Raw genomic sequence first — 50,724 nt, 5'->3', positions numbered from 1 at the left:
GGTCTACCAGTTCCCTCAAGGGTACCTCTAAAAAGTTTTTTTTTTCTGATTTATAGACAAAACATGCAAAAATTTTAATTTTCAGTCTGTTGAGTAACAGTGAAGTTGAATGTTCATATTCTTATTAAATATTCTTTTTTCTTAAATGTTTATTTATTTATTTTTGAGAGAGAGAAAGAAAAGTCAGAGACAGTGGGAGAATCCAAAGCAGGCTCTGCATTGTCAGTGCAGAGCCCGACACGGCATAGAACCCTCACACTGTGACAGAAACTAATGCCCTGAGTGGAAACTAAGAGTCAGATGCTTAACCAGCTGAACCACCCAGGTACCCCATCATTTTTATTTTTTCTTTTGTGAAGTGCTATTTATATTCTTTAATCATTTTTTACATTTTTAGTGTGCATATTTTTGTTGATTTATAAACAACAAAAAGTTCTCATCTTCCCACATTTTTCTCTCTTAAAAGGTTTAAAATTGAGGTAAAGGGTAAATTGATGTTTATTTTTAATTACTAAAACATGTACCAAATTCCTAAAATTTGGTCCATTAAAAACAAAATATAAGTTATTTGTTAAAGGAATATATACATGTTAAAGGAATACACACACACACACACACACACACACACACACACACAGTAAAACCTTGGTTAATAAGTATAATTCATTCCAGAAACATGCTGTAATCCAAAGGACTTGTATATCAAAGAGAATTTCAATCACTTTTGGCTCAGATGAGATCATGTGACATTCGGTGTTATGTAATGCTCCCATTGCAAGACATTGCTCATTTATTAAGTTAAAATTTATTAGAAATATTTGCTTGTCTGGTGGAACACTCACAGGACAAGTAACTTGCAATCCAAGGTTTTACAATACCTATTTATATATATTTATTTGTACATACATATATATGTTTAAGGATAAACTACAGTATTTCCTCTATCAGACTAAGTTATACTAAAACAAGGAGATTTGTATGATAATATAATAGCAACAATAATAATGATGATATTAATAAATGTTGAGCAAATATATGTGTATTTTCTTATACCTTTTATAAATAATTATTTTAATCCTTAAACAATCCTCTAAAGTGGTGTTTTTATTTTGGTGAAGAAATATGAGCCTTGTAAAGTTTCATTCAATTGGCCAGAATTTAACACTTACAGACAGTAAGTAGCCTTGGATAGTTTAAAATCCAAATCTGTAGTAATCCTTTGTCGGTGATCTTTCCAGTGGGCACTACTGTATTGACACACACCACACAAATGATTAGAAGGCAGAGTAAATGACATTCCGATTCCCGTCAACAAGGCCTTACCTTATCATCATGAAACTCACCTTATATTCTTCCCTCTTTTATCTTTAGTGTTGCATTTTCCTTTTTAAAATTTTTTATTTTTTATTTTTAAATAAAAATATTTATTTATTTTATTTTTTTTTATTTTTTAATTTTTTTTTTATTTTTGAGAGAGAGAAAGAGCACAAGCAGGGGAGAGGCAGAGAGAGAGACACACACACACAAAATCTGAAGCACGTACAGAGCCCAACACAGGGTTCACAGCCATGAACCATGAAATCATTACCTGAGCCGAAGTGTCTTATCTTCCTAATGCAAAGACTGAAGTTGCTTTGGAGTATTTATTTGAATAGAAGAAAATCAGAATATAATCAAAATTTTCAGAAATAGCAAGGAAAACAGTGGTACTCTGAATAGTATCTTCCTTCAAATTCTATGAACAGGAGTTATTTCTTCCTTATGGAAAACATGGGACTATTTGTGGTTAATTACTGCCCTCTGTTGACAATATGTTAAGTGTCTTAATATATTCTTTTTTTTTTTTTAATGTTTTATTTATTTCTAGGAGAGAGAGAGAGAGANGGGGTCAGAGAGAGAGGGAGTCGCAGACTGAAACAGGCTCCAGGCTCTGAGCTGGCAGTCAGCACAGAGCCCGACGCGGGGCTCGAACCCACGAACCGCGAGATCATGACCTAAGTGAAAGTCGGACGCTTAACCGACTAAGCCACCCAGGCGCCCCAAGTGTCTTAATATATTCTTAAGAGTATTTAAGGTTATAATTACAAGAAATTTCACCTATAAATCTCATCTATAAAGATGAGTAAATCTACAAGAATTGAAGTGCTCTGCCTAACAGCCATAGCTAGTTAATGATTAAGGACAGAATGACACCTCAGGTACCATGACCCATGATCAGTCTTGTGCTGACTAAATTGAAAACAATATATTTTTTCCCTGATAATAGTTTCCATTTTCTGACTCAAAAACAAACTTACAATAGTCATAGAAATTTTAAAAATTATTAAAAATTAAAAAAAATAAATGTCGGGTAAGTTTCAAAATAAATCATACAGTATAGAAAAGTGGGAGTAGAAGTAGAAAATAAATATCTTTCTCTCTCCACCTGATTCCACTTCCAGAGGTGGCCACTATTAATTGTTTCTTTGTCATTCTAAAAATTATATATGTATATAACTTTTTTATCAAAATTGAGGTACAGTTCTCCAACTTTTTAAAAAAATTTTAAACATATATCTTAGAGTTAATTTCATATGAGCACATAATTGAAGATATAAGGCATCTTTCATACCATGGCTTTTTATTGACACTTCGAGATTTACAGGCAAGTTTAGAATGTCCTTAATTAGTTTTGCCTCATATTTCCCCATAATTAATTTAGGTTATGCATTTCTTCTTGGACTATTACATAAGTGAGGCTGTTTTTTTCTCATTTCATTCCATCGGGGGCAAGTGATTTGGTTTGTCTCATTACTGATGATGGATGTTCACGTTGATCATTTAGTCAAGGTATTATCTGCTGACTTCTCCAATTGTAAGCTATCCCATTTTTCTGCTCCTGCACACAGAGATGATTTTAATGGTAGGTGTTCTCAGCTAAGATACAAAATCAAAAATAATTACTTTGTCAAATCCATTCTTTCAGGTAGCAAGAATGGAATAGATCTCAGAATGTATTATTTTCACAGTAGTACTGGCTTCTCCGGCCTCTCATTTGATTCCAGCACCCGTTTCTGGAGGAACACACAGATTTGTGGGGTATGCCCAGTTGCACATGGAGTGTGAGGAAGTGTCTGGTATGTTAAATAATTCATATAAGTATGAAATTTGTTATTATGTAGGTCTGTATGTAATGTGAAGTATAATAATAATATTTTCATTGGCAACTAGATTAACTCTAAAAACCAGAACTGCTGACAATTAATTTACTTTTAAACATTTAGTGAGATTGTCATATTTTCAAAAAATCCTATTAAAATTTCAGTCCCGCAAATTGTTATTTTACATTTTGATATTTATGAAAATTTTTCACTTTGTACATTTATTTTAATAAATAATATTCAATGCTCTAGAAGAAAAATCTTTTTGAAAATATAAAGTTTTAAATGTTTAGATTTAAGTTACATTTGACAAAATATTTGAAATTGAATATACTTAAAGTAGAGCAAAACTGCCAATATGTTGATTAGAACATAATTATTAATTTTGGTGAAATGAAGGCAAGAAAGATCAGTGGTATTGAATAAATATATAAATACTTATGGATGTGTATTAGTTTGTTATTCATCCAAAGCATCACTGGCCAACTAACCGAATACCCAAATATGCACAGTACAAATTCAGTTGATATGCCATGGTATTTTGCCAACTTTCAGCCCTATAAAAATTACAGCTTTATAACATATCTTACAATTTTATCTTTAAGAAGTATCTTTGTCTAAGTAGGATAGAAAATATCTTATGCTAAGTTGCTAAGATATTAATAACTAAGTTGATTAATAACATTTAATATTTAACATATGGTGATCATTAATGCCTTGTTGCTTTCTACTTCACCGTAATATAAACAGAGATGTTTCTGAATAATCCATTTATCAGCTATTTATTGACCACCTATTACATGCCACTACTGGGACTATAGCAGTGAGCAAATCAAATGCTCTCTTGAAACTTATATTTTAGTGCATTTTTGATCAAAGGGGCCAGGGGAAATATTCAGGCATATGACATAGCTTTTGGCCATGTAATGGCACAAACTCTCTCAATTTTCCTGTTGACAAATGTTGACTGAATTAACCATGTAGTTTTGGTAGGACAAAGTCATAATTGCAAAGGGATTTATCAGAAGACTTGAAGAAAAGTTCTGACTTTGGGGAAAATGTTTGAGGGGCAAAAGGAAGCAGAAGAGTAATAGAAAAATGTCAGTGCAGGCAATAGCGTTCTCAAAATTTAATGAATAGAATAGGAAGAAGGAACAAGGAAAAGATAAATTTAAATTAAGTTTTGTTTCAAGCTAGAGAGGTATTCTAGTAAGTAAGCAGAATAAGGTTGACTAATTGGTACCTTAACATGTAATGAGCAATCATAAAACCACAACCTCTATATCCCCATGGAAACATAGTGATAAACAGGTGTTGTCCATTTTGCATGCACAGAAAAGCAAAGCCAATTAGAAGTACTGTACTTGTAAATTCAGTTCCATTAAAGCAAAACCAGGGGCGCCTGGGTGGCTCAGTCGGTTAAGCATCTGACTTCAGCTCAGGTCATGATCTCATGGTTCGTGGGTTTGAGCCCTACGTTGGGCTCTGTGCTGACAGCCAGCTCAGAGCCTGGAGCCCGTTTCAGATTCTGTATCTCCCTCTCTCACTGACCTTCCCCTGCTTGCTCGCTCATTCTCTCTCTCTCTGTCTCTCTGTCTCTCTCTCGGAAATAAATAAAACATTAAAAAATTAAACAAAAAAAAAGCAAAACCAATTCTGGAGACAGTATTTTCATGGCATGATTTTTTTTCCTGAGTTCTATTAGGATTGTGTCAGATCCATATATTAGTTATTCATTTGAAAGTTTAGAAAGTGGGGCACCTTTGAAAAACTCATCTGGACTGAGAAGAGTATTTATTTCCACTCTTCTGACAATAGTCATTTTTCCTCTTTTGACATTGAAGTCATTCAGAATCCAGGTGACATTCATTAAAACCATAGAGTAAACAATGAAAGTATGACAAAATTTGGTTTTCATCCTCTCACAAAAAGTTAAGTAATGAAATGCATAAGTGACAAGATCAATCTAGATTTTTCATCTTTACCTTAAAGTCAGGGAGTGTACCTTTCCTTTCATAAAAGTGGATCACAACTGATATGCATTTGATTTAGTGTAACATTTCAGGCTTCATTATTTACATGTCACTAAGCATGGAAATAATCTTCAGTGAGTATTAACATTCTTTTATGGCACATGGGTTAGGGGGCTGTTTTCCATATTGAAACATTTCTCCTGATGCTTGTTCTATTCATGTTTTGTGGACAGCATTTACCACTCATAATCAATAAGGACCCAAGTTCATTTTCCAGTCCACTCCACAGTCTCTCTTCCTCTTAAGAAGTACTCAATATCATGAAGCTGGGGTAAATATTTTTCATTTATGATGTTGTATATTACTATGTATGATTTTTACACAAATAATTCATCCAATTTTTTTAAAGATTTTTTTAAAAGTAATCTCCCTACCCAGCATGAAGCTTGAACTCACAACCCCAAGATCAAGAGTCTCATGCTTTTCTGACTGGGCCAGGCAGGCACCACAGCCCCGCTGCCCCCAAGTGTTTAAAAAAAAAAAAAACATAAATAGTATATTACTCTACTTCTTTTGCAACTACCGTTTTTTTCACACATAATTACATTTCTGAAATATATATGTATTTACATTTATAGATCTACTTCTTTCACTTTTACAATGGTTTAGTATTCTACTTATTTTTTAAAAAGGCAGTCTTTTTTTCATTTCTATACTTAGGGGCAGTTAGTTTGATTAGCTTGCTTTCACTTGTTTTTGCTTCAGTGAACATTCTTACACATGGCACCTTGTAGGGATCTAAGTGTATGTTCTGGATAGATATGTGAAAGTGGAATTGCTGCATTGTAAAATAAGCAGGTTTTCAGTTATGCAGAGTTTTGCTATATTGATCTCACAGCACTATATAAGACTACTTATTTCTCCACCTGCTTGCCAAAAAGTGTTGTCAGAATTTTAAATTTCTGATATACTGATATTTAAGAAATGCCATCTTACTGTTGATTTTGTTTTTACTTCTTAGATTTCTTGTAAGGAAATGTTTATATTTATTGGTTTATTCATCTGAGAAATGCCTATTCATATCCTTTGACTCTTTAAATACTAGGCTTTCTGTTCTGTTTTATTTTTATTTAAATAAGAAATATTTCATAAATATAGTTTGGGAAATATTTTTACTGGTTATATGAGTTAGAGGTGCCTTCTCCAAACATGTATGTTGTGTTTCTGGTTTGCTTAGAGCGGGTGGTTTTTGTTTGTGTTTGTGTTTTTGTCACATAAGGATTAATATTGAGGCAGGTAAATATNGGGTCAGAGAGAGAGGGAGTCGCAGACTGAAACAGGCTCCAGGCTCTGAGCTGGCAGTCAGCACAGAGCCCGACGCGGGGCTCGAACCCACGAACCGCGAGATCATGACCTAAGTGAAAGTCGGACGCTTAACCGACTAAGCCACCCAGGCGCCCCAAGTGTCTTAATATATTCTTAAGAGTATTTAAGGTTATAATTACAAGAAATTTCACCTATAAATCTCATCTATAAAGATGAGTAAATCTACAAGAATTGAAGTGCTCTGCCTAACAGCCATAGCTAGTTAATGATTAAGGACAGAATGACACCTCAGGTACCATGACCCATGATCAGTCTTGTGCTGACTAAATTGAAAACAATATATTTTTTCCCTGATAATAGTTTCCATTTTCTGACTCAAAAACAAACTTACAATAGTCATAGAAATTTTAAAAATTATTAAAAATTAAAAAAAATAAATGTCGGTTAAGTTTCAAAATAAATCATACAGTATAGAAAAGTGGGAGTAGAAGTAGAAAATAAATATCTTTCTCTCTCCACCTGATTCCACTTCCAGAGGTGGCCACTATTAATTGTTTCTTTGTCATTCTAAAAATTATATATGTATATAACTTTTTTATCAAAATTGAGGTACAGTTCTCCAACTTTTTAAAAAAATTTTAAACATATATCTTAGAGTTAATTTCATATGAGCACATAATTGAAGATATAAGGCATCTTTCATACCATGGCTTTTTATTGACACTTCGAGATTTACAGGCAAGTTTAGAATGTCCTTAATTAGTTTTGCCTCATATTTCCCCATAATTAATTTAGGTTATGCATTTCTTCTTGGACTATTACATAAGTGAGGCTGTTTTTTTCTCATTTCATTCCATCGGGGGCAAGTGATTTGGTTTGTCTCATTACTGATGATGGATGTTCACGTTGATCATTTAGTCAAGGTATTATCTGCTGACTTCTCCAATTGTAAGCTATCCCATTTTTCTGCTCCTGCACACAGAGATGATTTTAATGGTAGGTGTTCTCAGCTAAGATACAAAATCAAAAATAATTACTTTGTCAAATCCATTCTTTCAGGTAGCAAGAATGGAATAGATCTCAGAATGTATTATTTTCACAGTAGTACTGGCTTCTCCGGCCTCTCATTTGATTCCAGCACCCGTTTCTGGAGGAACACACAGATTTGTGGGGTATGCCCAGTTGCACATGGAGTGTGAGGAAGTGTCTGGTATGTTAAATAATTCATATAAGTATGAAATTTGTTATTATGTAGGTCTGTATGTAATGTGAAGTATAATAATAATATTTTCATTGGCAACTAGATTAACTCTAAAAACCAGAACTGCTGACAATTAATTTACTTTTAAACATTTAGTGAGATTGTCATATTTTCAAAAAATCCTATTAAAATTTCAGTCCCGCAAATTGTTATTTTACATTTTGATATTTATGAAAATTTTTCACTTTGTACATTTATTTTAATAAATAATATTCAATGCTCTAGAAGAAAAATCTTTTTGAAAATATAAAGTTTTAAATGTTTAGATTTAAGTTACATTTGACAAAATATTTGAAATTGAATATACTTAAAGTAGAGCAAAACTGCCAATATGTTGATTAGAACATAATTATTAATTTTGGTGAAATGAAGGCAAGAAAGATCAGTGGTATTGAATAAATATATAAATACTTATGGATGTGTATTAGTTTGTTATTCATCCAAAGCATCACTGGCCAACTAACCGAATACCCAAATATGCACAGTACAAATTCAGTTGATATGCCATGGTATTTTGCCAACTTTCAGCCCTATAAAAATTACAGCTTTATAACATATCTTACAATTTTATCTTTAAGAAGTATCTTTGTCTAAGTAGGATAGAAAATATCTTATGCTAAGTTGCTAAGATATTAATAACTAAGTTGATTAATAACATTTAATATTTAACATATGGTGATCATTAATGCCTTGTTGCTTTCTACTTCACCGTAATATAAACAGAGATGTTTCTGAATAATCCATTTATCAGCTATTTATTGACCACCTATTACATGCCACTACTGGGACTATAGCAGTGAGCAAATCAAATGCTCTCTTGAAACTTATATTTTAGTGCATTTTTGATCAAAGGGGCCAGGGGAAATATTCAGGCATATGACATAGCTTTTGGCCATGTAATGGCACAAACTCTCTCAATTTTCCTGTTGACAAATGTTGACTGAATTAACCATGTAGTTTTGGTAGGACAAAGTCATAATTGCAAAGGGATTTATCAGAAGACTTGAAGAAAAGTTCTGACTTTGGGGAAAATGTTTGAGGGGCAAAAGGAAGCAGAAGAGTAATAGAAAAATGTCAGTGCAGGCAATAGCGTTCTCAAAATTTAATGAATAGAATAGGAAGAAGGAACAAGGAAAAGATAAATTTAAATTAAGTTTTGTTTCAAGCTAGAGAGGTATTCTAGTAAGTAAGCAGAATAAGGTTGACTAATTGGTACCTTAACATGTAATGAGCAATCATAAAACCACAACCTCTATATCCCCATGGAAACATAGTGATAAACAGGTGTTGTCCATTTTGCATGCACAGAAAAGCAAAGCCAATTAGAAGTACTGTACTTGTAAATTCAGTTCCATTAAAGCAAAACCAGGGGCGCCTGGGTGGCTCAGTCGGTTAAGCATCTGACTTCAGCTCAGGTCATGATCTCATGGTTCGTGGGTTTGAGCCCTACGTTGGGCTCTGTGCTGACAGCCAGCTCAGAGCCTGGAGCCCGTTTCAGATTCTGTATCTCCCTCTCTCACTGACCTTCCCCTGCTCGCTCGCTCATTCTCTCTCTCTCTGTCTCTCTGTCTCTCTCTCGGAAATAAATAAAACATTAAAAAATTAAACAAAAAAAAAGCAAAACCAATTCTGGAGACAGTATTTTCATGGCATGATTTTTTTTCCTGAGTTCTATTAGGATTGTGTCAGATCCATATATTAGTTATTCATTTGAAAGTTTAGAAAGTGGGGCACCTTTGAAAAACTCATCTGGACTGAGAAGAGTATTTATTTCCACTCTTCTGACAATAGTCATTTTTCCTCTTTTGACATTGAAGTCATTCAGAATCCAGGTGACATTCATTAAAACCATAGAGTAAACAATGAAAGTATGACAAAATTTGGTTTTCATCCTCTCACAAAAAGTTAAGTAATGAAATGCATAAGTGACAAGATCAATCTAGATTTTTCATCTTTACCTTAAAGTCAGGGAGTGTACCTTTCCTTTCATAAAAGTGGATCACAACTGATATGCATTTGATTTAGTGTAACATTTCAGGCTTCATTATTTACATGTCACTAAGCATGGAAATAATCTTCAGTGAGTATTAACATTCTTTTATGGCACATGGGTTAGGGGGCTGTTTTCCATATTGAAACATTTCTCCTGATGCTTGTTCTATTCATGTTTTGTGGACAGCATTTACCACTCATAATCAATAAGGACCCAAGTTCATTTTCCAGTCCACTCCACAGTCTCTCTTCCTCTTAAGAAGTACTCAATATCATGAAGCTGGGGTAAATATTTTTCATTTATGATGTTGTATATTACTATGTATGATTTTTACACAAATAATTCATCCAATTTTTTTAAAGATTTTTTTAAAAGTAATCTCCCTACCCAGCATGAAGCTTGAACTCACAACCCCAAGATCAAGAGTCTCATGCTTTTCTGACTGGGCCAGGCAGGCACCACAGCCCCGCTGCCCCCAAGTGTTTAAAAAAAAAAAAAACATAAATAGTATATTACTCTACTTCTTTTGCAACTACCGTTTTTTTCACACATAATTACATTTCTGAAATATATATGTATTTACATTTATAGATCTACTTCTTTCACTTTTACAATGGTTTAGTATTCTACTTATTTTTTAAAAAGGCAGTCTTTTTTTCATTTCTATACTTAGGGGCAGTTAGTTTGATTAGCTTGCTTTCACTTGTTTTTGCTTCAGTGAACATTCTTACACATGGCACCTTGTAGGGATCTAAGTGTATGTTCTGGATAGATATGTGAAAGTGGAATTGCTGCATTGTAAAATAAGCAGGTTTTCAGTTATGCAGAGTTTTGCTATATTGATCTCACAGCACTATATAAGACTACTTATTTCTCCACCTGCTTGCCAAAATGTGTTGTCAGAATTTTAAATTTCTGATATACTGATATTTAAGAAATGCCATCTTACTGTTGATTTTGTTTTTACTTCTTAGATTTCTTGTAAGGAAATGTTTATATTTATTGGTTTATTCATCTGAGAAATGCCTATTCATATCCTTTGACTCTTTAAATACTAGGCTTTCTGTTCTGTTTTATTTTTATTTAAATAAGAAATATTTCATAAATATAGTTTGGGAAATATTTTTACTGGTTATATGAGTTAGAGGTGCCTTCTCCAAACATGTATGTTGTGTTTCTGGTTTGCTTAGAGCGGGTGGTTTTTGTTTGTGTTTGTGTTTTTGTCACATAAGGATTAATATTGAGGCAGGTAAATATATAAACCTTTTCCTTAATGGTTTGTGCTTTTAAAATAATATTTTTAAAAATTCTGCATATCATTACATGATGAATATATTATTCTACATTTTCTTCTAAAATTTTACTTTTAAATCTTTAGCCTGAAATCTTTATTTTCATCTTCTGTTCCAAACATTTCAAAGTTCTTTCAGCTATTTTTTTTTACCTTTTACATCTCCCATATGAAGTTTAATATTGGTGTGCCAATTTCTTTGAAAACAGTTACTGTTGACTGGTTGAATTAATAAATTCATTTGGGAAGAGTAAGCTTGAATGACTAAGAGGAGTTGGAATTTAGTGACCTGGGAGATGTACTGGGCTTCACTCAGAGACAAGCAGCTCATCAAGAAAGGCAGAAGTAAAGGCTGAGTTAAAGGCTGGGTTCATGGCAAGGCTACTGTTACAGTCATGCAGGGCACTGCACTAAGAAGGCTTCCGTGCTGAGTTTAATCCTCTGGTATCACTGTCTTTTTCTTTTTCTTTTCTTTTCTTTTTTTTTTCTATCACCATCTGAGCTTCCAATCAACTTATCCACAGTTTCCTTTTGCTACTAGGCTCCCCAAATTATGTAGCTGATGCTGGAGAGTACGTGGGTCCAGTGGCATAAATGGGCAGAGAGGATGGTAGGTATATTTGGAAGTTCTCCTCCATTGGTTTTTAGTTTTGCAATGAAATTGGAAGAAAAGGTTATTTTTCTCCCTGTGCTGCATTCTGGGCTATATCTCAAGGTCTCACATTCAATTCATTAATTCTTTCTGCATCTAATCTGTTGTTTGGCTGATTCAATAATTATTATTTTTAATTTAAATTTTTAATGTTTATTTATTTTTGAGAGAGAGAGAGAGAGAGAGACAGGGCGTGAGAGGAGGGGCAGAATTTGAACCAAGCTCCAGGCTCTGAGCTGTCAGCACAGGGCCCCATGAGAGGCTCAAACCAGCGAACTGCAAGATCATGACCTGAGCCAAAGTTAGATGCTTAACTGACTGAGCCAACCAGGCATCCTGATACAATAAATTTTTAATTTTAGTGCTTGTATTTTAATTTTAATTTTATTTTTATTTCAACTCTGCCTTTTTCATGATTTGGTGTTTTTTGTTTTATGCTTTTTGTTTTTTGTTTTTTATTTAATGATTTTATACATACTTTCTGGCCTTTTTTTCCTTTCATATTTTTATTTTTTTGACATCTTGGGGACTCTAGTCATCCTGTTGGCTATGTGGTTGCTGGTGGTTATTTCCGATACAAATAACTTTCAAAATGTTTTCGGCTTCACAGTGAGATTATCTGTGAGAATCCTGTCTTGGGTTATATATCTTTTCAGAGAGTTTGCACATTTTCATTTGCCAGGTACTCCAGATGACAGCTATTATCCCATCTGGAAACTTTTCGTCACCCTTTCTACAGCCATTTTATTTCATAAAATTGTCATAATGCATTGACTTTATTAGAACAATATAATTGACTGCTGTTATTGGAAAACATGCATGAGTGAGCAAGTGGGAGAGGGCAGAGAGAGAGGGAGAGCATCCAAACAGAGCATCATGCAGGACTCCAGCCTACAAAACCGTGAGATCATCACCTGACCCCTACTCAGACGCTTAACCAACTGAGCAACCCAGGTGCCCCCAATAATATGTGAATTTTAATACAAATGGAAGTTCTGCAAAACAATTTCAGTAACTGCTACACTTTCTGATATAATGTTTTATTTTCTTGATTTCTTCTATATTTCCCAATAATCAATTAAAAGTCAAAAAGAGGAGTACATTTTAGTTTTAAAGATATTTATATTTAGCAAAAACTTCCACATATGGGATAAAATTTTCACCAACTAAAACATATTATTTCAGTGTTTTACACACACAAAGCTCTTATTATTTAAAACTGAGCTCTATCTAAACATAAAGCTTTGTGAACAAACCATTAAAGCTTTATGTAATTGTAAAATATTCTAGGTCATAGAAAAATGGAATGTTTCTTATGTCATTTTACATATTTATCATAACCATGATATTATAACACATTAGGAAACTCTAGAATAATTCACTTAGCACTATTAATTTTCTAAATACATTAATTAGAAATATAATTTCCCATAGCATGAAATAACACCAGAATCAGAAAGGGATTAGAAATATAAGTTTTGTTCACAATTAGGACACCAAATAAGCAACTACACATACACGTTAAAAAAGAAAACCCAGCAGCACCTGGATGGCTCAGGTTGGTTATGTGTCTCCCCCTCTCTTTGTGCCGCCCCACACTCTCACTCTTGCTCTCTTGCTCGCTCTCTCAAAAAATAGACATTAAAAAATAATAAAATACAAATATAAATGATAAATTACAATGAAAATATTGAATTACTCAATGCCAAGGACAGAACAAAGTAGCATGACTATGAAGTCCTCCACATCCCAAACACACACAATATCCCAATTTAATTTTTGCAAGTTTGTAATATATCTACACATTCACCATTTCACTGATATTCGCTTTTCCACATATTCAATAAGAATGATGAATAATGCTATTTAACATCTTGGTAATGATTCACCACTCAGTGGAAGACATTCATTCAGTGCAAGAGATTAATATTGTAAATGATTGTGGTTTGCTTGACTCTTTTTTAATTAACAGACTCTGCTTTTTAGGACAGTTTAGATTTACATTAATAAATGAGAAGATAGTACAGAGTTCCATACACCCTGCACAAGCAGTTTCATATTACCCCATTATTATTAACTTCATTCATTAGTGTGGCACATTTGTTACAATTGATGAATTAATATTGATATATTATTATTAACTAAAGTCTGTAGGTTACATTGAGGCTCACAACTGTATTGTACAGTTCTATGAGTTTTAATACATGCATGGTGTCATGTGTTCACCTTTATAGTATCATACAGAATCTTTAGAATAGTTTCACTGCCCTAAGAATCCTCTGTGCTTCGTGTATTCATCCTTCTCTTCTGATAACCACTAAGTATCTTAATTTCTCTATAGCTTTGTCTTTTCCAGAATGTCATATAACTAGAATTATACACTACATAGTCTTTTTAGACTAGCTTCACTTTCTTGAAAATCTGCATTTAACTTGCTTCATGCCTTCTTGTGGCATGATAGCTCATTTCTTTTTATGGCTAAATAATACTCTGTTGTGTGGGTGTACCACAATTGTTTCTCCACTCACCTACTGAAAGAAATTTTGGTTGCTTCCAGTTTGTGGTGATTATAAATAAGGCTGCTATAAATATTTGTGTGTAGGTTTTTGTATGGCCATACATTTTTAGTTTATATCAGTAAATACTAAGGAGCACAATTGCTGGACCAAATGATAAGACCATTTTTAGCTTTGTAAGAAACTGCCAGACTTTGCCAGCAGATGGCTGTAACATTTTGTATTCCCACCAGCAATGAATGAGCATTCCTGTTGCTCTACATACTTACCAGCATTTGTTATAAACTGTGTTTTTATTTAATTTTAGCCATTCTAACAGGTGTGTAGTGATATATTGTTGCTTTAACTTGCAATTATATATGACATTGCATTTGAAGAGTTCTTTGTATATTTTGGGTACTATCCTTTTTAAGCCATGCTTTGCAAATATTTTCTCCCAATCCATGGCTTATTTTTTCATTCTCTAATTGATCGACTGGTTTATATTTTCACTCAACGATTTGTTATTCAGATATATTCTTAGAACATTTAAAACAAATAGAAAAGAGTATGTAGTTTAATATTCAATAACACTTTTCTTCTACTTGTATAGCAAATCTAAAAAATAGTCTGAATAAATCTCAGTTGTCACTGGATGTCACTGTTGCTTTACAAAATATGACTTTTTTTTCATAAAGACTATCTAGAACAGTTTCTAAATAAGCACTTTATTAAAGAAGAAAATTCACATCATTAAGTAACTGTCAATTAGATTTAGGTCCAAGCTGCATAGGATATCAATAATTAGGAAAGCATTTATTTTTTAACTTACAAGATATGTTTCTCCCTAAACTTACAGACATGTTGCAAATAGCACAAAGAATTCATTAGGAACTAAGAAAATTTTATGAACAGTAATTTTTTTGGAAAGTAGAGGATTAAAATTTAGTCTACATATGGTACATGGCTAATATGTAGCACATTAAGAAATTTCTAAGTATTTTATTACTTAAAAACATTTGAAATCATATATGCATATACACACATATACATATATGCTCAAGCACTAAAACCTAAATGCTTAATATGGAATAAATTCATCCTATAGACACTTTTCCACTACAATTTGATATATATACTGAAAATTTTACATTTAATTTTTTTCCCTTAAGGGAAAAATGTTTGAAATAAAGCAATGTATCACAACCCCCGTATAACCACCAGATATCATAACAGCCAGCTAAACCTGCCTATACAGATCAGTTTCTCTTGCAAAAGTGCCTTATGCTGAAATAGTTTTTACATATGACCTTCCATCCTTTGAGCATGTCCCACCCCATTGTCAGGCTAAACTATTCCACTGTAAGCATTCTTTCCTCAAGGACTCCTATACCTGGTTAGAATCTCATTACATTATCTTAGATCTTCCCTACAGGGCTATAAACATTCTGAAGATGGTAGAGTATCCGCTTTATTGATTGCTAATGTCCAGTAGCACATATAAAATTATTCATAACAATGTGTTTAATTGTGAAACTCTGCTGAGGCAAAGAGTAATTATGTAAAATATTTAATACTCAAAGTCATTTATAATCATAAGGAATGTTACTAAAAACTTATTTTCAGAGATAGGGATATAGTTCTAAATCTAAAATAAATATAATTGGTAAATGATTTACTTAATTATTCCCTGGACCAAAGGATATAACTAATTATTCTGTTACATACCTATCCCTAAGTCTGAAATGGATGGCACTTACAGTGTGTTACATTAGTCACAGAACACAATATTTCTAGTCTTGTTAATTGTTTATGCAAGTTATTTTCCTAGGTATCTAACTGGAGTCACATAGTAACCATGAATCCCTCATGTTCTCTGTGCTAGTTTTTCTCAGCTTCATAGATTCTGTAGGCACAGAAGCAGAAACAGTTTGCAGTGGAGACTACACGACTCTCAGAACACAATGCTGAGGTTGCACAGAACTTTGCAAGGGATACAAAATTGTTTTAGGTATTTGCATTTCATATCAGAATTGGAACACAGCTTTAGAGGTCTATATTGAATGGAAATGGAGCAAGACAAAACGGAGGAGACAAAAATACTCTGGGATTTACAGCACAGAATTAGGACATAGGGTTTCTGAACACCTAAACTGGGCATAATGAAAATAACACAGAATCAAAATAAAGCAAACAGACAAACTCATTCTCCAAAATAAAACAACCAAGATTCAATACATTCTCTTAATGTGCCATTCCTATGTATGATCATTCCTGTGTATAATCACATTTTCCTATGTACTATCCTTTCTAATTAAAAAAAAATACTTTATACAACTGCTATGAGCCTGATTTGTTGAGTGCATTAGAAAGGACACATAGATACAAGACACATTATCTTATCTGTACAAAGCAATATCCATCAGTAGCATTCATTAGTGGTCCTTGGAAGATGATTTTTAACAAAAGTCTTCAAAAATACAGACCGACAAAAATAATACTCTTAAGTCTCAGGAAAACATATATGAAATAATATACTTATGCAGAATGAATCAGAAATCTTATGACCCATGATGTTTTGATGAGAGAGTTGTTTGCTAAAAATTACTTGAAGCTCACAGCACATGATCAACTTTATGTGAAAGAGTTGTATGAAAAATGTGGGTTCACTTAAACAATAATACTTTGGAAGGAACAAAAAGGAAAATAAAAATGCTGTGAATTACAGTGTTGTTAATTAAGTAATATACATTCAAAAAGTTATAAAGTTTCTCTTGATTTTGTAGTAAAACCTACACATAGAAATCCCTCTTTTCTACACACCAATAAAATGTGTGGGTTTTTTAAAAGACAGGTTGTGTTTGATAGGGATATAGGGTGACTCATGCAACCATCTGCCATGATATTCTATTGATTTCTAAAGCAATGCATATAGGAACCTTATTTGCCATGGTAAAATGTGAATGTGAATATTTCAATGATGTTACTAAGAGAAATGGTAATGAGAGTTTTTGTTCTGCAACTATCCGTAATTAGTTTATTATCAATGGAAAGAATATTTGCATCAGTATAAATTATCTGATAGTCATGCAGAATACAACAATAGGATCAAATCTGAATTATCATAGTAGACAAAGAAGTTGACTTTATATCTGAGAAACAAAGTAATATATAAATATAGGTAATGAAGAAAGACAATTGGCAACTGAAACTACTTACCATAGTAAGTAGGCATGAATCGAAGATTTACTGTTACTGGTACAAGGAGAGCATTTTTAAAAGTTGTTTATTTGAGAGAAAGAACATGCAAATGTGCAAGCAGGGGGAGGGGCAGAGAGAGGAAGAGAGAGAATCCCAAGCAAGCTCTGGGCTGACAGCACAGAGCCCAGTGCAGGGCTTGATCCTACGAACCATGAGATCATGACCTGAACCAAAATCAAGAGTCTGCCACTTAACCAACTGAACCACCCAGGCATCCCCTAAGGAAAGCATTTATAAAAATAATATAGTTTGTAGGGGAGGTTGCTACTCCCCACCCCCCCACCATTATGGTAACCATATAATTTATTTTCCAAATTGGAAGTTCTCTAACAGTGAAGGGACTTAAATCTGAAGGCATTCCAGAAGAATGGCTATATTTTTACCTGAATTTACAGCAAACTTGGATACGTGTTCAGTCTACTTAAGATCCATTCTCTACTTCTCTTAAGATAATAACATTTTAAAACTAAACTTATAGCCTCCCATAAAGGTTATTTTTTTCTAACCCTCCTTGAAGCCACATGTGGGAACACCACTGGTGGTGAACCATCTTCTATCATTTAAACAAGGGCAACAGCTAAGAATGGCAGAGATTGGAAGGAGCCTCATATTATGACATAATATCATGCCTAGTATTTTTAATTTTTATGGAACAGAGATATTAGAACATATTAATTTGCATAGCAGAATTTGTATTGCAAGGAATTTATAGTAAAAAATGTATATTTCATAATGCTGGAAATACTTATTTAATATACATTTCTTCAGATAAACGACTGAATTCTTTAGGTAACAACTCAGGGCTACATAATTACAAAGTATATGCCTGGGAATCCAGGCAATTACTAATATCTTAAGGAGTATACTAGTTTTATGAAAATTATGATGACCAAAGAATAACTAAATTTCTCTACCAAATATTCATCTATCAATCTATTTATCATCACCTATCTATATTCATGTAAGGCTAAAATGTTGTTTATAGAAAAATTGCATAATCACCCAACATTGACTAAATTATGCAAAATTAATGATTCAACGTGTATATCTATGTAGCTCATATATGCAAGTCTGCTTTAATTAATTCTTGACTATGCATTAAAAAGTAGAAAATCAGTGAAAAACTAAAGCATTAAAATATGTCTTGAAATGAAATTTATGTTTTTCTTGGTAGATTTATTTTCTCATGTTTTGATAAGGCTAATGCTAACTTATCTGCTAATTAAACTACTTTTGCTACAGAGGCCACTATGTTCCAGAAGCTAGTCATCATTTGCCTCTTTATTCTCAAAATCAGCCATCACACCTTATATTTTATGGTACCTTATAATTTATAAAATGTTTTATATCCATACATGATCCTGATAGTTTCATTATAAGTGATATATATGAATATTTATGCATGCAGTTTGAGTGAGAGGAATAAAATTACCTTCAATGCATGCAGAATTTCTTTTAAATTTAGTTCTACCAAAGAGCCAAAGAACCACTTTGATTGGTTTGACAAGCAAGTTTCAAGCTTTGACATGCACTTTATATATTTCTGCATAGAAATGACCTAAACACAGTGGTTTAAAATGGTATAAAAGGCCAGAGAGCAAATATCTTACACTGTATGGACCACATAAGGTTGCTTTTGCATGTTGTTATTATTGTTGTTTATCTCTTAAAAATATAAAAATGACTGATTCTTAGGTTGAAGTCCCATACATAAAGAAGTCAAAAGCTGGATTTGGCCTGTGGTGGTGGTTTTCCAAACTTTGCTTAACACAATCATTTTATTTACCCTAATTCTGTGGATCAGAAATTTGGGCTGTGTTTTGCTAAGTGGTCTTCTGGTCTCACTGGGATCATGGCTTTGGTCAACAAAGAGCTTAGCTGGAGCTGTATGGTCTAAGACAGCCCGATTCATGTCTTAGTTTGCTGCTGATTGCATGCTGTGTTGTGGTCTCTCTCATCCTTCAGCATCAGGCTGGCCCCAGCTTCTTCAAATAATTAACTGAGGATTCTAAGATGATACTGGAAACGGCAAGTTAGAAAGCCAGCCCTGATTCAAAGGAATGGTAAATAAACATCACCAACAATGGGAGAGTATAAAACCACATTAAAGGTGCGTGTATACACTGAGAAAGGTAATTATGGCAGCTATCTTTACAAGAAATATATCACATTATTTTAAGATCTAGAAACTTGATGTTTTTATGTCTAATGATAAGATTTGCTGTAAAGAAGTCATATGGCAAACTAACCTAGTATATCAATATATTAATTTGCAAAGAGATTTGACTGCCAAGAAGCCCAGAATGCTTGTACCAATCAAAAATATATTTTTTCTCTATAAACAACATGGAATGCCAATTTTTTCCTAAAGTTTGCTTCATAAGGAGGAAACTGGAGTGTGTTTGGCATGGGAAACATGAGATATTGTTAGAAGTAAATTTTTTAATGCTTATTATCACTGGGACAGATGCTCTGACCTGGGATTCTCAATATAGATGCCAGCTTCCCTAGCCTGTGTTATTGCCCACTGATAGCTAAGTGAGTTCTAAACACAAAAGACTTGTCTCCTTTATCAGTCAAGACACGCTGTAAAGATACAACAATCAAAACCTCATGATATGTGCATATGACAAAAAAAAAAAAAAAAACACCCAACTAACAATGTAACAAAACAGTTCAGAAAAAAAAAGTGTTCCATGAACACAGGGGAACTTGGTGTATGGTTGTCATGGTTTAACAAATTTTGGGGAAAAGGACAGATTATTTAGGTGGTGAGAATGAGAAACTGGCTTAAATATGTAGAAAAATAAAGCTTACCTGGAACTCAGATCTATATATAAATGAGTACTAGGTGGATCAAAGACCTCAGTGTGAAACGTAAAGTATAGTACTTATTCTAAAAATAAGAGAGACTATTTTTGTTACTATGATGTGATGAAGTATTGCCAAAGTCCCCAGTGAATGAAATGTATTTATTCGCATTTCTGTTCAGTGAAGGAAACAATACAGAATGCAAGAAGGTGAATTACAGGCTGGGAGAAGATGACTAATACTGAGAGATTAGAACCTAAGATAAACAGTAAACTCTGCCCATTAACAAGAAAAAGACCAGAAATTAGGTGAAAAAAATTCAAAGGAGATAAGTACTTATTAGAGGAATTAATGTGCTGGCTAAAGTGTTTATGAGGAGGTGTTCAACTTTACCAATAAGTAAATACAAATATTTAAAACATCAGTGTCACAGGGTAAATGTCCTGGTTTGCCTAGCATAATCTCTTTATGATTTATTTCTCTTTGCAGTTATCATTATCTCTTCTTAACTATTAAAATGCTCTGGTTTGCATAGATAAGATTATGTATTTTCTTACTAGCTATCATGTTATATGCATCAGACTGCACCAAGTTGTTGAAAAGACTAGAAAATTAAGAGCAGATTTATCTTGGCGAGGGGAGTGTCGGCTGGAAGAGCTACTATGGAAAGCTAACTACCAATCCTTACTGGAATTATAACTGTGTGTTTCCTCTGACACTGCAATCCCACGACTGATGCCCAAATGACACTCACTATTCATTACTGCAGGACTCTGTTAGTAGGAAATTGAGGGCACTTATGTATCCATGAACAGAAAAACTAAAAATGATTTGAAATGGAATAATGTGTAGAATTTAGCACTTGGAACTAGATAAACATCAAGCAAAAATATTCGACTATAATGTTGGATGAAAAGGTTGGAAAAATTATATTCATAGGTAAATATCATTTAAAAATAGGGTACATACATATTAAAGACATATACCAAGCACAGTAGAAGCAATGGGAATAGGCAATGGGAACAAAAACCCATGGTGAAGAAAAACATGCAATGTAAATTGAGAAAGAGACCTTGTATAGATGATAATATTGTGGCATGAGATGAGGATACAGTTAACTCACTTCTGTCCCTTATATGATCATAATTTATGCACACAAAGTGCATATATATATATATGCCATTCATATATGTGAGTGTGTGCATGTTTATACTGTACAATATTATACTATGTATAATGGTATATTTATTTATCTCTTGCATAATGTAGCAATTGGCTTTTAGTTTTCATTTTCTTCATTCTATATCTTTGAAAAATAAGACTATATAAACAGCCATCTATTTATTTATTTTCCTTCAATTATTGGAAGTTTTTCTGTAGTCTATTTTTCCTTGCTTTGTTGGATGCAAGGAAGAGGCAAATAAAATTACTTTAAATATTTGTTTGAAACAATTCCAGATTTAAAGGACAAATATTAGTATGGATATATACAGTGAAATCAATGAATTACAGTGGAGCAATGATGATTAGTTACAAGAATAAACCACTTTTCAATTTATCTTTAGACAACCTAAAACAATGACTGACACCCCCAGCAATCACCCATATAGACTGATTGTCCAAATTTCAATTGGCTTGGTGATGTTTGTATTTGTGGAAACAAAGAACTTAAATAAAGAGAAGCAAAACTATACAAGTCAAAAATAAAGATAACTTACTGACACTCAAAAATTTATTTAACTCAAAAATCTGACAAAATATATAGAATATCTTAGATTTTTCTTATGTAATATAATAAAAGATATATACTTATATAAATAAAATATATTCATTAAAAGATGTCTCTCCTAATTTTTCTAACATTTACTGATGGTCAAGTACTGGCCTCTCAATTGCTTTTATATTTCATTACCCACATTTTATCCTCCTAACAGTTCCATGAGTTAATGTTTAGTATGGGTTCAACTGAAGTTAATGGTGATCCTACTTTCTAATTTAAGCAAAGAGGGATTTAATACAGGTATTGGTACTTACAAAACTCTGGAAAAGGCTGAAAGATCAGTCATTAACCTGGACTCCTAAGAATCACTTCCAGCAAAATACCATAAGACCAGCCCACTGAAGATTCCATCTGTTACAAACACAATCTGAGAAATCTGGTCACTGATTCTAGAATCACCCTACTTTTGTCAGTCCTGGAGTGAGGTAACAACCAGAAGAATTGATGATTCTAGAATCCCACTGCTTTGGCTGGAGACTAGGAATCAGAAAACTGCTGTCCAATGATTGTCTTCTACTTGATCTACCTAAGGAAAAGAGGAACTTGAGGCTTAAGCCTCTCTTCTCTAATGATTTACTTCTGGAATCTAAGTCTCATGCAGATGGATCTCTTTAAAAATTTAAATCACATCCAGAGCCATAGTTGCAAGGAATCTGGGAAATGTAACTTTTTTAGTTTCCTGCCTAGAGAGACAGGACATTGATGGGTTGGAATGCATGTTGAGTAAGTCAAAGCAAGAATTAGACAGGGAGGAGTTAAGGCAGTTGTCAAGGCTACATATTTAATTAATGCTTTGCAATTTAAACACCGGTTCTAATTATAGATATTTTCACAAAGAATTATTTACTTTTCCTTCCTTCCTCTCTTTCTTCCTTCCTTTCTTTTTCTCTTCCTCCCCCCCTCCCTCCCTTCCTCCCTCCCTCCCTTCTTCCTTCCTTCCAGAGCGCAAGCAGGGGAGAAGGGCAGAGGGAGAGTGAGAGAGAACTCCAACCATGCTCCATACTAAGCACAGAACCTGACTCAGGGCTGGATCCCACAAACCATGAGATCATGACCTGAGCCAAAATCAAGAGTTGAATACTTAACCGACTGAGCCACCCAGGCACCCCAAGAATTATTTTCAATTGGAGAAAACCTCAATGCAAACTGCCAGTTTTTTAAGAGAGGGGAAAAGTTATAACAAAAATTATAAAAAATTGACAAGCAATTTGCTCCTCATATGTTACTACAAAGCTAACACACTCTCCTACTCTCTAAACTAGACAGCATCTGTAACATCCCAGGTTCCTAAAATGCTGCAATAAATAACAGCAGTTATGTATAAATTACTTACATTTAAAAATATTTATAAGATGAGATGTTAGAAAATAATTTTAGTTGTGGACTACCTCACCATTCCTAGTCCAAAACCTCCAAGATGAATGTCTCACCGCCCTCTGGGACTCTTCCTAAGAGAGCCCTCTGTAGTTTGGTGCCTCTAACTCCATTGTTTTCTCTACTCCCTCTAGTATTCTCTCCAAGTAATTTCAATGTGAACATCAAACTATAATTTATGATTTGGAAACTTGAATTGTGTCTTTTACTTAATAATTTATCAATGCAGCTATAAAAATTATTGAACTAAGAAGTGAGATATTTCTTTTTTTAACTTGTTGATAAAATTGATATTTTAGTTTGACTTTGGAAGTCAGTGTCATTTATTTTAGTTTAGAATTTAAACATAGCATAAAGTTGTACTTTTATTTTATATCAAGTAATGATTGAAACCAAAATTCTCTTTCTATATCTCAGTCTCTATCATATCCATATCTATGTCCATATTCATATATATTTTCACCATCACCATTTTTACTAATATCTTCAATTCACACCACACTTTGCTGTTTTAATGATATAATTGTTATTTTCCTCTTCTTACAAATTATGAGTTCTACCCATAAGATAGAATAATAGATGGAGCTATTGCAGAGCTTAACCAGTTTGTAGGGAGTTTAAAAATTGATCTAGTGCATAATATAACTGATTTTGAAACTTCTTGTTATAAGAGAAGTAAGTTTGTAACTATTTCAGAGATCTAATAGAGACAAAATATTTTGGTTTAAGATAAAAAGTTCACAAGCACTAGTTTCAAAGGGGCAAATTAAAGGGAAAGGAAATATACTTTGTTTAAGAAAAACTACAAAACATCACACTAATAAGTAATATTGTATCATACAACTTGTTTAATCTTGTTTCATACATCCAAAAGGATGAAAAAAGGAAACGTAATAGGAAATGGATAAGATCAGGAACTCTTAGAGCAATGTAAGATTTCAATATTAGCGGCAAACACTTATCATTTAATGGAGTAAATGTAGCTTGTTTGTTTTTCCATTGATGAATAACTTACAGCATATCTAGATATTTGTAAAAAGCCTTAAGAAAATATACTCATCATAATGGTGCTATCAGTTCCCTCTTCAACTTCATTCTAGAACAGCGTATCTTTTTTTTTTTTTAATGTCTATTTATTTTTGAGAGCGAGAAAGGCAGAATGAGAGCAGGGTAGGGAAGAGAGAGAGAGAGACCCAGAATCTGAAGCAGGCTCCAGGCTCTGAGCTGTTAGCACAGAGCCTGACATAGGGCTCGAGCCTACAGACCGTGAGGTCATGACCTGTGACGGACATTTCGGTAGACTGAGCCACTCAGGCGCCCCTACAACAGCATATCTTAAAACACAATATGGTCAGGACCAGAATACATCTATTAACCTGTACACTATTTACTCTACTTATCATAATATATAAGTTGTTTTTCTAACTTAGGTGTTAATAGTCACAATACAGTCAATAATGTTTCATTTAAAATAATGTTCTACAAAAGAATATATATTCACTTACAGTTTTGTCCACATTCAAAGAGTGAAAAACCTCTTAAGCAGGTATGACTATGAGTAGTGTTGTAGTTTCCTGATGGGATGTCCTTTAGTTATGATATTGATCAAGTGTTTCTGATTCCTTTTTGTCCTGTGTTGTTCTTTTTTTTTTTTTTTTGCTGTGTGTGTAGTTTATTTGTATATTCACCTTAAAACAAGATTTTAATGTATAATTTGAAGTGCCAAGTAATCTGGTTTATGATTCAGTCTGAAAACAGTTGCGCGTGTTTAAAGGAACTCACATGTAGAGTCCCTGGAAGCAAGTCTGCATAAATCATCTTGTGATACAGTGATTAATACTGTTTGTGAAAAAGCTTAGATGTGTATATGTATTTATTTTTAAGGAGTTTTTTCTTTTACAGTAAAAATGGGTCACAGATTGCTGCTTTGAAGATATACTTCCATTCTATCGCTCTTGTTTTATCGACTAGTCCTTAATCCCGAGGCTTATAGCCAGGATAAGCACGCTTTAGGCATTTGTGAATGACATGGGCAACAACGGAGTGAGCTGAGTGAGGCCACAGGGCACATGGCTGTAATTCTCTTCATGTTAATGATAGTAATGGAAGTCTGATACATAAGCCGTATGCATTCAAAACACCGACACCCGATAGCAGGTCAGGGAAAAGAGAACAGGGACTCCAGTTTAACTTTAAGGGGGGTGGGGGGGGAACTGAGAAGTCATAACTAACCCCACAGATGTGAAGAAAACTGCAAAAGACACAGACCTGATTCTGCTGCAGAAAGGAAACGAATCACTCCCTGGGGGTGACACGCCAGCACTTTTAGCGCATTGTAGTCCTGCCTCTTTCAGGGCTTTCACTACAGTTTAATTTCATGGAAAAGTAGACATCTCCAAACAAAAGGAATGCCACTTATTAAAAGAAGGAGGCCTTATCAGTGTGGGACCTACTAAGGAAAAATACTTATCTGTGACCTGCACAGCTTTCACAAGCCATTATTTCCACTCAGTGTTTGGTACTGACTACAGCGCTGGTTACAGAGCTAACAAAATATAAGCCTGTCGAATGGACAAATCACAGGAGGAAAAAAGTGAGGCAGACAGTCATTTCTTGAGAGCTCAAATCCCATGACAGTGCTCCTTCCTGGCAGCCTGGCAAGGGTTTGGGCGACAAGAAGTTTAGCGTATCCCACGAATGCGCGTGGTCTTCTGCACAGTACGTTCATTTTCAAGAATGTCCCGCTGAAATGAGGTAAAATTCGGAGATCACCACCTCCACACTAGGAACTGCCAGCTTCCACTAGGTAAGTATCAAAAACTTTAACTGTTTGGCAGTTCACTGTTACACTAACCTAATTAACTGAAGGTTCCTTCTAAGAAGCTGAAAAGAAAAAAATGTGCGTAAGGAGTATTTCAAACATTCAGACAAATGAAATGATATCAGTGCAAACTAAAAACTGAACTAGAACAGAATGACAAAATAGAAACCTGATTCTTTTGGTGCACAGTAGTCAAAGGGGCTTGCTCACATTTGTTGAAATCGGATCTGAAACTGTGTACAGAAGAGTAGGTGAAGTGGTTTTCACTATGGTCCAGTGTGTCTGTCATTGAAGTTTCAGGCCTGCTTTGAGCTGATCGGGGGACGGGGGCTCAACAAAGCAGTCAGGTGGACTCACGGTCACTCCCACTGTAAGCCTCTATTTCAACGTACATGTCTGACCCCCGTGGGTCACAGGCCGGCACAACTGGACTGGCTGAAACTTTAGGACTTGCTCTCTACTTTTTCCTCTGGTACCGTTTCCCAGATTGGCTCCTTGATGTGCTCTGGTAATGTTCCAATTTTGTCTTTATAACCTCCATGACAATTCCTTCGGCTAAGTTTCGCTGAATATATTCCAGGTAGACACCCGCTGCACTTCCAGTTAGATGTTCTAACTCTAAACATCTGTAAAGTGTTCTCGTTTCATACTGAACTCTGTGCGTCTTGAAAATATGCACGGATTTGAGAACAGTAAATCGTTCTATTTTCCTTGGAGGCTCATGTACTTTAATAGAGATACCAAGTTCTTTAGCAGCAAGCGCGGCAAAATATTCGTAACTGTCCAATACAGCCTTATCTTGGCCTTTTACTAAAACTGACAGGCGCTTACATAATGTATCTGGTTCATCAGAAATGGTTATCGTAGGCTTGGTCAAATCCTTGGGAATATCAACGTGTAGGTTTGAAAACTGCACCCACTTCATACTGGTAAGGAGAAAGCCACCATTTCTGGCTGTACTGATCTTAGAACTGCTTATAGAAAAACTCCTTGAACCCAGAGACGCCGGCACATGGAGCCAAGCTCTGCTCGCGCCGCCATCTTGCCGTCCCTGTCCTGTGTTGTTCTTTACACATTTTGATTTGAGTTGCAATGTCTCTTTTACATGAATCATTATTTTCATCAGAAAGTCCCTACCATAAGTTTATGTGATATCTCTCTATTTATTTTTAAAAGAATGTTTATTAATCCATTGTTCTGATATATAAAGTGTCTGCTACAAATTATATGTCATACAATTAATAATTGCTTTTCTACTGGTGAAGTACTGCACTTTGTGGGTTTGTTTCTCTGCCTTGGTTTTCCTGTTCCTGCATATACATTCCCCCTCCTGATTTTTTTGTGACCTGAATCTCCTCCATCTCCAGTGTGTTCTACTCTTAGGGTGAAATGAAAATAGATGGTCAGATTTCCTATAGGAAATGGATGGCTCATGTACATTTAGATAATTCAAAAAGAGTTTATTCCCAAAATACTAATTATAAGTTTTGGGGGGAATACAAGAATAATGTAACAGCATTTTATTATCAGTACCCCTATGCATAAATTGTCAATGGGAGAGAGGAAACTAGAATCCAGAAAGGAAAAAAATCCTCATGATAGAGAACACCACCTTGAGAGGAGTCACACTGATGATGTGACCTTTATGTGAAGGACATTGACAGCTCAAGGCAATTTTACAAAGGGAGAGCCATGGTGATACAAACCTGATATTCCTCTCCTGTCCTCTCTCACCCACTCTCTCTCTCTTCTTAGTCTCTCTCTGTATTTCTGTCTCTGTCTCTTTGTTTCTCTTCCTCACTTCCTTCTGGGACTCCCCAAAGACTGAATTTAACTCCAAACCAGGGTAAATGGTGATCTTATTGATGGAGTCCATAGGGATCAGCCTCCTGAAGAAATAGGGCAAGACAGAGAAGGAGGTGAAGTGAATCTGAAGGATCAAAGATACCTAGGACAGTCCACTTCTTTTCCTTTCAGTGCCCACTCTTGTCTTCTTTCTAAAGCTTATCTCCACATTTGAAAGCATGAGGCCTGGTCAGCTACTTTATCGTAAAGGGGTGCCATTAATTAGTTCTTTCTCCTACCTAAAACCTAAGGTTTTAAGTACTCTTGTGTTCTCCATATAGTGGTAGAGGGAAAAAGAAAGAATGTTGTAGAAAGTAACTTTATACTAAGTAATATAAAAATATAGCTACTATAGTCCTTTTCTGTTATTAGCATTGAGGCCAAAGTTGACAATTATAACTGTTTTCCACCACTATTCAACATTTCTCTTACCCTCTGCCTCATGAGGGTAATGAGACTCTTTACCTGTGGATAAGCCAAACCATCATTTCTGCTGAAACAGTCCTAACTGGTCTTACTGGTCTACTGCATTCTTAGAGTTTTCTAAGAAGGAATGCTATTGGGCATAGGAGCACTAAAAGGCACCCAACGCGGTCTCATAAACATAGTTTTCATTGGCCCAGTTGAGTCAGAGCAATCCAATTTCCCCCTAGTCATCAGCATCAAGCACCCGGTACAGTACAGTGACCTTTTCTCTCCCTGTTGGTTCAGTGGCATAGGAGACTAAAATGGCCTGGGACTTGGGACTAAGTCTAGGGAAATAGTCTACTGTTGAGAAATGATGCCTCTAAATCCAGGGAACCAAAGGTCCTGTTGATAGAAGATAGATAAATTTTAGGAGTATATCACAGAAAAGGTCATTGCTTTGGAATCACAGATCTGTGCACCCTGCCAATGGAGACTTTGGCACAATATCTTGGCTGCTTTTTATGGTATATTTAGCAATCTATAGGATAGATAATGGCAGCACAGGGTTTAATCTCTCAGGAGTCATTTCAGTTGAGTCTTAACCATTCCCTATCAAGCATGTTGCTCCTAGGATATGTGACATATGGTAAGCCCACTCAATTCTATGGGCATGAGGTCTTAGCTATACTTCCTTTGTCATAAAATATGACCTTGACCTGTGAAGATTTTGTGCAGCATAACATTATAGTAAACAAGGAATTCTGTAAATCTACCAATGGGTGGTGCTTGCAGAAGTGCTGTAGTTCAAGAAGGCAAATCCACATCCACATTAGTGTCAATCCACAGGAAGATACAGAAAAGAGAAAACAAGGTATCTGGTACGAGATACTTTTCTTGAGAAGGGTTATTTCAACAAGGGTTTCAAGAAATTACATACTCCTTTAATTAAAAATATATGTCATACTAATTTCTATGTAAATACTGGTTCCTTTATTTTTAGATTTTTATAGTAGTAACATTTTATTTAAAAATTAAGTGCTTTACAGAGAATACTAATTTTTAATTTTTCTAAGATAACTAAAAAAAAACCCTTCCACTTACTTTAGCCACATGAAAGAAAAAATATTTTAACATCTAAAAAGAAGGAAAATCATAATCTAAGATAAAAGGTGAGTATTTAAAGAAATAATTTTAGCTTAATGAAAAGGTTTCTATAGTGTCATTAGTTTTCTTATTTGTCTGTGAATATTTTTTTAAAGTTTATTTCTTTATTTTAAGAGAGTGAGAGAAAGAGCATGAGCAAGCATGAGCAGAGGAGGGGAAGAGAGAGAGAGGGAGAGAGCGAATCTGAAGCAGGCTCTGCACTATCAGTGGAGAGCCCAAAGCAGGGCTTGATCCCATGAACTGCAAGATATGACCGGAGCTGAAATCAAGAGTAGGACACTTAGCTGACTGAGTCGCCAGGTGCCCCATTTTTCTGTGAATATTTTTGAAAATCATGGACCAACACCTGACTGAAGTATTAGAACCACTGATCTGTAGCATTATTTAAGATCATTATATTGTCCTAATATCCCATCACAACTCCAACATGGCATAAGTTAAAACTAGTGAATTTCATGGGTGTGAGCTCATTGCTACACTTCCTTGTCACAAAATTGCCTTCCTAAGAACTAATACTTCAAGGATGTTACTGATTAACATTATACTTATAAATGCAGTATATGTTTGTTTTGAGTGATACAAGAGAAAAAGAGGAGAAGAATTATTCAAGGGTCACTAAGAACTGTTAAAGAATCTCAAATGTTATGACTACTGTTTCATATCAATCTAACTGTCAGATAATTGATAAATTCTAAAATCTCCATTTATTTGATGTATATACTAATGGTACAAGAATATAAACGAATACCAGACCACCATCACACCTTCCTCTAGCCTGTCAAGTTGCACAAAATTTAAAATGTTTGGACACACTATGAGAAATAAGTTTAATGGAAATATTCTTATTTCCCACTAACTTTATTCTGCTCTCAATACATTATATCAAGATACACTTTTTCATTTATATTCTTAAGGGGAGAACCATCAATTTACTTAATTTACATATGCAATACTATGCAAGGGGACAGGCGAGTCTATGGAGAGTTATAGTAATGAAATCAAGTTAAAGGAGTAATTTCTTGAATTCTAAAGTTATAACAAAGCTTGTATATATCTGCAAAGATTAGAATATTTATATTATGATGGATTTTTGTTTAGAAAATTCAAATACTCTATGACATAATAGAGGACTGGTGCATGTGAAACTGTGTTGCAGGTAAGAGATATAGCAGTATCCGATTAAAGTATGTCAAAATAACCTCTGCTTATGTGCCTTCAGAAAATAGCCATCTCATCTTTGAAATTAGCCTTACTTCCTTTAGGGTCTAGGCTAACTCTCATTCTTTTGATTCTTTGATCAAAAGCAATGAGAATCTGAAAAAAAAAATTCAATATCCTGTGCTAGAATTCTTCATGAGTTGGCATCAGAAGCTTAGTGTAGAGAGTATGAACTTTAGAGTTTGACAGATGTGGGTTTTAATCTTGCCTCTGCCACTCAGTAATTCCGGGGCCTCTGGCAAGTTACAGAAACTCACTGAAACTGCAATTTCTCATTTGTAAAATGAAAGCACAATATCAGCCCTGATGTCTGTCTCTAACGTTCACCAGCTGTGTGATTTTGGTCATGTTATCTCAACACTATGTGGCTCGTGTTTTTTATCTATAAAATTATGATAATGACAGTGCCTCTTTCCAGAGGCAGACCCACCAAGTGGCTAATAAAGAATCCTTCCAAGATCATGTACCTAATTATATATTCATAATTTTATATTATCTTTTAGCCTCTTATATTAAAATCTTCAGGTCCCAGAAAATCTGGATCTTCTTCTGCTCACTTCCTTGGGAAATTCTGATATTATTATTTTTCATAATTACTGTTATCTTTCATGGTTAGAAGGCATTATGGATTGTGTCTGGATCAAAATAGGTGCTCATGTAAATGTAAATTTAATAATTATATTAGCAGCATTATTATTGTTATTCTATAAGGCAAAGTGATCTCATTTACCCTGATTGTATAATTTTTACATGTGTAATTTATTTTTTTTTATATTTTTTTATTTCTGAGAGAGAGAGACAGCGTGAGTAGGGGAGGGCCGGAGAGAGAGGGAGACACGGAATCTGAAATAGGTTCCAGGCTCTGAGCTGGCTCTCAGCACAAAGCCCAACGTCGGGCTCGAACCCACGAACCATGAGATCATGACCTGGGCCGAAGTCAGACACTTAACTGACTGAGCCACCCAGGCGCCCATGCATGTATAATTTATAATACTTAAATTATCTAACTTAAGGAAATTCCTAGTCCAGTTAATTCTCATTCGCAAAAATATCCATTTGTATATATTTTGTTGGTTAATAATGGTTTTTACTATCATTAAGGCTAGCACTTATTGAGTGCTTGTTTAGTGCCAAGGAATCTCTATAAGTGCAACCTCTAACAATGGTAGATAATACTAGTAATAGTAATTAGTCCTGACTAATTAGCTAACTACATTTGGAATTGCATAGTTTTTGAATCTTCATGATGACTTCGTTGAAATTAGTGACAGAATGCAATAATTATATTATACTATGGTGGATTTTTGTTTAGAAAATTCAAATACTCCATGCCATAATAGATGACTAGTGTATGTGAAATTAGGCATAATTACGAAATATGCTCTGAGTTTTACAACTTTAAATGGTAGAGCTAGAATGTGAAGCACAGCTGTCTGACTCTAGGGCCTTAATATTATTAAAATATTAATGTATAATAGTTCTTCTTATTTATAGAGAATATAAAAGTATAACCATTTTAGAAAGAAGCATTGATTTACTTTAATTATGAAATGTCCATTATTGTTTTCCTATTTTGGTTGTTCATTATTTCCCCCTTCTTTAGTAATCCTAATTTCTTTTTCAGGTGTTATTTCATTATCACTTCGTGTGGTCTTAGTAGAATGTTGATCCAAGTGTTTTGCCATTCTCTAGGGTCCATGTTAGAACTAAGTTGGGTGCCTGGGTAGCTTAGTCGGTTAAGAGTCTGGCTCTTTGTTTTGGCTCAGGTCATGATCTCATGGTTCGTAGGATTGAGAGCCCCCCACGAAGGATTCTGTGCTGACAGCATGGAGTCTGCTTGGGATTCTCTTTCTCCCTCTCTCTGCCCCTCCCTGGCTCACGGTTGCTCATGTACTCTCTCTCTCAAAAGAAATGAACTTAGTAAACAACAACAACAACAGAGTAAGGCAGTGGGAACTTTTCATGGGAAGGATTTTCTATCCAGTTGAGTCTAAGCCCTGGCCTTAGGCTTCTAGTAAACAGTTTTGCCATGCTTTCAAACCCAGTACTTGATTAGATGTTTGGCAATCACAGAGCAAGTCTTCATAACAGCTTCAATGTGGGTGAATAATAATCACTATAAAATGAACACTCTGTAAATGTAAATTATCCATGGGGATAAAGGTAGTGCAAAGTGGGACTCCTATGATAGCTGTTTCTGTTAAAATATTATTACCTTAAAAAGCTAATAATCAAAAAAAGTTAATAATTTGTCTTAGATAACAAAAAATGTCATGGCTTTCTCTTACAGTAAAAACATAAAACTGGGGCGCCTGGGTGGCTCACTTGGTCAAGTGTCTGAATTTGGCTCAGGTCATGATCTAACAGTTCATGAGTTTGAGCTCCACGTCGGGTTCGGTGCACACAGCTCAGAGCCTGCAGCCTGCTTCGGATTCTGTCTCTCCCTCTCTCTCTCTACCCCTTCCCTGCTCATGCTCTCTCTTTCTCAAAAATAAATAAACATTAATTTTTTAAAAAATTTTAAAACTAAGTTTCTAGAATAATTTCTAACCATAAAGGAAAAGCCATCTCATACGGAAGTGAAGGCTGTCTTCTATGATGTCACATCGTTCATTATATCATTCCTAAACATTGCCATGTTCAGGAACACCCAAGTTTCTTTAAGTCCCCACATTGTTAGAGCCCAAAGTATATAATACTCTTTGACAAATAGCATAATCCGTTGGAAACATTTAGGATAAAAATTAAAATTCCTCTGAGTAATCATACAGAATTCCTGTGTCATGTCTCACTGATGTTAATGAGCAGTGAAAAGATCTTTAATGAAACTGTGTGATGTGTGAGCTTGGTAATTGCTGTGGTCAAATTCTTTAAATCACTGCAAGCCTTCTAAAGGAAGATCCAAATGCTCTTGATTAAAGGAGGCATGCTTCAGCACAATCTGCAAGGAGCATTCAGCTGTGTGGCATTCTATTGCCACTCATGAGTTAGCTTACAGCACAATGTTTAAAAAATGTAGATAGAATTTCTTCTAATAAGGGTATTTTATTTGGTAGCATATAATGGTGACTTCTGGACTTTTCACCCTTTTGTTTTAACCCTCCGCAATGTGAATTTATGCAATAATATCTGTAAAGCCTGTGAAGCAGAGAAAATCTTTTTTTTTTCATGTTCAACAATCAGATTGCTCCACTACACCATGTTCTATTTGCTTTTAATGACCTGAAGAATGCTCAGAACTGACTGATAAGCAAACTGCTTTTGGTAGTCACACCAATGGGTAATATGCATGATGGAACAGATCTAATAGGCAGGTCATAAGCTCTTAACAATGGCTCTTAAGGGGAAGAATAAAATCTCTCTCTTGTGTAGCCTTCAGCATTTGCGGACTCTAGAGATTACTCTCTGCCCTTGGCAAATGGCATTTTAGGAATAGTATTAGAATAGGATGGACATCAAGTCCAAAATCACAAAGCATCAAAAATATTTTAATGTTTGTGTAAAATAAGCTCTATCTTAAAATTGTTCACCTTATTTGTGCCTTTTCTCTATATTATGTGAGTATACGAGTCATGTACGTCATAAGCATATAGTTAACTTTGGTTTGTGTAATTAATGGATCAAATTTGCAGATTATCCATATTAGTATATTTTTGAACATGAAAATACATGATATGAAAATATGAATTCCATAAGGAAACACTATTTATTTCTATTTCTCAATAGATGTATTAATATCAGTATCATCAACATTGTATTAACATTTCCCTAACTATATTACAATAAGAAAAGAATAAGTATTTAGAGTTTGAAAATACTATTTTGTTTTTAGTAATTTCTCGAATAAGGATTTATTTTGTGAGCCATAATATGTATGACATCAAGATCCATCTTTTTGTATATATTATGTTCCCAGTGTCTCCAGCTGGTATACTACATACAAGACTGCACTTAGATTTGTAAATGAACTCTGTATCTCTGTTGGTCACAGGTCCTTGAAGAATTTTCCCATCTACGGATATTGTGTCAGAGTAAAGCATTCTCAGTACATAAATGGTCTATAAAGAAAAATAAACACTTGTAACTCCTCTGAGAGGATAAATATAGCCAGAATGGAACATTATAGAAAAGCAGATTACGTTGTTTTCTGGAAATCACAGGTATGAGCTGAGAGCACGAAGTTATAAAATTGTGTTAGAGATTTATTTTTTATTTGGTCAGTAAATTCTGGCAAAATGGTCCCTGCAAGTTATATGATTCAGAGTTTGATTCTTTAATAGTGTAGACAACTCCAAGGTTACCAATGAGGTTAAATAAAGTAAAGCTTATTTACACAGATAGACAACCAATTTAATTCTCTTAATGCTTAATTGTCTAAAAGAAACCTAGTATATTTATAGCTTGCTAGCTATATTTTTGATATATCAAAAATAGGATTTAATAAAAAAGACTATGTGTATTTTATTAGTAATTGTTACACTAAAGTGACAGCTGAAATTTCTGAATATTTTTAGAGGCAGTAGTCAGAAGCTGAAACCTTTCAGCAGTACTTACTTATGTATAATATTGCAATATTTGTTTACAAACGATATATGTAATGTTTAATCGAAAAGTAAGAAATTCTTTTATCAGTAGAACCCTGTAGCTTCTTGATGCAAACTATCAGGTTAGGTGAATTATCTCTTGGTTTTGAATTGTGGTAAACAGAAGTGCAGTGTCACGTCGGTAAGAATAATGACTGTCAAAAGAATAATAAGCCAATAGAGTCTATGTAAGAATGAAAGAGCCAAGAGTACCTCTATGTTAATACCAAATGAATTTACTTCCATTTTCCTTCTCCTCTGTCAGGTATTCCTAATTTAGGATATTTTTCTTCCTTTCCAAATACATAAAAGTATAATTTAGAAAAATACTTGTATGTGTATTTGGAAATTATCCTTAAAATGGCAAAAAATCTTGACTTCAAAATTTTAGTAGGTATTTTGGGAACACCCAACAACACATTTTACTTCGGGAAAAAGTCAACTTTAAAACTAGGTAGGTAGGTTGAGAAACTATTTGGTTGGTCTGTAAATTTTTATATCTAAGATCATCTGGTGAGGCTACCTTTGGGATTTATAAGGTTGCAATCTCATTGGGTGTAGAGATTGTTTTCTCTTGTAATTGATTCTTCATCTTACATAATACCTAGCACATACTTGGGCACACAGTGAGCATTTAATTGTTTTTTAATCATTATGCTCCCCAAATATAAAAATTATAGACAACCTCCATCACTTTCAAGTTATTTTTACATAGTACTATTTTCCTTAGCCCTCTTCAACCTCTAGAACTTTTGAATGTTCTTAAAAACACCAGAGAATAAGTTACTTTTTTCCTTAAAGTTTATTTATTTATTTTGAGAGGAGAGAGAGAGAGAGAGAGTGCGAGCAGGACAGTAGCAAAGAGAGAGGGAGAGAGAGAGACTCCGAAGCAGGCGCCTCACTGTCAGCACAGAGCCCAATGCAGGGCTCGAAATCACAAACCATGAGATCATGACCGGAACTGAAATCAGGAGTCAGTGGCTTATCTGATTGAGCCACCTAGACATCCCAGAAGAGAAGTTATTTTTATGTTTCCCATTTAATTGGCATTTCCTTGAACTGCTGGGCAAACTTGAGAGAATGGAAATTGTGTTTCTCTGCAGAGAATCTCTAAAATGATGAAACCCAGCCTTAATTTGTAACGTAGGGACAGATTCTCAGTACACTTGGAAATATGGCCTCATAACTCTAAGTGTATGCACCAGAAAATAAAAAGAAAAATGTATTGTTTGAGAAAGCAAGTCTCTCTTTGTGTGAATAGTGAAATTATTGTCTTTTAAGTTCAGTAAAACACAATATTGATGAATGTATTTCTGTGGTGACAAACTATGGAAATTTCACATTTTACAATAATTACAGACACAATTAAAACTTCTATGTTGTGATATTTGTGATTTGGGAATCTCTTCTAAAAATTTATGATGTAGTTACAGTAATACAATATGTGGAAATTTAATAAATGAAATTTTAACAAGTTGAAGAAGTAATCAGCTACATAGTTTTTCTTTTTTTAGTTTAAGTATTTGATTATTGTACTTTTTAAAATTTTTATCTTTATTTTTAGAGAGGGAGTGTGTGAGCGAGGAAGAGGAACAAAGGAGAGAGAGAGAGAGAGAGAGAGAGAGAGAGAGAGACTCCTAAGCAGGTTCCACAGTCAGTGTGGAGCCTAACTCAGGGCTCAATCCCGTGACTCTGGGATTAAGAGTAGGATATTCAACTGACTGAGCTATCCAGGCACCTCTACTGATTCTTGCTTAATCAATGACTAATATTCTGTCATAGATTGATATATTCTGTTATCTAATGAAGAATGCACTTTACCATTTAAAGTGTCTGAGGAGGCCTGAATTGTTCTCATGTGTTCAAGGTTATAGTTGTTAATTATAAGGGCTAATTTTTGATGTATGGACGTTTTTCTTTAGAGTTCCTCATATTACTATTTTTGTAATATTAAATGAAGTAGATTACGTTGACTAAATCAGGAAGAATGGCTGCTTGAAGCAGACTGCCTTGCCAAAGTAAATAGCTGTTAACCAAGCAAAACAAAGATAACTGAACAGTCCAAGTGATAAGAACAGCAAAAATAAAGGCAATAAAGTGTGAAATTAAAAGTTAAACTGAGTAGCTAAGATGGACAGAAATGGACTTCTTTTTAAATCATGGTAAAACCAATTAAGGCCATCTCGTTGCTAACAATAAATACTTTTGTGTACTGCTGGTGGAGTATTTGAGACTCTCTCCCTAAAAACTGATGGTACAACTGTGATATTTTTGCATCTGTTCCTGGAGCAAATATCCAAAGCAGAGGGTTTTACAATATAAAGTAAATTATAAGTCCCCCCATTTTAAAGGAAAGTAGACTCTCACAAAGTTGCCATAGAATCTTGAAGGCTGGCAGGGGTAAGAGTGGACATCTGTCCCTCTGTGCTTTGGAATATTCAAGTTACACACCCATGGTGCCAGGAGGGCAGGATTGAAAGAGGAAGTGATAAGACCATAACATGACCTTGCTGGAATAGGGAGAGTGGCCCACTTCCTGTGAGACTTCTGCCACTCAGGTGTGATAGTCTGCTTCCTGAGGTAATGCTGTCATTCATGTTATACTTCCAATGGCGGCAGTGCATTGTTCTGATTGTGAACTGACAGTGATGGAAATCATTAGTTGATTTTACAGAAACCACACATGAATAAACAGCATAGCAGAGCATGGGGGCGATAAGCACAACTAGATGGGTTTCTGTATTAAGTACTTTTCTGAGTCTCAGGTTCCTTTTTTGGAAAATAAGGCTTCTAATAACAATCTCTTAGAGCTCTGTGTGGGTTAAACAGAATGAAATAACAAATATGATACTCTTTAGCTTGTGTCTGGAATTTGGGGGCCTATGGTTTTTTTAAAATTATTTATTTATAAATTTTTAATGTTTTATTTATTTCTGAGAGAGAGAGAGAGAGAGAGAGAGAGAGAGAGAGAGAGAGAGCGTGAGCAGGCGAGGATCAGAGAGAAGGAAACAGAATCTGAAGCAGCCTCTAGGCTGTGAGCTAGCTGTCAACACAGAGCCTGATGCGGGGCTTGAACCCACAAACAGTTAGATCCTGACCTGAGCTGAAGTCGGACACTTAACTGACTGAGCCACCCAGGCACCCCTGGGGGCCTTTGTTAAAATATACAAATGCCTGAAATCCGCAAGACCTGTTTGTACTGTGGGTTGACCCTATTCATAGGCACTTTGAAAGAAGTTCCTAGGAGATTTTGAGTATAAGCATAATAAAGAAAAGCATTTAGGAGAGAGGGTCACAAAGGTAAACTCTTTTCACACGTCTTTTATCTTTTTAAAAATATTTATTTATTTATTTATTTTGAGAAGGAGAGAGAATGTATGTGTGCATGTGTGCGCAAGAATTCCAAGCAGTCTCCACGTTGTCACCACAGAGCCTGACGCGGGACGTGATCTCACCAATTGTGAGATCATGACCTGAGCTGAAATTGCTAGAACAGCAATCCTGACTTTGTGGATTGCTGTGCAATACACTAAATTAGCCACCATCTGTCAATGTGATCCTTATTGGTTTATAACTATTAGCCATTTTGCCACTCCCTAATTTTAGTCTTGACTCTAATTCTTTTTGTGTACTTTAGCATTAACCTAGTAGGAGAATGTATTTGACACTATCTTTCCACTAATTAATGAATTATACAACTCCTAATTAATAACCAGTGGTAATATCTGGATCTACAAAATATTCCAATTTTTAAATTTATGGGTCATAAGTAAATAACTCTTAAATAATAAATCACAATATTTTGAAAGAAATAGACTTATAGAATGCATTTTTAAATGTATTATAATCAATAAAAGTATCCTTGGAAATAGTCTAAAGAAGTGTTAAGGAAAATTAAGAAGTCAATTCTTAAAAAATAATTTTTTAATGTTTTATTTATTTTTGAGAGAGAGAGAGAGAGAGAGAGAGAGAGAGAGCATGAGCAGGGGAGGGTGAGAGAGAGAGAGGGAGACACAGAATCTGAAGACTGGCTCCAGGCTCTGAGCTAGCTGTCAGCACAGAGCCTGACGCGGGGCTCGAACCCACGAACTGTGAGATCATGACCTGAGCTGAAGTCAGATGCTTAACCGACTGAGCCACCCAGGTGCCCCAAGAAGTCATTTTTTAAGAGATTATTGGACATGGTTTAGTTTTATGGATCTTCAATTTTACTTGCTAAAATATGAGGAGTTTTTTATTTCATTAGTAATAGTGATATGGACATTATAAATTTCTCTTGACAATGTTACTTTTAAATAATGGTGAAATACAGGGAAGTAGTGGAGGATATAGCATGTAATGGCAGTAATAAAGATTGAGTACCTTAGTGAAGAATGTATCTAAAAACAAAAGTTACAAAGAATAAACACTTGCAAAAGATGTGCAACTGAAAACAAAGCAATGCTGAAAGAAATTTAAAGAGTTAATAAATGGAGAGATACATCAAGTTCATGGATTAGAAGTCTCAATATTGTTAAGATCTTAATTCTTCCCAAATTGATATATAGATTCAAGGCAATTCCACCAAAAATTCCATCAGGCTTGTGTGTACAAATTTGTAAGCTAATTATAAGATTTTATGGAAAAGCTAAGGACCTAGAAAAGCCAAACAGCTTTGAAAAATAACAAAGCTGAAGAGCTTGCTCTACTACATTTAAGACCTACTAAAAGTTACAGTAATTAAGACTACTAGCTACTGCGAAGGGTAAATGAATGGAACAGAATAGAGACTCTAGAGACCGACACATACATATATTATCAGTGGATATACAATAAAGGTGCAAAGAAATTTTAATAGAAAAAGAAAGCTCCTTTCAGCAAGTGATGTGAAGATATCACCTACCTTTCAGAGTTATTGTGGGTGTATTATCTATTGTTGCATAACAAAGTTTAGCTGCTTAAATACAAAAACACATTGGGGCGCCTGTGTAGCTCAGTCGGTTGAGCATCTGACTGCGGCTTAGGTGGTGATCTCACAGTACGTGGGTTCAAGCCCTGTATCAGGCTCTGTGCTGACAGCTTGGAACCTGAATGAAGCCTGCTTCAGATTCTGTGTTTCTATCTCTGCCCCTCCCCTGCTTGCACTCTGTCTCTCTCTCTCTCTCTCTCAAAAATAAATACATTTAAAAAATTAAAAACTGTCTTATCTCACACAACTATTCTAAGGGTTAGGGATTCAGGGGTGGCTCAGCTGGATCCTTTAGCTTAGGGTCACTCCAAAAGTTACAGTCAGGGTCATAGTCATCTCATGGCTTAAGCAGTGATGGAGGACCACTTCCATTATAACTCACATGATTGTTGGTAGGTCCCTGCTTCTCTGGCTGTTGACAGGAGGTCTTAGTTCTTTTTCCTTACAGCCTTTCCATAGGGATGCTCACAACACTGAAGCTTGCTTACCTCATAGTCAGTGGTAAGACAGAGAAAGAGAAAGCACCCAGAATGGAAGCTTTGCCTTTAGTAATCCAATCATGCAAATGGCATACCATCATTTCCTCTGCATGCTATTGGTCAAATAAAACAAACCCAAAACAAAGTGAAAGGCCACTGAACAAAGGTGTGACTACTAGGGATGTGGGCATCAACTGACAACCATACTGAAGGCTGACTATCCCATGGGAATAAGGGAAATTTAATACATAAAGCACTTAGAATAAGGGCTGACACAGCAGAAGCACTAAACAGACGTTATCTTTTCCTATTGTGACTATACCAATTATTTTGATTATTCAGTGACAATAATCTAACATTACATTCAGGGTATTACTATTGTTTATGAAATATTCATAATTATGATTTTTCTTCTTACACCAATTGAAGTATAATTGGTAGTTAGATATTGCTCTGGGAATTTAGGTTCATTAAGTTGCTGTTAATGCAGAGAAATTATTTTAGTGTTTACCATAAGGTTCTCAGAGTATGGTTATTGAATGAATATAGGGACTGCCATTTCAGCAGCAATGAAATTCAGAAAACTGTCTTCATAACTACAGGCTGACCTTGACTGTATTACATTCTATATTGAACCTTTGTCCTTCTAAACTCTGATAGATAATGCCAAGTGGCAATTTCCAGTTTCAGTGTCAGCAAGTAGAGTCAATGTGCCAGGTGCAAGCTGAGATGATGTTTCAGTATAAAACCGTTTGGATGCCAGTGTTAGTGTTTTGCTTCCTCTGGGTCAGTTCATCTTTGTGACATTGAGCTGTTACTGGCTCAGTGCTCTCATGATATGAGGTCATAATAAATAGAGGTCATTGTGGATGATTCTTGCTACACACATATGTCTTCACCCAAAAAGTTGTTAATTTTATTGCTAGTTAATATCTTCCTTTTCAAAGTCAGAATCATGCCCTCTTGGAACTTTCACAGGTCGAATGAATAGGTTTACAGTGTCTCTGAATGTAATGGATCTATTTAAAAAATTAGGAATCAAAACTTCAGATTTGAAATAAACTGGTCCAAAGTGAAGTGCAGTGTGTTTCTCAAACTGTATTTTCCATAGGATGTAAATAGCTGCTACATGATGTCATAGGCATTTGTAATTTCTTGACCATCTGCAAATCGTGTTCCTTTCACAATAATCTTCTAAATTATTTTCAGTAAATTGCTTTTCTCGAAGAGTGCATTAGCCTCAACTCCTAGAAAACATGGCCTGAGGCAAACTTTCAAGCAAATGTTTTATTGGTGAATGTCATTCAAATGAAGAAAGCTTAGGAGAAGAGGAAATGAGGCAGAGAAGGAAGAAAAGCAAGTGCAAACATTTCCACTCCCAGAAAATTCCAATTCTGGCTCAGTCATGAAGAATACCTCCAGGGAGGCAGTTTAAAACACTGCTCGTTGAATAGCACTATGTCCTGTCTCTCAAGAGATAAAGTCCATACTATCGTGTTATGTGCTCCACACTTCTGAGTTGTGTTTTCTGTCTCCTCTTGACAGCATCTGGAAGAAGACAAGTCTCCATTGGTTTGGTTTCCTTGATGCTGAAGTTTCTAGACTCCCTCAGTGATGCTTTTAATAGAGGCCAGGGGAGACTTCCTCACCCCAGCACAAGCTGAGACAATGTTATGAGTTACAAGAATGTGGCTTTATGACTGAACTATGAGAACTGTCATGTGAGGCTACAGGCTAGGAAATAGGTCAATGAGGAGAAGCCCTAAAGACAAGTGGTGATGCACTATTCTATAGAGGGCGTTAACTAACTAGGTCAATAAAACAAGATGTGTATTTGGGAGGGGGTGCTTTTAGTGAAGTCAAAGGACATATCATCCCATCCTCTTGTTCAGCCAGAAATAGTAAAATGAAGTGCTTATCCACATATTAGGATTTGCAACAGTTTTCAAAAATTATATTTGCAGCCCTTGGCTTCGCAACCACTTGAGGATATAAAAACAAAATTGAAAGGAATTTCAAGTAAAGCTGTAAATTTGTTATCAGGAGATTATGTTTCCCCCTTACCTCAGATATAATAATAAAGACAAATAAGACTAGTTGGAGAATTTGATAGGTTACTGAAGTTTGGAAGTTTAGGGGACACATGAACCCATATTCCCTTCCTAGGAAAAATTTTTAAAAATGTTTATTGCAGCAAAGTAGTAGTCTGGGGTGGTTTGGAAAAGAAATACCACTAATGACTGGTCAAAGGACTGGGTCTATCATGGACCACTAGAGAAGGAGAGAGAATGTCCTTCCAATTAAGGAAGTCCATTTGGCCCAGAAGCTGAAGGGAGAAGTCATAAATGTCCGAGTAGGTCTAGCATTTCCTTTACATTGGAACCTATAGATTAGGGAACTTCATTTAAGAAAGACCCCATTATCATTTACATCTTCTCCCCCATGTCTCTCCAATTACATCTTCTCCCCTCTGTCTTTCCAATCCTGGAGTTGCTAGGTGGGGTAGGAGAAGCTTGTCTGGCTAGAATATGGAAGAATTTTAACTTTGAATTGAGTTTTTTTATACCTGTTTGTGTATACTAATTACAGAGTGAGACCTGTTTCAGCACTAAAATGATCAGAGGGGTTTTGTTAACAAAGAGTGAAAAGCAGTGGGGCTGCCCAGAATTTATCCTGGACAGACACACAATGGTCTCATGTAGTGAGTTTTCAGGAGCAGTCTTAAGGGAAAAAAAAAAAAAAGGATTGTTTTATGTTGTTTTATATTGTTCCCTAGCACTCTTGCTGTCTCAGTGTGCTGGGTAATGTAATATTCAGTTTCTTCTTTCCTATTTGCAGAAATGAATTAAAGAGGTTTCTTCATTGTAATCCATTAATAGTAAATTATCATTCCTACCATTGCTACTTTTTGATGCTGTTTGCTCCACTATTTCCATTAAATTATTGTTTTAAGTATTTATTTTTGATTACAGAATTTATTAGTTATTGTAAAGAAGTTTACAAATATGGAAAGTCTATGAAAACTATGTACAAATAACTCACAAATGCATTACCCTGGGAGAACAACTATTATCATCTTTTTTAATCTTGCAATAGATATGCTTTTATATATACTAAATGAATGTTTTATACACAGTTTATTTTTAAAGTGACTTAAACACCACTTGTGGTCATTCCCCCCCATCAGTTTTAAGGATTCTATTGTATTTCATTATATGGACATCTCAGTTTATTTAATATTTCTGTATTGGGGCATCTTAATAGCTTCCAATTTTAAAAGTAACATTGACACAAATAGTCTTGAAGAAAAGATTTACTTCGATTTATGCAGTAATACTTTTCCAAAATTCCTATATATTTATTTATTTTCTGTATCTGATGCTCATATTTTTTGTTCTATCTTCTGTTCTTATCTTCGTGGCATATTCTCTGACTTCCCATTAGTTCAATATTTTTTTCCTTAGTCATTCTAGGATAAGGAGAATTCTATTGGATGTAGGCGGAGCTGTGCTTGGTCCTGTAAACCATTTACATGAACACTTAGGAATCATTTTAGGTTTTAAGTTTTAGGTTCTGATCTTTTTCCAGTGATCCAGCAAGAGTAGCTTCAAGAAAAAGTTGAAACTGGAGTATTTCTAGAAGTAAATCTTGATCTATTTTTTGTCTCTGAACTTTAGTATTATGGGTTAAAGGTCTGTAACTTGGCTATGCCTCTCCTCAAGGTACATGTTTGGCCTCTTTCTTATTCTACTATTAATAACAAAAACTAAATCAGTTCACTATTTTAGCAATCTATCCAGAATGAACAATGAGAGTTTCAAATAGTGATTTAGTTGTTTCCTTGTCGTCTTATCAAACCATTGAATAAAGATAACATCTTAAGATTTGTTTTTTAATTTTTCCTTCTTGCCAGTGCATATTATTTTTAAATAGGCTATTTAAAATTTTTTTCAATGTTTATATTTGAAAGAGAGTGAGAGAGTGAGAGAGAACAAGCAGGAGAGAGGCAGAAAGAGAGAGGAAGACACAGAATCTGAAGCAGGCTCCAGACTCTGAGCTGTTAGCACAGAGCCCTACATGGGGCTCGAACCCACAAACTGTGAGATATGATCTGAGCCCAAGTTGGTTGCTCAACTGACTGAGCCGCCCAGGTGCTCTGATACACTCTATTTTTCATAATCCACGTTGAAAGTAGGGAAAAAGAAAACTAGCTCATTATATGTAGTGTACATGCTGTCACTTGATCAGATGAAACCAATGCAACTGGGAGGAATTGTAAAATGGACCTTAACTAAAGAAGCAGAATATGAAGAACACGAAAGTAAAGAATAATTCTGATTATTGGTTACTGCTAGTCTGGTAGATTATTGAAAACAAATCTACCCAGTTATTGAAAATTTTCTTCTTGCTTATTGATTTTAACTTATTTTATATTATATATAATGCTAATTTATCTTATATTTAATTCATTTTTTTTCTTTTTTTTTCTTTTTATTGTTGAGAGAGAGAGAGAGAGAGAGACAGAGTATAAGTGGGGGAGGGGCAGAGAGAGACACACAGAATCCAAAGTAGGCTCCAGGCTTTGAGCTGTCAGCACAGAGCCTGATATGGGGCTGGAACTCATGAGCCACGAGATCATGACCTGAGCCGAAGTCAGATGTTTAACCAACTGAGCTACCGAGGGGCCCCTATTGTATTTCATTTTCATTTTCATTTTCATTTATTTCATATATACATATATATTACATTAATTTAATTTGAATACAGAATATTTGTTTTGATGCAAAAATTATATAAATTGTACATTCTAGATGAGAATATATATTGAATATATATTTAATAATCTTGGAAATATTTCAGTAATGAATGTATTACGAGAAATCTAATCTGATTTAAAAATCTAATGTTGAAGCAGATTTCTCCAAAAAGTTTTTTCTCTGCAAAGGCATATTTAGCAATACTGTCATTATGTCTGCCTGACTGACTCTGTTGAAGGAACTGCTTACCCTCCAAGCCTCATGTTTCAGGTGGAAAAGGGAATTTGCTGCTACAAAGTAGAAAATGTTGGAGAGTATAATGACAATTTCCATCCTATTTCTTCACACCCTCACACTTACTTTTCATTCATATCTTACTTGAGTATGATCCTGATTTGAGATTGGGCATTGAGAAATTAAACTTCTGGGATTTTTCTTTAAGAAATCCCTATTTTGAGAAGCACTTGTTCTGTGCTCATATATGTGAAAAATAATCCTGGACAAACTTTATCCCTGCGGGAGTAGGGGCACAATTTCAGGGTTTAATCTTGGAAGAAGAGTATTAGCAAGCCCATTTGGCCTGGGAATAGCAATTCTGTCACCAATCAGTTCTCTGCATTTTAATCTCTGATTATCTGACTTCCTACTTCCATATTTTAGATGGTTTCAAAGTGTTTGATCATCACTGACTACAACAAATATGCTTGATGTTTTATACCTTATTGTGGTTTAATGGTATTTCTTCTGTTAACACCCACCTACAAAATTGTTCATACTCCTGGCTCTTATAAAACACAGACTCTAAATGGAGATAATTTAAGGAAATTTGGTAAGTAATTTAATGTCAAGACTGTGAGTCAGTTTTTCACTTGGTTCTTCTCTTCCTTAGCCCCTAATTGAGAAGGTTATTCCCTGTTTCAAAGCACATACCTAATACCAGAGGAGGGGGGTAGTATTTTTTTCTTTCTACACATAGTCCTTGCAATATATTCCCCCTGACTGTTTAGCATCTTTGTCTCTGTAAACTGGGTTTTTGTCACCTATCATAAGAGTTCTCTAGGGTGCCAGTCTGGCTCAATTGGTACAATGTGTGCCTTTTTTTTTTTTTTCCTGAGTGTGAGACTCTAGATCTCAAGGTCATGAGCTTGAGCCCTACATTGGAAGTACAGCTTATTTACACACACACACACACACACACACACACACACACACACACACAGAATCATTAAAAAAAAAAAAAGTTCTGGGGCACCTGGGTGGCTCAGTCTGTTGACCATGTGACTTCAGCTAAGGTCATGATCTCGCAGTTCATGAGCTCAAGCCTTGCATCGGGCTCTGTGCGGACAGCTCCGAGCCTGGAGCCTGCTTTAGATTCTGCGTCTCTCTCTCTCTCTCTCTCCATCTCTCCCCTGCTTGTGCTCTGTCTCTCTCTGAAAATAAACATTAAAAAATGTAAAAAAAAAAGTTCCCTATTTCTGATGTCCTGTTGTCTACCGATTTGCCCTATTATGATACTGGTATTATATGTATATATGTATTGTAAGCATAATACTGGTGTTGATTATCATAAATATGTGAGACAGATTTCAATTACAGGTGAGTTGGAAACACTAATTTTGGGGACTCCCAAAAGTTTGGTCTTTGATTCTTTGCTAAAATAAGGACAATAGGATTTATGATGATTTATTTAAATTTCTAAACTTCTCCTAGAAATCCTCCAAACTTGATTTCTTTACTGATGGTTTTTGACCAATGTAACGAGTTAAATCATCCTGGGGTATTATGTAACCAGAGAAGCATAAAAGCCATGTTTGGGACTTCTTATTTGAGGTATCCCAAAGCTAAGATTGTTTGCACAGATCTTGGTGGTTTAAGCTAGAAACAGAACAAGGTGAACACGTGTGAATAAACAGCCCTGAGAAGCTTGCTCATGGGATGTTTCTTGGTACCTTCATGGTTGCCTGTATTCTCTGTCATTTGTCTTTTTTTTTTTTTTTTAAGTAAGCTTTACACCCAATGTGGGGCTTGAACTCACAACCCTGAGATCAAGAGTCTCACACTCTATCGGAGCCAGCCAGGTGCCTCATCTCTTTCATTTGTCTTTAAATAAAAGCCAACATGAGTATGCTGTATATAATATAGTGAGTCTTTTCAAATATCAGAATTTGGAAAATCTTTGCAATACATACTTGGAAATTGAATTAAATCCCTCTCATGATATTATCTTTATCAGGAACAACTGGCCTGAAGAAGACTAACACTTGATTAATGGTAGATTGTTTTCTTAATCATTCAGTAGATGTATGCCATAAAGTACAGAAAGCTGTATGATTAGGGAGGTAAAAAATTATAGTTAGTACAAAAATATGAAAAAGTGTATGCCAATATTATTAGATGGCATTGCTGTCTGTCTAATTCCATACCAGACCCAAACACTGGGTATTACAAATGTTTGAAATCTGTATGTAGCTTTGATTATCTGTCTTACTATATATAATGTTATATGGCAAGTACTATTGACAGACTAAAAATGAGCATTTTGTCTTAAGAAGGCCTTGACTATCAGTTGGCTGATTGACTGTGTTGTGAAAATTTAAGGTCTGGAATTTGCCTTAGCTTTCCTGATAAAATAAGAAATACACATTTATGACACTGCCCTCTGGTCAAGATATGAAACATATTGATTAATAGTGTTGCTTTGTGACCGTGGGTCTGAGGAGATTTGTGGGGGTTTGTTAGCTTATTAGCATTGTTTATTGATTATAATGAGATTGATGATTTCAATTTGGGCATAGTGAGATCCCTAGAGGGCTCTGCTCTTGAGGGTGAAATAGCCTACAGAACCAGCACTTGCTGAGTATTTATCAGGCTTCCTAGGTTTGAGGCATTTTATGCGTATCTTTTCCTGTTGTCTGATGATGGTTTCCTTTTGCTGTTATGCTCTATCTACAGGAAGCATACATCTATCATCTGTTACAGTATTTCTTCATGCCAAATTCCTAGCCACTTTTCTAAACCTGTGGATCCACCTAAAATTGAGATCTAAATTTTTACTAGATAAACTTTACTAAGTTTATTCTATGGAGAATAAAATCATATATCTTTATAAACCTAATTAGGAAAAAAAAACTAAACAAGAAATTTTGCTCTTTTAAATCCACTACAGGGTAACCCACAATTTCTTGAATGGGCCTAGAATTAATCTCCTTTGTTATGGTATGGCATATATAGTAATATCAGAAACTGAAGAGTATAGACTTGATTGGAGAACTATGCTGAATTTAATTTTGGATCATAAAACTTAAAACTGGAAGAGCCAGATGTATTGACAATTCCTAAAATAACTCCTGTAGTGAATTAATTAAAGATATATTGAAGAACTCAATCTGAAAGTTTGTGCCTTTGAATCGCTTCTTGAGAAAAAAAGAGGGACTTCAGAAAACTTTATCAAAAAGCTTTAATTGGTTTATTAACAAATTCAATAGGGAACATATTTTGTGCTACAAAATTCGTTCAAATCTGCTAAATTTAACTGTATTCTAACACTTGATATATAGTTAATTTAAAGAGGTCTCTGGATGAGGAATAATCATAATGTCATTTTCATATCTTCAAAATATATTTAAGCTAATAAAATTAAATTTAAATTGATTCATGATCAATTAAATTTGTTGTGGAGGCATCTGGGTGACTCTGTCAGTTAAGTGTTTGACTCTTGATCTCAGCTCAGGTCATGATCTCATGGTCTATGAAATGGAACCCTGTAGAGGCTCTGCACTGACAGCACAGAACCTGCTTGGGATTCTCTCTCTCTCTCTCTCTCTCTCTCTCTGCCCCTCCCCTCTCATGCATATGTACTCTCTCTCTCAAAATAAATAAATAAACTTAAAAAAATTGTCTTATGAATGTAAGAATACCAAAGGGAGAGGTGCCCGAGTCGCTCAGTCTGTTGAGAATCTGACTATTGATTTTGGCTCAGGTTATGATCTCACAGTTTGTGAGTTCAAGCCCCACACCGGTCTTTGCACTGACGGCATGGAGCCTGCTTAGGATTCTCTCTCTCACTCTCTCTTCACCTCCCTCCCCCCTTTCTCAAAATAAATTTTAAAAAACTAAGAAAAAGAATATCTAAAAAAAACTTTGGGAGTAAATTAATGCAAATTTATTCAGAACAAAGATCAGATATAAATTATTGTAAACATTCTCCTTTTTAAATTTTTTTTTTTAATTTTGTGAGAGAGAGAGAAGCAGAGAGAAAGAGACAGGCAGAATCCCAAGCAAACTCCTGCACACTGTCAGCTCAGAGCCTGGTGTCGGGCTTTATCTCACAAACTGAGAGATCATGGCCTGAGCTGAAATTAAGAGTCAGACACTTAACCAACTGAGACAGCCAGGTGCCCCAATTATTGCAATTATTCTTAAACAGAATAAGAGAAATATGTTCAATATTGAGCAGTTAATTTAAAACATGCATAAAATTCCCCCATAAGTGATTTATCTCCTTTGAAATAATTTTCCCTCCATAGTAGTTAAAACTTTTATTTTGATTTAAAAAAAAAGCAAGGCAATCAATCATATTCTTTTTCAAATTGCATAATCTAAAATACATTTTCTTTGGTCAAATCTAGAGATTCCTATCAAATGTAGAAGGCTTTTACTGAGATTTTCAAAGTGAACTGCTTCAGGGAATTAGATTACAAAATGGTTTTGCTTCATTTCATGTTTTTTAAGAACCAAATTATTTTAGAAATTTCCATGTTTTCTTACTTTCTTTAGGCCATTTCAGTTTCTAAATTCTTAGAAAAATAAGACTGCTTAGGACAAATTTTTTTATAGTTTTACCTTGAAAACTTACTTCAAAGTATAAAAGCTATGGTTTCCTAATTGATATTTCAAACCATTACATAAACAAAGCACATAAAATGCTTTCTAAAGAAACAAAAGAAGAAATGGAAAGGGGCGCCTGGGTGGCTTAGTCGGTTAAGCGTCCGACTTTCGCTTAGGTCAGGATCTTGCGGTTCGTGGGTTCGAGCCCCGCGTCGGGCTCTGTGCTGACTGCCAGCTCAGAGCCTGGAGCCTTTCTCAGTCTGTGACTCCCTCTCTCTCTGACCCTCCCCTGCTCACGCTGTCTCTCTCTCTCTCTC

General features: G+C 34.9%; 1 long non-coding RNA gene and 1 pseudogene across 1 annotated transcript; both read right to left on the bottom strand.

Annotated features, from left to right (window-relative positions):
- Positions 1–7,136: 7,136 nt before the first annotated feature.
- On the bottom strand, positions 7,137–22,308 carry LOC144244903 (uncharacterized). The gene is made up of 2 exons (XR_013339109.1): positions 22,238–22,308; positions 7,137–7,411 (listed from the first exon to the last, which is right to left on the bottom strand). It is a non-coding gene; the product is annotated as an uncharacterized LOC144244903 (long non-coding RNA).
- Positions 22,309–26,621: 4,313 nt separating this feature from the next.
- Positions 26,622–27,219, bottom strand: LOC144244907 (small ribosomal subunit protein uS10m-like; annotated as a pseudogene).
- Between the last annotated feature and the right edge of the window lie 23,505 nt (positions 27,220–50,724).

This window comes from Crocuta crocuta, unplaced genomic scaffold (assembly GCF_008692635.1).
Source record: "Crocuta crocuta isolate KB4526 unplaced genomic scaffold, BGI_CrCroc_1.0 scaffold38, whole genome shotgun sequence".
In the NCBI taxonomy this organism is placed as follows: Eukaryota; Metazoa; Chordata; class Mammalia; order Carnivora; family Hyaenidae; genus Crocuta; species Crocuta crocuta.
This window is presented reverse-complemented; position numbering and strand designations above follow the sequence as displayed.